The sequence below is a fragment of the Haliotis rufescens genome, unplaced genomic scaffold (genome assembly GCF_023055435.1).
Source record: "Haliotis rufescens isolate VD_foot unplaced genomic scaffold, xgHalRufe1.0.p SCAF_3, whole genome shotgun sequence".
NCBI classification, from domain to species: domain Eukaryota; kingdom Metazoa; phylum Mollusca; class Gastropoda; order Lepetellida; family Haliotidae; genus Haliotis; species Haliotis rufescens.
The window spans coordinates 10,422,473-10,483,420 of NW_025964001.1; the positions used below are offsets into that span (position 1 = coordinate 10,422,473).

General features: G+C 41.8%; 3 protein-coding genes across 4 annotated transcripts; 2 read left to right on the forward strand and 1 right to left on the reverse strand.

Annotated features, from left to right (window-relative positions):
- Positions 1–7,237: 7,237 nt before the first annotated feature.
- On the reverse strand, positions 7,238–32,100 carry LOC124146670 (E3 ubiquitin-protein ligase MIB2-like). Of its 2 annotated transcripts, none has more exons than XM_046517080.2 (19): positions 32,015–32,100; positions 30,103–30,320; positions 29,074–29,245; positions 28,669–28,775; positions 27,675–27,911; positions 26,239–26,363; positions 24,793–24,921; positions 23,687–23,791; positions 22,729–22,894; positions 22,120–22,274; positions 20,738–20,886; positions 20,382–20,538; positions 17,939–18,093; positions 16,423–16,555; positions 15,153–15,255; positions 11,935–12,026; positions 11,025–11,185; positions 8,382–8,626; positions 7,238–7,452 (listed from the first exon to the last, which is right to left on the reverse strand). In XM_046517080.2, the coding sequence occupies exons 2-19, from the start codon at positions 30,302–30,304 to the stop codon at positions 7,415–7,417; spliced, it is 2,631 nt and encodes an 876-aa protein (XP_046373036.2). In that variant the 5' UTR covers positions 30,305–30,320; positions 32,015–32,100; the 3' UTR covers positions 7,238–7,414. The 2 variants fall into 2 exon arrangements, with proteins under 2 accessions (XP_046373036.2, XP_048259676.1); XM_048403719.1 differs by lacking the exon at positions 32,015–32,100 and adding an exon at positions 30,702–31,248.
- Positions 32,101–35,750: 3,650 nt separating this feature from the next.
- On the forward strand, positions 35,751–38,322 carry LOC124146673. The gene is made up of 3 exons (XM_046517083.2): positions 35,751–35,974; positions 37,560–37,715; positions 37,991–38,322. Exons 1-3 carry the CDS (start codon positions 35,779–35,781, stop codon positions 38,221–38,223), a joined length of 585 nt encoding a protein of 194 aa, XP_046373039.1. The 5' UTR covers positions 35,751–35,778; the 3' UTR covers positions 38,224–38,322.
- Positions 38,323–48,455: 10,133 nt separating this feature from the next.
- LOC124146671 (peripheral myelin protein 22-like) lies at positions 48,456–52,914 on the forward strand. Its single transcript, XM_046517082.2, has 4 exons — positions 48,456–48,811; positions 49,233–49,388; positions 49,919–50,115; positions 52,070–52,914. Exons 1-4 carry the CDS (start codon positions 48,619–48,621, stop codon positions 52,355–52,357), a joined length of 834 nt encoding a protein of 277 aa, XP_046373038.1. The 5' UTR covers positions 48,456–48,618; the 3' UTR covers positions 52,358–52,914.
- Positions 52,915–60,948: the final 8,034 nt, after the last annotated feature.

Genomic DNA, 60,948 nt, shown 5'->3' on the forward strand with positions numbered 1-60,948 from the left:
CAGCTGACATGCAGTATCTGGAGTGGAAACGAGGTACCATTTTCATTTCCTATTTGATAGTATTTCAATGCACTGAGCGAATCCAAAAATCATTATTAAAACAAAGTACAGCTTCTAAAATACTGAAATAGTTTACCTACTTAACATTTATTTTACAAGCCACATATTTGTGAAAGTTAATTGCTTTGGGTGTTCATGTAGTAGAATTGACAGGGGTAATGGAATCGTAACTTTACGCCATAGTCATTGAAGGCATCAGTATGACAAGATGAACCAGTGAATGCGGTATGAATGCTTTTGTACATCTTCAAAATGATGGTTTTCTTGTTGTTCCATACATTATTGCTTAGAAACACGTCTCCAATACTGCTTTACATTAGACCATCTGTTCTTTGGTGTTTTCTGTGCTAAATGTGGACAATAAAGCAACTAAAATACTTGGGTTTTTTTTTTTTAAAGTCAGTAGCAATTAAGACAAGGTTACATAACAGAGTTTATTGAGGTCGAATGTGTAAAGTGAATACCAATACAGGCACCTTAAGATAAGATTATAATCTACCCAGGAACCGAAAGCTTTGGATCATGAGGACGTCCAGAGTAAACAACATCATAGACGTTAGGATAAGCAAATAGCTGTCACAGAATCACAGGTCCCGAGGGAAAGACGTTTCAATATGAAGATTGTAAGCGGCTAGCGGCTGGCATGCTGCAAACAACTCGTCTTCGGAAATTGGTTTGTTTGTTTGTTGTTTAACGCCGCACGCAGCAATATTACAGCTATATGACGACGGTCTGTAAATAATCGAGTCTGGAGCAGACAATCCAGTGATTAATATCATGATCATCGATCCACGTAATTGGGATCGATGACGTGCATCAACCAAGTCAGCGAGCCTGAACTCCCGATCCCGTTTCGTCTTCAGAGCAGTGCTGACAATAATAGTGTCGGGAGAGGATTAGCACTTCCATGTGTCTGTTAATTACTCAACAGGGTAGTAACGGCTTAGTCATTATTTGGTTTGCAACCACACGGTCTGCTATTCTACTTATTGTTGTCACACTACAACGTATAGCAGTAACGTATGTCGACGTATGAGAGTTTTTGCCAACGCTGAAAAACGCTAGCGATAAGTTAGGTGTAAGTTGTATACGTTACAAGCACGCTGGTATACGTTGTAGTACGCCGAGGCTTAAAAATATTTTTGTGAATGCACAAAATTTTCGGCGTATGGGAACGTATGAATTATACGTTAGGCATACGTTAGAGGTACGTTCTACATACGTTCACGTACGCCAGATATACGTTACCTATACGCTAATATACGTCGACATAAGTTGGCAGATGGTGTACTGTACAGCTAACGTATTGATAACGTATGCGTAACTTCTAACGTATGTCTAACGTATGCGTCCAAAGTATATGGCGTATTAGACGTATGTCTGACGACAAAATAACTTATTAAACGTGTTTCTAACGTTTAACTAGCGTATTTACACCGTAGTACCAGCGTTTGGGGGGTTTCTGTATATTTTGGGTCACGGTCAGTACCTCCTCATCACTGATTGAGACGTTGATGAAGACATGATCGAAGATGGAGGTGAAGGATCCTGAGAGGCTGCACCAAGAAGAAACCATTCTCCAACATCAGCATGACATTCTACAATTGACACTTTACCAGATCTTGCTCGGCCCCTGGCAGGTATCTTCTTCTTGTGAGGAAACCTTGATGATGTTGACAGAGCGAAGACTACTGCTTGAATAAAGTAGTTTGATGAATGGCTGTACACTACAAGTTATACTACCGCGGGGCCCGTTTTAGGCACCTTTCCCTACGCTGAGCGCGCTAGTCATACGTTACTCATACGCTGGGCATACGCTGACCATACGTTGAACACGCCAGACACACGCTGGCAATACGCTTTTATACGCTGTCATAAGTTATGTTTAAGTCAGTGATAAGCTACTAATACGTTAGACATGCGTTACATATACGGTGAACTCGTGGATGCGCCCAAATCATGTTTTTTATGAAGGCTCGACGTATGACAGAGTACTTACTGTTTTTTATACGCTAGGTGCAAGTTACTCTATAACGTTGTAGTGTGACAGGGCCATTATCAAGTCAAATTAACAGTGTACCATGTCTCTGTGGAACAAGTAAATGTATATAGATAACAATTGTTTTTCCACTAACAGATTTCTACTTTTTAGGAGATGGAGTATAATGATAATTATGTAATGAGCGTGCCAGGTTCAAAGAAAGGTATCTGCATCTACAAGAAGTGTTTTCCACTTAAAATCTTTCTACTTGCGAGAATCCACTGTACATCTAAAACTGTACTGATAGTTTGCTGAGAAGAGGATGTCAAAATCCAACAAGTTTCACACTGTTGGTCATTGACATTCTATTGCTGGTAGGGGCGCCGCTTTGCTTTTCTGAGACGTTGTCGTATGTCTATTTTCCGACAAAGATACGAATACGAAAAGAAAGCAAAAAATGTTTAGATCATTCAGGGCGGGTCAATTTCATTCTACAGACAAGTCAAACGTCTGCAATGTTGCATATTATATGATATCCAATAGTGACCGAGCGAATCCTACTGAATATGCAAAAATAGAACTTTGGAAATGTTGAACAATGGCAGGGAGGACAATACTATAGATATACTCGTTCCAAGAGACAGTGAACGGACACACAGAGTAGGTCAACGAAGCTCGGATAGACAACGCCCTGTGGTCACAAAACGTCTTCGTTGTTATAATTCTAGAACTTGGACAGAGCCAGATTGTGGAGGACGACATTCCGGACTTATGTGATTTCCAGAATACCATTGATAAATGTTTGATAAACTAGGCTCCGCCTCAAATATTCATATCATGAATGGTTGCCCGAGCCTCCACACTTTCCATTAGCGATACCTTTACGTACGCTTCTTTCAATCTTTGATAGTCATAATGATGTCAATTATTCAAGTTCATTTAGATTTAAATGACGACTGATGAAGAAGAAATATTTATCCACTTTATATCTCTTGTTGAAAAAGTATATGATGCCGTATTTACAAATAATGATGAAAGAATCGCATCTTTTGGTGAGGCACTCTCCTTTGTTGTAGAGGAATGAAGAAAGTAGTTCCAATTCATATGAACCCAGCAATGGTTTTATTGGGTTGGTTGGTCGGTTGGTTGGTTGTTTAACACCGCACACAGCAATATTCCAGCTTTATGACGGCGGTCTGTAAATAATCGAGTCTGGACCAGACAATCCAGTGATTAATATCATGAGCATTGATCCACGCAATTGGGACCGATGACATGCATCAACCAAGTCAGCGACCCTGACCACCCGATCCCGTTAGTCACCTCTTACGACAAGCATTGTCGCCTTTTAAGGCAAGCATGGGCTGCTTAAGACCTATTCTACCCCGGATCTTCACGGGTCGACCCCATAGGTAGAAAAATGCTGAATAGCGATTAAAATATAACTTGAATATGTCAGCCTCTGCCGGTTTCCAGTTCGTAACTTGTCCTTCAAAATACGTTTCGACTACACGTACACTGTGGACGGAAAATGACTGCATGATACCACCGGAACTACCCAAGGGATTCTCCTGTGTCTTAAAGGTATTTTTCGCAAGAGTTTGTCAATGAGCTTAAAATATATTATGTTTTTTCCCCAGGTAAATAGATTAGGGATGGTTTTGAAATTGGTTTACATAAAGGCTTATGCCTAAAGGTTGCTATGGTTATTTCATAATAAGATTAACTTTTTTGTAAATAAACACTTCACCATTCACATTCTGAACTGCCTTAAGACCTAACATGCAAGTCGAGGTCTTCTTTGTTTTCCGTTGACTGTCAGTGCGCTTTGTCGTCCGGGCGACGAGGTTTCTGCTTAACACGTATTCCTGGGGAAATGTAGTTTCCTTCCTGGGGAATAGGATCAGTTATGCACCCAACACAAGCGTCAGGCGTGTCGCGGCCCCTCGCCAGACTTGTTCACACAATGCCAGAACATACTGGCACACTTCTTTTACAATCTTGATTTAAGACACGTGAAAAGGCCGAGCTGACCTTTCGTCTGATAAAAAACCCAAATAATCAATCAATATCAATTACATCGATAGGACCAGCTTTCATAAAGCGGTTGTAGGGCACGGATTATTGTAAATCTACGTTAACGTGTGTTAGATAGGATAGTCGTAACGCTAAGATCGCTTTACGCACGTGAACACCCAGTAATCATTTGTGTAACACCATCCGTCAGCATTCATTCCATCGCGTCTTCCACGTGACATAACCTGCATGACGGGCTGTTCCTTATTTGGTAACGAGACTGGTAACTACCCGTGTTTTCTAAAAATAGATCCTGGGCGTGCCCGTTTTACGAAGGAAAACAGGTTATTGCAATCACATTCATGATGCTATCACGAGTTAAATAAGTGAGGTGAGATGAAATGGGGTTTACCGTCCTGTTCACAATTGTTGCACTTGAATGTGGGTATGTGCGTGTGGTTGGTTGTTTGGTTTGCTGCTTAACGCCGCACTCAGCAATATTCCAGTTATATGACGGCGGTCTGTAAATAATCGAGTCTGGACCAGACAACCCAGTAATTGATATCATGAGCATCGATCCACGCAATTGGGATACGATGACATGCATCAACCAAGTCAGCGAGCCTGACCACCCGATCCCGTTGGTAGCCTTATTACGACAAACATTGTCGCCTTTTACGGCTAGCATGGGTTGCTGAAGACCTATTCTATCCCGGAACTTCACGGGTCTGGGATTGCTCGTACTAGTCCGGACTATTGCCGGTTTTGTACTACTGAGATACCGTGCCGCAGTTTTAATACGAATGTGCCACACAGACACAGTCGAGTTAATACAGGAGTTAAAGCTTGCAAGTGGCTTAAAGGACGTATCATTTGTAGTATGACTATCTGTTCTTCCGTTTGAGGCAATGACTTTATTCCCCGTGGACGATTCTGATGGACATATGTTGAATAAGGTCAAGTAGGAATACTAGTATGTAGCAGTAAGTACAAATTATATTTATAGATGTTGGCCTTTACTTCAATTTTATATCGGCATCACAACATCCTGCTCTAACAGGGGACAGTACTCCACGATCAGGGCCCACTTGCACAAAACGATCTAAGACTATCGTAAGCCTATGTTAAAGTATGGGAGTTAAGATCATCTCAGCGCTAATATCGCTTTGTGCAAGTGGGCCCTGAAGCCCAATTCTAGTATAGGCTGAGACGTAGTTAATGTCATGTTTAAAAACAAAGCCATTGCCTCTGTGTAATTATGGCAATCATTAACATAGGCATCATACACAAAGGTTGATTAAGCAGGTAACCAGTTGAACCGTTCACGAGGTAGACCAAGATTGCAAGGACTGACAATTCCTCCTAGCACATGTGGTTCCCTTAAAAAAAATTATCTGTTGCAGTTCGAATGAATTGTCACTGTATTCAGTTAATACCATGTGATATTGACGACACGGGCAGTATCTGGTCATTTCCAGTTGTACCATTGGCAGGTAAATTAAGTTTATTGTTGGATTAACAAAGTGTTGGTGACATATTTAACTAATACTGCCTACCGGATATTTTTATCCCCACCAAACACTTTTCATAGCCTGGGTACATGTGTATGTTTTGATGGGCATTTACTTCTAAATGAGGTAAAAACAATCTTCCCATAATTCGTAAGATACTCAAGTTGAAGTATGTTCATATTTGATACATTTTATTAACAAACAAAGATGAGAATAACATTGATGACGATGATATTGGCTCTAACTAATGTACAAAATACAATGTCATAAATAGTCGAAGTAGTTGTGACCAAAGTATTACATAGAGTGATCAGCAGGTAGAGACAAGCAGACTGTCGATGTTGGACCATGGTGCCGACAGAAATTCTGCTTGGAGAGGCATCGTCTTAAACGACTTCTCGAGATAACGGAGTACGAGACAAGCAGACTGTCGATGTTGAACCATGGTGCCGACAGAAATTCTGCTTGGAGAGGCATCGTCTTAAACGACTTCTCGAGATAACGGAGTATGAGACAAGCAGACTGTCGATGTTGGACCATGATGCTGACAGGAATTCTGCTTGGATAGGCATCGTCTTAAACGACTTCTCGAGATAACGGAGTACGAGACAAGCAGACTGTCGATGTTGGACCATGGTGCCGACAGAAATTCTGCTTGGAGAGGCATCGTCTTAAACGACTTCTCGAGATAACGGAGTACGAGACAAGCAGACTGTCGATGTTGGACCTAGGTGCCGACAGGAATTCTGCTTGGGTCATATACAATTGCCTCGTCTTAACCGATATATTGAGATAACCTATATGTAAGCAATCTATATGTAAGCATAGACTTTAACCTTGTTTCACACAGTTATTGTGTACACTCATATCATTGGTTATACCGTGTAGTTACACTTACATGCATTTTCAAAGAAATTAGTTTATTACTTGCCCGTGAAGAAATCACTCGTTTAATAAACATACAGCTGTATCACACATTGTGTAATATCAAAGCGCGTGCATATGTACTGTGGGAACAAATTTCACGAACAAATATTGAAAAGTTTCAACATCACTGAGCTTAGCGCTGAGATATCCTTTGTGAATCAGACCCCTGAAGGTGGGCCGTGGTATGGCATGAAATTAATAAGTATAAACTTTTGACATATTTGAAGTATAATTCTGTTACACTCGTGAATAGATAGTTCTGGTATCTGACAGATACCAGAACTACACACTCGTTTCATACAATTGGTATTCACGGGAGCTCGTTCAGTATTCTGCATGTGTATGGACACTGTTCAGAATACGACACTGCCAAAATGAAACAAAAGCTAATCGTTATAATTACAGTACTGATGGGATGCTACAACAACCACCAACGATGGACGTCTCGTTTCATAGGTACCCGAGTGAATACAGCCACAAGTGTTAGTCTGGATATAATTTATGCTGTTTCAGACTTAGTCTGATCGTAATGACCAATTGTCTCCCATGACATCGAAATACGTTAATATTACAACGGTGGTGAAATACGGTACATACGTACAAAGACACTAACAAACATTGAAGAGCTGACTTCGGCTTTGAGGGTCAAATCTGTATGAACGTGGGACAAACGATAACTGCAGAATGCTCATGGCTGTCGTTGATCTGGGCACGTAGCCGATGGTTTGTGCGGCCTTTATTATTATGTGTTTAATATTTGGTGAAAAAGCCGATGTGTGCGGCAGGAAAACATTCAACGTTAAAAGTAACTCACTATTAATCATGAACAACTTAACAGGACACAAAAATATTGTTTTGTACATTTCTGTTCTTCCATGGATGAATCTGTCTGGTTCGGTAGTGTGGCACCGTCTACAGTTCACTGTACTTTACACGACTGATCTTTAAGCCCTGAACCTGGATAACAAAATAGACATGAGGTGGTGAGGTGAAATGAGGTTTAACGTCGCGTCCGAGATTATTGCACTTATATAGCGACGTGCATGCACGTGTGTGTGTGTGTGTGTGTGTGTGTGTGTGTGTGTGTGTGTGTGGCTGCTTGTTGTAGTCTGGACTGATAGTGCTAGCCCACTGTGATACCATGCCGCAGTTTAACATGAATACCCCACTCAGAGACAGTATACTGACTCCAAGCCGACCACTCCTTGTTTTAGCCCCTTAATGCCGAACGCCAGACAGGGCAACAGCAAGTACCATCTTTTCACGTTTGTAGGTATGACGCGGGCGGGGATCGAACCCCGGACCTTCCGCTCTCCGGGCGGACGATCTGCCACTAGTCCACGGAGGCGGTCAAAATAGACATGAAGTTCACAAGATAACCAGTTATTAAAAAACGAAAGATATGTATTCCAACAAGTTGCTTGTTTGTTTGGGGGTATGTTTACTCGTAGACTGTTAAAACTCACCCTGAGACTGTTACGACTCACCCAGGGACTGTTAAGACTTACCCTGAGACTGTTAACACTCACCCTGAGACTGCTGAGACTCATCCTGAGACTGTTGAGACTCACCCTGAGACTGTTAAGACTCACCCTGAGACTGTTAACACTTACCCTGAGACTGTTAACACTCACCCTGAGACTGTTGAGACTCATCCTGAGACTGTTGAGACTCACCCTGAGACTGATAACACTCACCCTGATACTGTTAACACTCACCCTGAGACTGTTAACACTCACCCTGAGACTGTTAACACTCACCCTGAGACTGTTAACACTCACCCTGAGACTGTTGAGACTCACCCTGAGACTGTTGAGACTCACCCTGAGACTGTTAACACTCACCCAGAGACTGTTAAGACTCACCCTGAGACTGTTAACACTCACCCTGAAGCTCCTCCACATCCTTGATGTCCTGTTTACAGGAGGGGCACTGCTTAACGGTCTCCACACACGCTCTGCACAAGAACCTGTGGCCACATGGCCTGAGTTGGATGTCCACTATTCTGGTCAAACAGTTGGAGCAAGGAAGGGATACAGTTGGTCCACCTGACGATGATGCTTCGTGTTGAATGGACGTGCTCGATGACGGGGACGCTGAAGCACCTGCTGCTGACGAAGATGACTGTCCCCTAAAAACAAAACCTTATTGCAGATACAACTTTTAAGAGAAATCTAAATCTTTGCAAGAGGCTGTGGGGTTGCCTTGTGGTGAAAACATCGTCCCACTGGCGACGCGGGCTTGATTCCCCCCATAGATACAATGCGAGTAAACACAAGCGACCAAACCCACTCGATAGTAATAAAAAATACAATGTACCATATTTACTCATTTTTGGTGGGCCTGCCTTGATATTGCTGGAATATTGCTAAAATTGCGTGTAAAGTCCAACTCACGCAATCTCTCTGGTTGTGTAGACATTGTGTGTGCTTATTTTGATTATTCTCCAACACAACTGCAACCCACCGAAACTCGGTCGACCTCACCACCTACATCATCTAAACTCCCACTTCAGCACAGATGCACTGTTGTATGAAACCGATATGCACAGTCAGCTACACTTCACATTACCGACACATCAATCACCATACACATGTCTGTGTAGTTATCATTCGTACATGGCGGGAATACGTCTACCCCATATATTTATACATATCTGAAAATGAATATTGGGGTTTAGAAAGAACGGAAAATAGACTACATATGAAATATATCGCCGCCATGTAAACATATACTACATATGAAATTTATCCCCGCCATGTAAAACAATTAATGGTTATTTGTGTACAGTAGACCACCGTCAATCCGGACAGACGCATTCCCAGTGAACTCACCGGCTTCACAACTATGTAATATCTATTTGTCACCACTTGCCCCTTTCCGCAACCGAAGACTCGTCCCCCTATCGATGATTGTTATGTGCGAAAATACGACAAACCAACCAGAATGCAATGCGCGTATGACTTCAAGTACTTCGGACAAAATGTTGATTTTACATATGTATTGCAATATACCCAAGATACAGTTAAATGTGTTCAATGATACTGTATGATACTGTATGCCCCGATGTGTTTTAAATAACATCTGCAATTTATCATCCAAAACTGGCACCCACAGGAGATATCGCTTGGATGAGATCAAGCGATATCTACACTGTAGATATCGCTGCAATGAAATTACATCACAATGCTTTGCAGACCATTGTGACATCACTGGTTACCATGACGTCACAATCAAATGACATCACTAATGGCTCTGCTACTGAAGCTGTTAGCAGTACTTTTTACACTGAAGACACTGCTAATTACTGTCAGGAAAAATTGAAAAAGTTGAAAGAATGATGTTGGATGATAAATAAAATCTCACCCTCGTATCTTTTGACATCAAATATATCAACACTCGTTGATAAAAGTGGCAAAAATCCTCGGAAAGCCTCGGAATTTTTCCACTTTTATCAACTCATGTTGATATATTTGATATCAAAAGACATTCGGGTGAGATTCTCTCTATATATGATATATTGGGGAAATAATACGCAAAGAGTTCGACGGAACCCAGTCGCAAAAATGGCCACGAGAGGAGCACGAGTTGCTATCCGGAATAACACGCGTTGGTCACGAATGTGTAATATCCTGAATGTTATATAAAGACCTCCAAAACAGCAAACGTCTGGAAAACTGTGTTCCCAGACTAACAGAGTTACGCTGTACGGTTTCTGTAACAACACATGGTGATATGACGACATTCGATCCACACATCCACATCGCTCATATCCAGACTAACAGAGTTTCTGCAACAACACATGGTGATATGACGACATTCGATCCACACATCCACATCGCTCATATCCAGACTAACAGAGTTTCTGCAACAACACATGGTGATATGACGACATTCGACCCACACATCCACATCGCTCATATCCAGACTAACAGAGACTCGCTGTACGGTTTCTGCAACAACACATGGTGATATGACAACATTCGACCCACACATCCACATCGCTCATATCCAGAGATGTAACATAACACACTGAACATGGAGGACATTGCTTAAGTTTGTTTGACTTGTCTGTAGTTTGCACCGACCCTGCCCGCACCTCATGGCTCTAACGTTATGATTTACAAACACCAGGCTAGCAACAACAGCCTTTTCCCTAAATTATTGGACCCGCGAAGATCCGGGCCAGAATAGGTCTTCAGCAACCCATGCTTGCCGTAAAAGGCGACTATGCTTGTCGTAATAGGCGACTAATGGGATCGGGAGGTCGGGCTCGCTGTGGTTGATACATGTCATCGTATCCCAATTGCGTGGATCGATGCTCACGATGTCAATTACTGGATTGTCTGGTCCAGACTCGATTATTTACAGACCGCCGTCATATAGCTGGAATTTTGCCTAGTGCGACTTAAAGCATCAAACGAACAAACGTAATCAGATCACGAATATTTCGCACATCACAAGTCACAAGTCACAAATTAAAGTGTATGATACGGTACAATAATGTTAAATGAGCTAAACTGATTTACATCTGTTCCGTGAATGTTAGCACGGCTGTCCTGATAGTTGAGTCGTCGTTACAGTCAAGGGCTGTTCTCCCCTGGGCGTTTCTTCTGTATATGTTCGCTCCCTTCTGTAAGAGGAGGCACGCTATTTTGATGCGCACCTTGTTTTCGTCAGGTCTCGGTACCTAAAACAACATGTGTGAACCTCAATTCCCTGGCTGTGTACCACAGTTCGTGTACCTGGCCAGTTCCACATCACTGTCCCAATTAATCTACCAGACTATTTCACCGGTTCAAAAGAATATTGTAACGGTTAAGAGACTCCACGAACGTGTTAAAAGACTGCATTCACGATAAATACACAGCCTAAACCAGTTATCTGTTTATATGGAGTACCGGGAACGAGAGTAAAAAACATGGCGTATCCATGGGTAAAGTTTTACATCAATAGGGATTTCCGTAAAAAGTAATGTTTTTTTTTAAATTACACGCGCCATGTAGTTTCGTTGCAATATCGTGAACTCCAGTATTATGAACAACGCTAATCGGAAAAGCCTGCCTACCCGACAATTTAATTTGGTAAGCTTTACACAGACACAACTCCATACCCATAATTCTTTAATCCAAACTTATTATTAATTATTTATTCTAAACGCCCGAAACAGAACACATGGCCTTTAATTTATGTTCTTGTAGTGAGTGAGTATGGTTTACGCCGCTTTTAGCAATATTCCAGCAATGTCACGGCGGGGGACACCAGAAATGGGCTTCACACATTGTAGCCATGTCGGGAATCGAACCCGGGTCTTCGGCGTGACGAGCGAACGCTTAAACCACTAGGCTACCCGACCGCCCCTTATGTTCTTGTAGGTACATGAGGTGTAACTGAAAAAAGAATACGCCAAAGGCGCTGTATCTTGGTAACATGCCGTACCATCAGGAGTCGAATAGCCGGGTCCATCTGTGGACGGATGGTGAAGTGCAGAGGCGTGTCCCCTGCGTTGTCGGCGACATTGACGTCAGCACCTAAGAGAAAGTAACGATGAGAGGACAATGTTGACAGAAATATTCACTGAGGTGTATAGTCCTAGTTTAAATGACGTCAATCTTTACCAACGACCGATCTGATCTTTGGTCTTTAAATGAATGAATGTACATTATGCCACACCTGGTCTGGATATGCCGAGATGACCCTGGGTCCGACTGTGATATCTATTTTATATCTACTTTGATCTATACTGTAGGTCTGGCTGTGCAACACGTCTGTCTGGGTCTGACTGTGCAACACTTCTACCTATGTCTGACCGTGCAACACTTCTATATGGGTCTGACTGTGCAACACGTCTGTCTGGGTCTGAGTGTGCAACACTTCTATCCGGGTCTGAGTGTGCAACACTTCTATCTGGGTCTGACTGTGCAACACGTCTGTCTGGGTCTGAGTGTGCAACACTTCTATCTGGGTCTGACTGTGCAACACGTCTGTCTGGGTCTGAGTGTGCAACACTTCTATCTGGGTCTGACTGTGCAACACGTCTGTCTGGGTCTGAGTGTGCAACACTTCTACCTATGTCTGACCGTGCAACACTTCTATCTGGGTCTGACTGTGCAACACTTCTATATGGGTCTGACTGTGCAACACGTCTGTCTGGGTCTGACTGTGCAACACTTCTATCTGGGTCTGAGTGTGCAACACTTCTATCTGGGTCTGACTGTGCAACACGTCTGTCTGGGTCTGAGTGTGCAACACTTCTACCTATGTCTGACCGTGCAACACTTCTACCTAGGTCTGGCTGTGCAACACTTCTATCCGGGTCTGAGTGTGCAACACTTCTATCTAGGTCTGACTGTGCAACACGTCTGTCTGGGTCTGAGTGTGCAACACTTCTATCCGGGTCTGGCTGTGCAACACTTCTATCCAGGTCTGACTGTGCAACACTTCTATATGGGTCTGACTGTGCAACACATCTGTCTGGGTCTGACCGTGCAACACTTCTATCCGGGTCTGAGTGTGCAACACTTCTATCTAGGTCTGACTGTGCAACACGTCTGTCTGGGTCTGAGTGTGCAACACTTCTATCCGGGTCTGGCTGTGCAACACTTCTATCCAGGTCTGACTGTGCAACACTTCTATCTTGGTCTGACTGTGCAACAATTCTATCTGGGTCTGACTGTGCAACACTTCTATATGGGTCTGACTGTGCAACACGTCTGTCTGGGTCTGAAAGTGCAACACTTCTATCTGGGTCTGACTGTGCAACACTTCTATCCGGGTCTGGCTGTGCAACACTTCAATCCAGGTCTGACTGTGCAACACTTCTACCTATGTCTGACCGTGAAACACTTCTACTTAGGTCTGGCTGTGCAACACGTCTGTCTGGGTCTGAGAGTGCAACACTTCTATCTGGGTCTGACTGTGCAACACTTCTATATGGGTCTGACTGTACAACACGTCTGTCTGGGTCTGAAAGTGCAACACTTCTATCTGGGTCTGACTGTGCAACACTTCTATCCGGATCTGGCTGTGCAACACTTCTATCCAGGTCTGACTGTGCAACACTTCTACCTATGTCTGACCGTGAAACACTTCTACTTAGGTCTGGCTGTGCAACACGTCTGTCTGGGTCTGACTGTGCAACACTTCTACCTAGGTCTGGCTGTGCAACACTTCTATCTGGGTCTGACTGTACAACACTTCTATCAGAGCCTGACTGTGCAAACTTCTACCTATGTCTGACTGGTAACACTTCTACCCATGTCTGACTGTGCAACAACTTCAGCTAGGTATGACTGTGCAACCATTTTACCTAGGTCTGACTGTGCAACACTTCTACACTTCTACCTAGGTCTGACTGTACAACACTTATCGAGGTCTGACTGTGCAACACTTCTACCTAGGTCTGACTGTGCAACACTTCTACCTAGGTCTGACTGTACAACACTTATCGAGGTCTGACTGTGCAACACTTCTACCTAGGTCTGACTGTGCGACACTTCTACCTAGGTCTGACTGTGCAACACTTATACCTCGGTCTTACCGTGCATGACTCTGGGCTGGGATTTCTATGAGAGACAGATTATTCTATGCTTTAAAAGACGCATATTCATCTCTGAAAGAAGGAGCCTGTTTTTGAGGGGGAAAAACCGTAGGACAAATTTGTTTTCAAAACAAATCCAATGCCCCCATCCCCTTTCCTCATACTATAAAACGGTCGTCCCTTATCAAAACATTATTTGTCTAGAACTAGTATAAGCCCCGTCTGTACATGGCAGTCATGTCACGTATATCCATACTGTAAATGTCACATATTTGTCACGTTAAACATCACACATGATAATGTCATTTTATCATTTCAACAATCACGCACGTGTGACGGTGGCACGGTGATGTACCATACATATATCACTCCCCATGTGATCGAGATGCGAGATAAAAAAATACCCACCACACATCCTCTAATACAGGCGGAGTGCTCATGGAGGGAGCACTATGTATTCCAACTCATATTTCCTGTGTATTTAGACATGTACATGATTAATCCTTCATTAATAGGTGTTTTAGGAGTCCAAGAAACAAAGTTAAGTCATCTTATTTGAATGCGTATCTACAAACTAGAACATAAAATCAAAATGGAGCCAGAACAATGCTTAATGTCAGGATCTAGACTTGCCAAATCATTCTAGACTTGAGTTAAGTCTTAATTTCTTCTCTTGGGTCTGGGAGACAGACTAGGAGTAGCACTACAGATGCATACTGAGTGTGAGACCCCTGTAGCTGGTGGTTCAAACAACTAAGTATAAGTGAGTGAGTGAGTGATTTTGGGTTAACGCCGCTTTTAACAATATTCCAGTTATATCGCGGCGTGTCAGCTTAATGTGGGAGGAAAGCCCGAAGTGATGCAGGTGTCAGACGTTTACCACTTCGGTGAAACCCACGAGCACGGGCATGGTGCTGACAAACCTAGAAACTTAATCGGGGCGAACCGGGATTCGAACCCACTATCATAGGTTTCTGGCGTGCCCAAGGGACGCAACTCTGCACAGCGAACCGCGGCGCCTTAGACGACTGGGCCACCCGTGCCCCCACTAAGTATTAGTTTATACGATGTAAGTATTATTAATTACAGAACCAGCAGCATGAAGTGTTTCAAATACCTTTCCTTAATAGCAGAGCCACAGTAGTGTCATACAGCCCCGAGCAGGCCAGAATTAGAGGTGTCACTCCCTGCATGTTTTGTGCATTAACATTCGCCTTGCCCTGAAAAAAACCCATACTTGTTGTGAGTATAACCCATTTTCTGTTGTTTTTTTGTGATACACGGAAGAGGATATTGGCTTAGGGAGAAGGAATCTTGTGCCACTTACAACACTATTTCATTTTTCGCTGCGGGTCAGGTTAATGCGGAAGGAAAGTAAAAAAGAACGCATTCGGCCGACAGACCAAGGGTGATTCCTGACATGCTTCGAGAGTCAGGAATGATAGGAACATGATGTTTGTTTGTTTGTTGCAATATTCTAGTTATATGACGGCGGTGTGTAAATAACGACCAGACAATCCAGTGATTGACATCATGAGCATCGATCCACGAAATTGGGATACGATGACATGCATCAAACAAGTCAGCGAACCTGACCACCTGATCCCGTTAGTCGCCTTTTTACGACAAGCATAGTCGCCTTTTACGGCAAGCATGGGTTGCTGAAGACCTTCTGCTCGATAATCAAGATCTATATTGTGATAAAACGGGTCTTACATCGCGAAATGCATCAAATTACGTGAGCACCTTGATTAAAAACATGAAAAGATTTTGAAAATATCCGTTGACAACGAGTTGGCGGTGCACATGCTTTGCAAATCCTGCAATCGACCGAAATGTGCATGACAGTTTACGAACCGAGATTTCGATTTCGTTGCGCGATTTGGATTGGACTGTGCATAGACTCGTTAGTCCAGTCAAAATGAAACTCCATAATACCAGCCTAGTTCGCCAAGGGTGGAAACTGGACTTTTATAGTCAGTTAACTCCCTTGCCTCGGGAAGATGCTTCTACCCCGGATATTCACGGGTCGTTAGGAACGTGAGTCGCGGTACCTTAAACATGATATTGGTAGTGATGTAGGATACCAAGATAGGGTTTTACGTGTCTGATTGTGTCAGACATCCTCTATTGTCCAGGGATATCTCGCAAGTGACGTCATCATATATCTCCAGCTTATCACTGAATCAATCTCGCTGAACAGAAAAACTATTTTTATCGGACTCCACACGAAGCTATTGTGACGTGGGTCCGGGGTATTAATCAAAACAGAATGGACAATCGAGGATGTGCCAAATTGAAATCTAGGACACGTATTAACACGCTTGTAAGCAAGCCAAACTATATCTAATAGAGTCCGTCATTTCTGTATTTAATCATCGTCTTACCTTTTCGATGAGAATAGTGGCGCAGTCGGTGTGGCCATTGTTAGCAGCAATATGAAGCGCCGTGAACCTTGTATCCACCATCCCTAAGTCGACAACATCGAGTGGCGTCACGGCCATCACCCTTTGGAGAATTCTGTAATAACACACCAGAAGATGAAGCATGTGTTCGACAAAAAACATTTTTGTTTGAAGCTGTCCCTATGGCACAATAATCTCTTTTATTGTGAAGATCGCTGTAATCGTAATAGGGAATCAAAAGGATAACTAATATCAATTGAACGATATTCCGTAGAAAATAATAATGTGGGACATAATCTCAATATCAATGTTGATTTTGTTGATGGTTCTGTACTGCTGGACGATATAGAAATGAGTGTCAACCAAACGAAGTGCCATATCAAATCGGCCTAGTTTTTTAAGGAGTGGCTATCTGAACGACCACTGCATCGAGTGCATTGGGTTGCGAAGGTCAGCAACCCTGCAGAGTCCTTCGCTGAATTCGGCTGGCCTGAAAAGTGAAACAGAAGGCTTTCTGTTTGCTGCTCAGGAATAGTCACTTCCCACTCGAAACCGTCTATGTGTGATTTTGCATGAAAATGTAAATATAAAAAGGGGATTATGCAATGAATTTACTGAGACAACACATTGTCATTGGATTCCCAACTTTGGCACAAACACAGTATCTTAAGCGACATGATGGAGTGGCTTGATCCTTTTATTACCGTCTTCGTCATGCTTGTGGTTTTGACACAGAGGTCCATCCATGGTACAACCCAGAATATGTAGAGGGCGTCATTGAAAATGATAAATACGTTGGAATAGGCCCGTTTATAGCCTCAGACGTATCCAGGCCAACAAACCTGATCTTGTCCTTTTTGATAAATCCAATGAAATCATGTTAATCATTGAATTTTTTGTCCCTTTTGACACTAATGTGATCGACAAAATTCAGGAAAAACATGGCAAATATGCGGAGCTCGCTTTCGAAATGTCACGCTTGCATCCCAAGTATCACGTTGTACGACTCCCCATTGTTCTCGGTGCCCTAGGTTTGGTACCTGCCAATCTGTTGACCGACATTGGGAGAGTACCCGGGTTTCCTACCAGGAACATAGTCCTTCTGCCAATCTGGGCAATGCAGAAGGCTGCAGTGTTGGGGAGTCTTCACATTCTCCGTTCTGGGTGGGTTCGACTAAGCAGCGCTTCTTCGGAGGAGACCCATTCGTTGTCTGGGCTGCGTTTAGAGAGGGCAAGGGCCCTGAGCTAACCAGCCTGGCTGTAATACTACTACTACTACTACTACTACTACTACTACTACTACTACTACACAATATTTCAACACCACACAAGCGTTACATCATTATGACCTCGGCCAAAGTATCTGTGAGCACTCGATTTCATTCTCAGCTCCCTAGGAAGTAAACAACCCAAGCTGCCTGTAAGGCAAAGAAGGTGAAGCATTTGCATATAGCTATATGCCCATTCAAAGCAGTAATTATCAAATGGATCAACCTACTCATAGTTCCCTTTCAGGGATGCCAACTGCAGGTTGTTGAAGTTGCTTTTGTTACATAGTCTGTGATCAATATTTTCAGCTTTGAGCAGCATAGACAGCAGGTCCTTATTACCCATTCCTATCGCGACTTGAATGGGTGTGTTTCCATTCTGGTCCTAGGAGAGAAAGAAAAGAGAAAGTGTTATAATGGTATAGCAGGACATGCTTACCCTTTTCGCGAACACCTGGTGTCATCACTGAGTTTCAGTGATCCGTTCAAATAATTTCCACCACTATTTTGCCTTTTACCTCCAATGGCATTTACTTCGGCAGGTGCTGGAGACATATTATTCTCTGCTGTTGATGGTTTATTATCTACATCTTCCACAAACAAACACCCTCCCATGTTTGTACATACTAGTTTTTGTTTGTTTGTTGTTTAACGCCGCACTCAGCAGTATTCCAGCTATATGACGGCGGTCTGTAAATTATCGAGTCTGGACCAGACAATCCAGAGATTGATATAATGAGCATCGATCTACGAAGTTGGGATACGATGGCATGCATCAACCAAGTCAGCGAGCATTTGCAAGTTATAAAATAGAGTTAAAGAGTATGGTATTTGCTTCGTCAGAGACTTATTATTCTCTGGAGTTGATGGTTTATATCTTACACAAACAAACACGTTCCCATGTTTGTATATACCAGTATGGAGGACGAGTATAATTTTTTGTTAGTTTGCTCCGGTTATAAGTAGCTACGGGTGGATCACTTACCACAGATATTGTGAATATCCGACAAAACAAAAATTTAATATCATTATGTCTACAAATGATTGTGAATTAATTAAACGTCTTGCTATCTATATCGATCGTAGTACGTTATTGTCAGACCAATAGTAGCTGTGTGCATCACGTCCATTGTAATACAAATGTAACTATAGGCCGATGGGCTACACTGACGTAATAAACCAAATTGAATATACTAGTATATACAGTTGGCATACATTCTCGACGGTGGATCAATCTCATTATAGACCGATCGTTTACTCCAGTATGATACCTCTCTGTGCTTGACACGGGTATCGTATCGGAGTAAACAATCTGATTATACTAAGATTGATCCACCTTTTGGGAATGTATGCCAACGGAATATAGACAAACACGTGAGATTTTTCTGTCAAACGTTTATGATAGGTCTTACCGCATCCATTTTAATGATACCGAACATATAAATCATGCTTCAAGGAACTAGATATTCCCGGGGTCGCCCATGTAATACGCATCTTCAGGATTGAGACAGTCAAGCCTTTTTCTGTCTATTTTTTACACTAGGTAGGGAGTAATTTTTGTAAAGGAGTTAGTATTTCACCTTATGGTGCATCGACGACACGCATTATATGTTGTGTTAGCCAAAAGAAAAGGCAATGGTTAATGTTGGTTTGTTGTAAGCAATATTCAAACTGTATGACGGCGGTCTAATAATAAATATGCCTTTATGAAAACCAATTTCAAAACCATCCGTAATCTATTTACCTTGGGAAATAGGCACAATATTTTTTAAACCGCGTTAAGCTCATTGACAAGCTCTCGCGAAAACGTATTTTGAAGGACAAGCTACGAACTGGAAACGTCAGTGCCAGAGAATAATTAGTCTCAGATATTCCCAAAACTGACTCCATAGTTTGGTTGGTTGGTTGGTTGTTTAACGCTGCACTCAATCCCGTTAGTCGCCTCTTACCACTAGCAATGAAGGTCAATGAACATAACATGACTTTGGTACTGATATTAATCCTTGCTAACCTCAAACAAGGACGACTCGAATGCCAGTGTTAAGGATTACTACATAATCGATCGCAATCAGGTCATGGTTTTGGTTTGGTTTGTTGTTTAACGCCGCACTCAGCAATATTCCAGCTATGTGACGGCGGTCTGTAAATAATCGAGTCTGGACCAGACAATCCAGTGATTGACATCGTGAGCATCGATCCACTCAATTGGGATCGATGACATGCATCAACCAAGTCAGCGAGCCTGACCACCCGATCCCGCTGGTCGCCTTTTACGACAAGCATAGTCACCTTTTACGGCAAGCATGGGTTGCTGAAGACCTATTCTACCCCGGAATCTTCACGGGTCCAATAAGGTCATGGAAGTCGATCGCGTTCCGATCGCGATGAGGTTGGAACACAATATATATGTCAAGGAGATTGGTTACGGAAACGAACGCTATTCTGACGCGACGGGACCGTGATGAGGTTGGAACACAATATATATGTCGAGGAGATTGGTTACGGAAACGAACGCTATTCTGACGCGACGGGATCGCGATCGAGGTGAAGTCAAATTTGAAGTGTAATGCATCATCAATGAGACTGAAATAATTAGTAGTCCATCAGCATTGGATGGATAATGTGCTTTCACAGCGTCCTTACTAACAAACTGAGATGCGTGTTTCAGTTTACCCGAATGTTGACATCTGCTTTCCTCTCCATCAGGAGACTGACGTGTTTCGTCACGTTATTTATGACAGTCATGTGTAACGGAGTGATGCCTTGCTGACCCGCCAGGTTCACGTCACTGCCTCGCGCCAACAAGATCTCGAGGACAGCATCTGCGTCTCTGCAGGAGTAAATGTTTAATGTAATATGCTTGACCTGATCTGACCTGAGACACATGTTGCCGTAGGTTCAAATAAAATACCCAGGTTTCAAATACTCCAAATACGCAAATCGGAAAAGACAATATGTTTATCACTAAAATTCACCACGGGTATTCGCCACAGACTAAATATATAAGGTGTAGCGCAGGGGGCTTTTACCTGAAGATGGCGTGTAACAACGGCGTCTGTTGTCCAACATCCTTCTGGTTGATGTCCACACCTTCATCCAACAATTGCTTCACGACATCGACAACGCCGGCGGAGCAGGCAAGAATCAGGGGCGTTATTCCATGATGAATGATATTTTTCTAATTGGAATGGAAAAAAACAACAATGATCAAAATAAAAATTCTGTTTTTGTTCCTGAAAGGAAAGACACCTGCTTGGCCGAGACAAATAAACAGTATGTTTACATTGAAAAAACTTGATACATATTGATTTCATTTGTCATTACAATGTAGATGCGGTCTGTATTAGATCGATGCCCACCACGTTCCATGATGACACAAGGAACCGTTTTGTGACACGATAAGAGCATCGTTATTGTAAAAATATACTAACTGACAGAAAATGCACAACGTCGTTCAACCTATCAATTATTTCCATGCGGAAGAAGCCGCGCAGCCTTATGAAAATTGACAGTCTTCGTAAAGAAGCTATAGTATTTCCTCTAATAGATGCCAGGGGCGGTCGGGTAGCCTAGTGGTTAAAGCGTTCGCTCGTCACGCCGAAGACCCGGGTTCGATTCCCGACATGGGTACAATGTGTGAAGCCCATTTCTGGTGTCCCCCGCCGTGATATTGCTGGAATATTGCTAAAAGCGGCGTAAAACCATACTCACTCACTCTAATAGATGCCCGGGCGTCTATTAATAACGTACAAGCCGTTGACCCGACGTCTATGAGAGGCGTCTATTCTGTTTCATGCTGGCACAATGGCAATTCACTACCTCACTGAATCCCACATTCTACAGGCATTCAAAGTTTACCCTTGCAGGAAACAGTTATTATTGTGTGAAGGGATTTATCATTACATGACGTAATTAAATGTGATAGGGATGATTAATTTCATCAAATGATGGCCCTGATGTCTGATGGAGGCCCGGCTTCTATTTTAGTGATTTAAGTTTTTTTCCAAATAAAGTTAAAAATAAAACTTTAATAAAATAAAATAACTGGTACTAAACATCTGACACACAATATTGGGGATTGTTCTTAACCTGACATTTTAGAATAGAAAATGAGGAAGAGGGGTTGGACACCTTTATAATGCAAGATATGTTTGATCTTTTCTGTAATCATTTTAATTCCAAACAAGGGGAGTCATTTGGGCCCAGTAGGGGAGTTAGCTGAACTAGAGGGAATGTTTTGAGCCTGTCTAGGGGAGTCATGTGGGGGCCAAGGTCCATATGAGTCAAGATTCAAATTTAGGGGGAGTCGTTTGAGCCTAGTGCACCGGCGTCAATTAGAGGCTGGCGTGTATTACATCCTCGACGTCAATCAAAGGAAATACGGTATTAAATTTTTGGAGCCTGCACTTACCAGTCTCTCATCCAACTTAAAAATCATCATGAAGAGGCTGAAGTTCTGTTTGGAAAAAGCATCAAACATGCCGTTTGCCTTTGCAATCAGGCCTTCGTCTGTCGTGGGGCTACCGTCCACAATGGTGGGGAGGAACACATCAGGGCTGGAGTCACCTGAAATCATATCGCACCTGTTCACCATAATGTGTTAAAATTTCAGTAAAGCTTCATTAACTCGCACTCCTTCAATCGATGGAGACAGAGTAACTTCAAGGTAGAATCACTTGAGGGACTAAGGTTTAGTTGTCTCAAAGTGCGGATAACTCGATATACTGTCAATGCTTCCCAAGACTTCAAGTTTCTTTGTAATAAATATTACATAAACCGGACTATCAAAGATGACTACATGTTTTGAACCTTTAACTCTGTTTTATAACTTGCAAATGCTCGCTGACTTGGCTGATGCATGCCATCGTATCCCAATTTCGTAGATCGATGCCAATGATATCAATCACTGGATTGTCTGGTAACAGACCGCCGTATTATAGCTGGAATATAGCTGAGTGCGGCGTTAAACATCAAAAACAAACAAAATCTATCTTAAGTCTTGAGATTATCCTATAGTAACCTATCAATGTGTTGTGTCCATCACCCAGCTCTTCCAGGTTGTCTTCTCGCTGTGGTTGGACTCGACTGCAGCAGGCAGGACTGAAGTGCCACACAACTCTGCCGAAACTGACCACTACATCACCGAGTAGGTTGACCGCGCGGACCTTTCCCACCTTGCCCAGTGACTGAATGACCATAAGATTCAAATTAGCAAATTGTGAAGTGAGTGAGTTTTAGGTTGAATGAATTCAATCATAGAAGTCACGAAACGGTCATACAAATATTTCTCTTCATTGTGCAGGTTATGAAACATCTCACATGTGAACAATTTCAGGCCCGTAAGTGGGGGTGGGGTGATGATTTTGCTCAATGTCTGAATGACCGTAAGATTCATTTTAGCAAATTGTAAAGTGAATGAGTTTAGGTTCAACGAATTCAATCATAGAAGTCACGAAACGGTCATACAAATATTTCATATCATTGTGCAGGTAATGACACAAGTCACGTTTGGGTGAGTGAGTATGGTTTTACACCGCTTTTAGCAATATTCCAGCAATATCACGCGGGGGATACCAGAAATGGGCTTCACACTTTGTACCCATGTCGGGAATCGAACCAGGGTCTTCGACGTGACGAGCGAACGTTTTAACCACTAGGCTACCCGACCGCTGCTGTTACCTTTTCTAACGATTTCAGGCCCGTAAGTGGGGGAGAGGAGTTTTTTTGCCCAATGTCTGATTTTTTATATGTTTTAATCCGGTATTATCCGGATATGATTCTTATTGGAACGTTGCCAACATGGCAAACAAAAGCTATCATAGCCTTACGGCGTCAGCTTAATGTTAAAAGGAAGTACAATGCGACACCTCTGGTTGAAGGTATATGTCAACATCAGTACTTACCACATGCAGAGATAGATTTAACATATTTGAACGGTATCGGTGTGCTTTTGAGGAAAGTAGGTTTTGTAGACGCACCATTGACATAATGGGGCTATATCCACCATGGCCCAATTGAAGTCGTCTCATTTCATTGACATCTTCAATGATCCGCACACTATCGCCTTCCTTGAAAGTGTCAATCTGTAGACAAAGTGTCGAAAGATTAAAGGATGAGCCTGGTAAAAAGCTAATTTAAACAGTATCATGTCATCTTGTCGGCGTAATGTGGGGACAACTCGGTTCAGTTCTCATATTATCAACTACTGGTTTGTCTGACGCGTATCCGACCCGTGATCATCCGGGGTAGAATAGGTCTTCAGCAACCTATGCTTGCCATAAAAGGCGACTACGCTTGTCGTAAGAGGCGACTAACGGGATCGGTGGTCAGGCTCGCTGACTAGGTTGATGCATGTCATTGATCCCAATTGCATAGATCGATGTTCATGATGTCAATGACTGGATTGTCAGGTCCAGACTCGATTATTAAGAGACCGCCGTCATACAGCTGGGATATTGCCGAGTGCGACGTTAAACAAACAAACAAACAGTTCTGACGCGTATCCAGTTAATTACGACAGTCGTCCACGCCAACTCTAAAGGTGTGTTGTCACCAGGACACCTAAAGTTGTACTACAGGCGAGACTGTTGTTTCCCCAGAGGAGTGTGCCTCAGTAGCGAATAGGTGAGGTGAGGTGAAATTGGGTTTAACTTCGCGTCCAAGATTATTGCACTTATATAGCGACGTGCATGTACGTGTATGTGTTTGTGTGGCCGCTTGTACTAGTCCGGACTGATGCCGATTTATAGTGCTAGCTCACTGAGATACCATGCCGCAGTTTAACATGAATAACCCACTCAGACACAGTATACTGACTCCGAGCCGACCAGTCCTTGTTTTAGCTCCTTAATGCCGAGCGCCAGACAGGGTAACAACAAGTACCATCTTTTAACGTCTTTTGGTATGACGCGGCCAGGGATCGAACCCCGGACCTTCCGCTCTCCGGGCGGACGCTCTACTACTAGGCCACGAAGGCGGTTCAGTAGCGAATAGACAATGACTAGAGTGAGTGAATGAGTTTTCATTTTACATGATGATTATCAGAACAGTTTTTCATATTTCCTGGAGCGAGTTTATACGCTACCTTTTTCAACGCCTTTTCATTAATGATATGCGTTCCACTTTCCAACAGTCCTCTGATTGGCCACTGGAAGGACACCTCCACTTGGCCTGGCTTCGTGCAGCCTTTCACAGTTCCCAACATCGGCAAACACTGTGTACACCGGGAACATGGCCATTAGCGTCAGTATACTGCCATTTGAAACTATTTGAATTTGATGTGTATTTAGGCGTAATGGAAATTGCTAGATAGATAGATAGAAAGGAGAGGGCAAGGTACAGTAAGGTCCTTCTTCGGCCCACAGTATCTGCCTCATCTGAGGAATGAGCAACGTTATGAGAAATCATTATATAACTTGTGCAATTTGTGTATTCAACAGGTGTGTGTCTTGGACTTATAACAACACTAAATGCACAGATGCGGCTAAAATGTTTTAAAACAACTTATATTAGAGGTTTTCTAAGATAGTACTTGAACACGAACAAGTCTTTCCTTTAGGCGTTGTAGATGGAGATAACACAAACACGTGGTAAAAGTTTCCCTCATTCCTTTGAAAAATCTGATATTTTCGCTCATATCCATTCATATGTACTTGGCGAAGCCAAAAAGTCCAAAACGAGCAAGTCCAAGAAAATTAAAAGCTAGATGTCATGTATTTAGATATAACAATAAAAGTGTTCGGAACTTACAAATTTGATATTTACAGTGGGTCAAGAATGCCTTATCCTAATTTGTGGTGTGATGAAGTAACTGAAAATGTATTTCTGTAGTTTTTATCTTCGTGACGATTAACTGGATAGCTTGCGGCTTGACCTTCTTTATGATATTACTTAGTTTGCGGATCCACGCGGCCCTGTAAAGTAATGTTAGTGCCACGACCAGTATAAGAGCCTATAGAAACATACGTCGAAAACAATTCTAAATCTGTTAAAGTATGGGACCAACATTATGTCTATTCATGTGATCATATTAATTATACAGATTAGATTAATGCCAATATATGAGGTGAGGTGAGGTGAAATTGGGTTTAACGTCGCGTCCAAGATTATTGCACTTATATAGCGACGTGCATGCACGTGTGTGCGTGTGTGTGTGTGTGTGTGTGTGTGTGTGGCTGCTTGTACTAGTCCGGACTGATGCCGATTCATAGTGCTAGCACACCACAGTTTAACATGAATACCCCACTCAGACACAGTATATTGACTCCGAGCCGACCAGTCCTTGTTTTAGCCCCTTAATGTCGAGCGCCAGATAGGGCAACAACAAGTACCATCTTTTAACGTCTTTTGGTATGAGGCGGCCGGGGATCGAACCCCGGACCTTCCGTTCTCCGGGCGGGCGCTATACCACTAGACCACGGAAGCGGTCGCCAATATATGAATAGACATGGTGAAATGTTTATCAATGGGATGTCTACTACAGTTACCCCAGTCTAACAGAAATATGGTTATAAGGATGATGTTGAAACACCTGGAGAACATGGGGATCCCACTGGCTGATGTTCTGTTGAAGCCGTTGTAGTTCCTCCAAGGTCACACGGATACACACCCGGTCCCCCGGGGACAGCTGGGACCGTTGGGCAGACTGTGGCTGTTCTTAATGAAGAAAGGTGTTGGTGCTAGTACAGTAAACTGCGGTTATAACGAACTACGGTTATAACGAACTCAAAGGGGCCACTACTTTTAGTTCTTAATAACCGTAGTTTGTTATAAGCGTATGTATAGCATCTATACAACAAATGGTCGGGACAAAAAAATAAGTTCGTTATATCGGTCAGTTCGTTATAAGCGTGTTCGTTATAAACGTAGTTTACTGTAATATTAATGGATGGGTAGAAATATTAAACCATACAGCATGGCTATGCACGCATATCTGATTCCTGTGATGAAACTGAGTAAGTTTTACACCGTCTTTAGAATTATACCAGCAACATCAAATAGGTCTCATTTTTGGAATCGAACACTTCGGCAAGACGCGCCAACGCTCTAACAACTTGGCTACCCCACCGTCCCTTCTGCTATAAGAACTACGGAGGCGACTTTTCTACGTACAGAAAACATATTATATTAATTTCCCTTCCTCTTAGTTGGATATATTATCACTGACTACGGGAACGAGTGGCCCAGTGGTCTCAATCATCGTATCATTTTACAAATGTACCAGGATCCGCTGGTTGTGGGTTTAAATCCCATTGATTTTGTCCGTGCGTGCATTGATGCATCTTCCCGAGGCAAGAGAGTTAAAAGTCAAGTTTCCACCCTTGCCGAACTAGGCTGGAATTCCTGGGCTCGTTCGTAGCGCCACCAGTGGCTATTGCGAGTTATGTCCTTTCTATGCCTCTCCTACTGACCAATCAGATTCAACCTCTCGTATCACTTGCATTTGCTTTCAAACAAAACGGTGGCGCCCAGTCAAGACGATCTGATCGATAATCAAGATCTATATTGTGATAAAACGAGTCTTACATCGCGAAGTGCATCAAATTACGTAAGCACCTTGATTAAAAACATGAAAAGATTTAGAAAATATCTGTTGACAACGAGTTAGCGGTGCACATGCTTTGCAAATGCTGCAGTCGAGCGAAATCTGCATGACACTTTAGGAACCGGATTTCGATTTCGGTGCGCGATTTTGATTGGACTATGCATAGACTCGTTAGTCCAGCCAGAATGTAACTCCCTAACTCCCTTGCCGAACAAGGCTGGAAACTGGACTTTTATAGTCAGTTAACTCACTTGCCTCGGGAAGATGGCATTGATGTGGACGTTTCTACAAAATAAGCTGATACCACCTGACATAACAACTCTACATTTGAAAGCCGCGTTAAATATGTTTCATGTGTTAGAGTTCAGGTATGAATATCTCGTTGTTGTTTTTATATTAAATTAAACAATATATATATATACCATTCTTTGCGCCATGTGTTGCTTCACTTTCGGACCCGGTGAAAAATCGTAAATGATCCCTGTAGTAAAACGTTCCCGGAAACTCTGTGACAACCTTGACCTCCACCTTGCCCTCATGTCCAGCTCGGTACGACCCAGTGTTGCCGCAGTTCCACTCCACTTTCACCATGCTCCTAAAAGAGGTTCCACTCGGGTGGTCCTCAACACACTTCACTTCACCTTCAGAGTCTTCTCCGCCTGCGACATCAAAATTGTATCATGTCGGTCATATGTTCCGGTCATACATTGAAGCACGGCTCGTGGAACACAACTCTTGAAATTCCAATGAGCAAAATAACGTCAAGTTTTGAGTCGTTTATTTTCGGAATATTTAGATAGAGGGCGGTTAAAACTACTTACTCTGCAAATGAAGAATTGTTTCCAAGAGACCAGAAGAATGCCTCACAGTAGAAATAACTCCCGCAATGTATACAGGGGAATGTTTTTTTAAATAACCCACGCACGATTGTAAGACTCTACAGTGTGCAAAACTAAGGACACACGTAATTTCAGCAATTATCATTTTGATATATACTACTCAAAATAAGTTGAAGGACACCCGATTTTTGCATATGACTATAGTTGATCTGTCATGTCTGGTGCAACACACAACCTTGCGAGTGTTCTGTAACTCCATTTCTGAAGGGGGCACGGGTGGCCCATTCGTCCAAGGCGACGCGATTCGCCGTGCAGAGTTGCGTCCCTTGGACACGCCATAAGCCCATGATTGTGGGTTTGAATCCCGATTCGCCCCGATTATGTTTCTAGGTTTGTCAGCACCATACCCGTGCTCGTGGGTTTCACCGAAGTGGTTAACGTCTGAGACCTGCAGAATTTTGGGCTTTCCTCCAACATTAAGCTGACACGCCGTGATGTAACTGGAATAATGTTAAAAGCGGCGTTAACCCCAACTAACTCACTCACTTTTTCAGTAGTATTTATAAATGCAGTTTACCATCTTCATCTTTCGATGTCCAGTTAATTCCTCGCGCAACCCTTGCTCTCGGGAATAAGCCCATGGCTTGTATTCGAACACCTTTTCTCCGTGGGGGGACAGTGACACTAGAACATAAAACCAAATCATATTGATGTGGCCTAACGATGCGTATCACAACACTTTTTGTGAAGAACTTCCTAATTTGTCCTGGTCCACGTTTCACAAAGGCCTCCTAAACCTCGTCATAAATCGTCTCTTAAATCATCGTGCCGTTTCAAACAGACCTAACTTTAAACCACATCGTAAACAACCTCGATAGGTTCGGGGTACTTGTAACTAGATTATCTTCATAATATGTATCGCGGTCATTAGGAAGTTGGATATGTAGAAACAAAAAATGTGTGACTTATTAAAGAATATTACCCTTCGCATCCCGGCGTGTCATATCTGACGAAGTCATGAGCGATATCATGTTCAGCGTTCCCATAGCACACACTGCACAGGTTGCACGTTTTGCACGTGCTGCACGTCCAGCGTGTCCCTGCTATTCCGAATACGTCACATCCGTTACAAAGAATGCCGGTGTGTTGAAGTCCTGGAAAGTACGTGAAAAGCCCAATCGACAATATAGCCATGGGACATATATTTCTTCTTTACACCACATAAAATGAAAAGAGGATGTCGTCACATTCTTTTAATTTGGGGTCTTATGAGTATTTCATTTTTTTCGCTTTTTAAAAAGAGAATTTATGGACGTCAACTTCTTTGTTATGAGGAACACAACATTTCGGAGTATATGCTTACTCCTTCATCGGGTGAATGAATGCCATGAGGCAGAGAACATATATATGTACATGTAAGGACAACAAAAGTAATAAGATAGACAATAGAAGTCAACACTTTACAGTAAGTAGCGCTGAAAGTTATGGACAACTGGAAGCCTGATACTATTAGGTATTGCTAATTGCCTATCAGCGCCAATTATCTGTTTCCACCTTTTGTTTTCTTATTACTTTTGTTGTTCTTACATGTACATATAGATGCTCTCTGCCTCATATCATCAAATCAACTGATGAAGGAGTAAGCAAATACTCCGAAACGTTGTGTTCCTCATAATAAGGAAGTTGACATCCATAACTTCTCTTCCTTATGTGCATCACTTCTAAATACCTTTCAAAGACTTGATTCAAAACATGTACTTAAAATCTTACACGCGTTCGCATACACATACATATATACTCACAGTATCCCTATTTGACTAGATTCAATTCACAGGGAAAATAAGCTAGTATTAAAACATACTTTGGAATGCTATATTAGATGAGATATGTAGTGTAACCGTTATCTCGATGTATTTTTAAGAAGCCCGTCAGTATTGTTTCATCACCACTCCACTTATCTCGAACTACGGATTACTCGAGATAGCAGAACTTTTCTTTAAAAAGCACGCACCTGTGGGCCCAGTGTCGAACACAAGCAAATCGTGTTTCCCATGTGCTCCAGACCGACATATTCCACGGTTTCCATTGTCCCATAGCACTTCGCAGGTTGGCTCCCCTCCTACACTCACAACAGTCCCGAGGTGACCTTCACCTCCGTCACTGTCACCTCCTGACCAATCAGGGCCACGTAGTACCCGTGTTCCGATATCCATGTTGACCGCAGTTGCCCTTATGAAAGAATCATCGTCATCATCAGCAGCAGCAGCAGCAGCAGCAGCAACAACATTACTTTAACACTACAATTACCTTTATTATCATTATTTACAGATTAAAAATTAAAAAATGCAGCAAAAGGGGGTTTGGATGATCCTGGCACAGTCAGGCTGGTTAGGCTCATCATCAGCTCAGGGACCTTGCCCCCTCTACACGCAGCCCAGACAGCGAATGGGAATTCTCCCATGAAGCGCTCTCTTGTCACACCCACCCAGAACTTTTCGGTGAATGTGACAACACTGCCTTCTGCATTACCCAGATTGTCAGAAGGGCTGTATTCCTGGCAGTAAACCCGGGTACTCTCCAAATCAGTCAACAGATTGGGAGGTACCAAACCTAAGGGACCGAGAACAATGGGGAGTCGGACAACTTGGCACTTGGTCCATCATCATCATCATCATCATCATCATCATCATCATCATCATCATCATCTTCTTCGTCTTCTTCTTCTTCTTCTTCTTCTTCTCCATTATCTTTAACGTTGTCAAAATCCATACCACAACACGATTGCAAGTTTAACCAAGGAGGTATAACATATATATTTTACTACCTGATACTACCTTTCGATGTGCTAACATAATGAATATTATTAACTAAGCACATTCAAAATAACGACATTCAGTTTCGACACTCCCCCGCAAACAAAACGTTAATAATTAATATCAGAATACAAAGGAGAACTTTCAGAAAGATCTCGACCCGCAACCGTAACCGTAACACAAAGTACGTCGTCCACAAGGTTCCGTTGCTATAGATTTTCCATGGATAACGTGGAGTTGAACCACTCGGACACACAGTACAGTACATCTCTTGCATTCAGAATATCGACAGTCAGTTTCCACACTCTCGCATTCAGAATCCTTCAAACAGGCCGATTACACTGACTGTCGTAAGATTGTGTAACGCGTACATTTATCGATAACCTTTTATTTCTAAATTTAAACGTGACACGATAGATAGTAACAGATAAACAACTTTCGATTTGTCAGCCCCCCCCCCCCCCCCCCTTTTTCTCTCTCTCATTTTGTACAATTTCAACCTAATGTGTCTTGAAGTGTATGAAAGAGATTCATGAAGACATGAATTTGTGAAATATTAATCACAGACGTTCATGTCCGGAAGAGATTTTCATACCGCGCAACAGATGCAGTCATTAAGGCAATATACATAGTCGTGACCAGTAGTAGCGGGTCATAGTTAGTCTCGTGATATAAGAATGTGTAACATAGATAACCTAACCGTGTTATCATGGATAGAAATGTCACAACACTACACGCATATATGCACACACTGCACCAGCAATCAAATGACGTCCCCTTAACATGTATCTTTGTGTATATCCGACAAGCATATGTCCACAATACAGGGATCGATGCAGATATCCGTAACTAGCTACCACATAAATAGTTCACATTGGACATAGCATAAACATCGACCTGTTACATATGCTATAACATAATTCTCACCAAGTACAGTGTAATCATTGAATATGTGTGTCTTATTATGTGACAAACTTCCTGCTTTGTCCGAGTACTTCTATTTAAATATATATGCAGGTAACCCTGCAAGATCAGCGCCATACTGTAAGACGACATTACACATTATAAAGATTAAGTTTCTTTCAAGATCATGGCTAGACAACCACCTACCTCCTTCAAACAGGCCAATTGATCTGACTGTCGTGAGAATGAGTAACGCTTATATTAATGGTCTAAATTTAGCCATGACACGACAGTCTAAGGGAAGCAACTTTCGGTTTGTGTTCTCGGGAACGGGACATGATAGGGCGCAGTCGAATAGAATCAATGAAGGGGAATAGTAAGCATTATCGTGAAGATCTAATAATTACACCGCCAAATGATACCTGACATTAGACGGGTAGATGTTTCATGTCAGTGGTCTAAAACATTAGCACGGCCCCATTCGTTGTGTATTAGCATGGCCCCATTCGTTCATTCCAATAGAACCGTTCATGATAAGATGACATGCTTACAGTTCTTGTTTTTATGACGTATACGTTTTAATGTTTAAATTTAAAGCAACAAATTGATTTTGATAATTAAATTGTTTATTCATCCATAAACTTTACGTCGAAGCTAATGGCTGTTCATTGTTGTCAACAATATTCTTCCCAGTAATATATACATTTAGATTACTGTACAGTAAACTACGGTTATAACGAACGCGCTTATAACGAACTGACGGATATAACGAACTTCCTTTTTTGGTCCCGACTATTTGCTGTAGTTATGCTGTATATATGCTTATAACGAACTAAAATTAGTAGTCCCCCTGAGTTCGTTATAACCGTAGTTTACTGTATCTCGATGTAGCATTATTGCTTTAAGTTTATATATCCGGAACACATCTATCAATATCTCTGTGTATGATTTAAAACTAATAGGTGTTTGTCGAGGATTTAATCCAATAAAATTATTTGACTTAAATTAATAGCTCCCTAATATGAGCTTTTATTACACTTAACACACTTTATACGCATATATATCCCTAAGAGGTGAATAGTTACCCTATATTCTCTTCTGGGGCATTTTGGTTGACGAGTGAGTGAGGTCTGTGTAACGCCGCTTTGAACAGCATTCCAGTTATAGCACGGTGTCACCTGAATGTGGAAGGAAAAACCGAAGTGATTCAGGTCAGAGAAACCAACGAACACGGGTATGTGCTTGTTAGAAACATAATAGTGGCCCACCGGGGTTCGAACCCACAATCATATGTTTCCGGCATGCTCAAGGGAAGCAATTCTGCACAGAGATGGGTGATGGAGATGGTTTTACCTTTTGCTATTGCAGTGCTTATCCTATTGGTGATTAAGGAATGTGTTTGTTATCCTTTTTGTGATTGAGGAATATGTTTGTTATCCTCTTGGTGATTGAGAAATTTGTTTGTTATCCTCTGGGTGATTGGGGAATATGTTTGTTATCCTCTTGGTGATTGGGGAATGTGTTTGTTATCCTCTGGGTGATTGAAGAATGTGTTTGTTATTCTCAGGTTGATTGAAGAATGTGTTTGTTATCCTCTAGGTGATTGAAGAATGTGTTTGTTATTCTCAGGGTGATTGAAGAATGTGTTTGTTATCCTCTAGGTGATTGAAGAATGTGTTTGTTATTCTCAGGGTGATTTAAGAATTTGTTTATTATCCTCTGGGTGATATAAGAATTTGTTTATTATCCTCTGGGTGTTTGATGAGGAGCATGTTTGTTAGCCTTTTGGTAATTTAAGAAATTGTTATCCTCTTAGTGATTAAGGAATGTGTTTGTTTTCCTGTTTGTGACTGAATCATTTGTTTGTTATTCTCTTGGTGATTGAGCAAAGTGTTCTGCTGGGTGAATATGGAATTTGTAAACCTCTCGTTTGTTGACGACGTTGCTTGTTATTATAAACAAAAATTGTTATGTGGATAATATAGGAATCTGTTATCCTTGTTATTTTTAACATAAGCTTTAGTGGTGACTGACGATAGTTTAATCCTCTGGGTGATTATGTAATTTGTTATCTTGTGTGTAATTTAGGAATTGGTCATCCTCAGGGTAATTTAAGATTTTTTTTAAATTCGTGCAATGACCATCACATAGACAATTCCCTTCCCTTGATTTACCCATCTGAACAGGAAATATAAGACACCAGTGAGGTCTCATCTAATATATATTTAGATCGGAGCACAGATTAACAATAATAGTCAACTGTCCCTTTATGTCGAACAATACCCCAGCAGCACCAGTCTATGTGTTTACATTTCACAACTTTTGAGGCACAATCTAGCAGGCACTTTCCACATAGATTTCAAAGAGCGCACCACTGATGCACGATACATGGGAGAAAGCCGGGACAGGGATGCACGCCACAGATGCACGATGCATGGGAGAGAGTCGGGACAGGGATATGCACGCCACAGATGCACGATGCATGGGAGAGAGCCGGGACAGTAATATGCACGCCACAGATGCACGATGCATGGGAGAGAGCCGGGACAGGGATGCACGCCACAGATGCACGATGCATGGGAGAGAGCCGGGACAGGGATGCACGCCACAGATGCACGATGCATGGGAGAGAGCCGGGACAGGGATGCACGCCACAGATGCACGATGCATGGGAGAGAGTCGGGACAGGGATGCACGCCACAGATGCACGATGCATGGGAGAGAGTCGGGACAGGGATATGCACGCCACAGATGCACGATGCATGGATTGGCTGGTCCAGACTCGATTATTTACAGACCGCCGTCAAATAGCTGGGATATTGCTGAGTGCGACGTTAAACAGCAAACAAGAGAAATGATATGGTCTTCTCATAGTCACACATGCAACCAAATCACGCATGTTCTGTTTTTGAAGTCAGTTTAGTACACGCACGATAACGGCTGGTTGTAACTCGTTATAAGCGGTTAGAACAACGTAGATTCACTGAATCTACGTTTTGCAAACAAAGCAACATGAAACTGCCCATTTTCTGTACATACATGCTCGAAAACTAATAAAGCGCCCCCTGGTTTTTAAACAGAACGTATGTCTAACAACATAGTATCATTCGCGTCCAGTCGGAAATATGAAGGAAAGCCGTCTGGAAGATGCGCTCTTGACTTCTGAAAACACGGATAACGATATCGATGTTCAATATGGATAACAGTTTGACAGTCATGTAATCAACTTCGTCACCAAACCTGACCAGCAGATCCAGTTTACTCGCCTGTCACTCTTATATAGCTTACATCAGACCTGCTCTAACTGGAGCCTAAAATTTGGAGTGAGTGGTTAGAATCACTGACTGTACAACGTGGTCGAGTATGTCACCACGCTCCCTAACAGCTCACTGTATTGCCGGGTCGAGCATGGACTGATGCAAAATTACTGGCTGCGGCATCAAACAACATTTACTCTCACTCATTGTCAAAGTATAGATGTTGCTGTTGATTATAATAACTATGTACATCTGTTTAGAGCTACCTCTACACAATGAATACTGTTAATACACCTGTGAACGGTTAAAGGAAAACCATATATATATTATCCTACACGAGTCTTCATGTCACATACGTTTTGATTTAAATTGAATTTATGATAAATAAATAAGCTCCTAATTAACAATATTTCGTTTCCAATGTGACTACATTGAACGTGACAATATCAGTATTCAGACGCTACAGCCACCTAAATCTGTCGAACTATGGGCGTGCCACAATTATGTGTACATGCTGCACTAAAACACAGTATTCTTACCCTAAGCACGTGTAAAACACAAGCATCAGAATGTATTGTATCACGTGACCAGTTTATTTGCATATTAATTATCTTGCGACCAATGAAACCGCAGTATTCTACTATGAAATGGTATATAACTATGCCGAATTCGTTGAAGAATCGGATATAGAATTACTCCCCGGAGACGTCCGAGATGACACACGCAGGGTGTTGTGGTAAGACTTCGGTCTTCGTCAAGGTATCAGCTTTCTTGTTTCTCTTTGCCTTTGTCCTCCTCCTGCTGGGGTTCGGGACGCCACTATGGAGTACAAGAGGAGGTCAGAACGAAGGACTCTGGGAGAGGTGCACCGGGAGCCTCTGTGTCTCAACCCTCGATGATCCGCTTGGAGGTATGTCTAAAACCTGGAATGTTCCAAAATTACGATTTAAAAAAACGAAAATAAAAGTGAACAATGATCCTATTCACGTGTATGAATATAACATTAACCTCCTTGTAACATAATGAAAACTAGGGTTCATGGATGACAACTTACTTGGACGTAGAAAGGATTCGGTAACTCAGCGTTGACAGAAATAAACGTATTTTTAATGCTAATACTAAAACCTCGTTAACTCGAACTCCATAAACTTACAAAGTTCATAAGACTTGTTTGATCAGGATTACAACAAGGCATGTGTAAAGCTTTCAAAACGGTTAATGGGAAGACGGGGCTGTGGGGTAGGCTGGTGGTCAAAGCTTTCGCTCGTAGACCCGGGTTCGAAACCATACTCACTCACTCTCTAATGGAAGACGTGTAGATGATATTTCTAAATTTGATGCATCAGTGACCAAAATGATGTCCGATACAATTCCCTTGTTTGATCAGGGTTACAGTATTCTAGGCCTCAATGAAGAATTCCAAACGTTTCATGGTTTACTTGTACAAGGTGTTCCCTTGGTTCCCTAATGTGAATAATTGAGCTGCCTTTGCATGTGTTTGTGACGGATGCCATCCGTGGGATAGGATAGGTTCATCTTTTCGCGGATCCCTGGTATCATCACTATTTGATAGTGCTTATAAACATATGCTTACATCGTCGGAATCGTACACTGGACAACTTTTAGCAGCTACTTCTTATGATTATGGAAATTATTTTCGTCGTAATTATTAACGACCGAGTTTTAAGCTACCAGCAGTGTTATCGTCATTTAAGTCTAATATCGGCACTCTGCTTGTCTCGAATATACACTCGATATATTTTCGATGGTACTTCGAGTAGACGAGGTTTTAGATTATTCAATATGCTAAAATCCACTTGTCTTAGTTGGGGAAGGCACCATGTGATTGTATAATTAGTCCCTACATGTTACAGAATATGATTGGTTTACATCGTTCTTTTGGGAAAGGCACACACCATGCGATTGTATAATTATTCCCTGTATGTTTCGTAGAAAGGCTTGTTTACATACATTAACATTCTATTGGGGAAGGAACACTCCATGTGTTTTTTATAATTATTCCTAGTATGTTACAGATTAAACCTGTTTATATAGTTCTATTGGACAAGGCACATACCATGTGTTTTTATAATTATTCCCAGTATGTTACAGATTAAACCTGTTTATATAGTTCTATTGGGGAAGGCACACACCATGTGCTTGCATAACTATTCTCTGTATATCACAGATCAAGTCTGGTCCATTTAGTTCTATTGGGGAAGGCACACACCATGTGATTATATAATTATTCCAAGTATCTTACAGATTAAACCTGATTATATGGTTCTATTGGACAAGGCACACACAATGTGCTTATATAATTATTCCCTATATGTTACAGATCAAGTTTGGTTTATTTAGTTCTATTGGGGAAGGCACACACAATGTGATTATATAATTATTCCCTATATGTTACAGATCAAGTCTGGTCCATTTAGTTCTATTGGGGAAGGCACACACCATGTGATTATATAATTATTCCCTATATGTTACAGATCAAGATTGGTTTGTGGCCGTGCAAGCACTTGTAACGATTGGCTTGATCCTTGGTCTGGCCGGAGTCATACTATCGTTCATCATCATGTTTGACGTCGCATGTGCACACAAAAAGGCAATCCGGATTGCAGCCATCGTTCACGCCTTTGCACCAGGTAGTAGCAATTATTGTTTAAAAACCGTCGTCGAAATAGAAATAACGAGAACAATAAAAAACCCTGATAAAATGTTGTTTCAATGAACGGTCTCAGTTATAAACACCTCACTATCTGACGAACTTTGAATATTTTTTCATAACCGAAAAATGTAGATAGATACGACCCTTCGAGCAAAGGTAACACTTTTGTGAGCTTATGCAGGAATACAATAAGACTACAAATGTGAATGGCATTCTCAAGAAAACGTGCTGAATAATTTATTAATATTTTAGCTGCCTTGCTGTTGTGCGGTGTGTTTGTCTACTGGATCAGAGGCGAGATCTATTTCGCCGTCTTCTATCTGGGGTTCTCCTGGGGGATCACTCTTAGTGCCGCAATCGTCTTCGTCGTCGCTGGCATCCTCCTCTCCGTCGACCTCGACCGCATCCACAACGATCACGATGAAGAAGCTGCCGACATGCCAGAAGCGCACCCTGAAGCAGCAACTACACCTGAACATGCCTAGACCACAACAGGGTCAAGGTCACGCTGTAGCCAGCACGTCAATGAAACGAAGGCGTATCATACGCTGATGTATATCTGTCTATTAAACTAATTTTATATCTGCCTTGTCTTGTATCATCTGCTACTAAAATGCCACTACAATAATCAGTCTGTACTGGTCGTTCATTGACGTTAGGTTTAACCTTAATTGGGTGTAGGTCTGGTGAAGCCTACACATGGTGAAGGGAGACAACCATTGCACTACCCCACACACACCATATAGTAACACACACGCACACACACACAGACACACAGAGACACACACAGACACACAGACACACACACACACACACACACACACACACACACACACACACACACACACACACACACACACACTAACACTAACACTAACACTAACACACACACACACACGGTAACATTTAAGAGCAGTTTCACTTCGGGCTTTCCTCCAACATTAAGCTGTCACTCCGTGTTACAACTGAAATACTTTTCAAAGCGGCGTTAAGCCCAACTCACTCACTCACATGCCAACTGCTGTCATAACACACCATCGGGTATCATTAACCCACGTGTACCAATGTTGCCAAATCCTCCCCGTTACAAAGTAAATCCTCCGCATTACAAAGTATATCTTTCTAGTTACAGAGTAAATCTTCTCCTTTACAGAGTAAATCCTTCCCATTACAGAGTAAATCCTCTCTGTTACAGAGTAAATCCTCCGCATTACAGAGTAAATCCTTCCCATTACAGAGTAAATCCTCACTGTTACAGAGTAAATCCTTCCCATTACAGAGTAAATCCTCACTGTTACAGAGTACATCCTTCCCATTACAGAGTAAATCCTTATTGTTACAGAGTACATCCTTCCCATTACAGAGTAAATCCTCACTGTTACAGAGTACATCCTTCCCATTACAGAGTAAATCCTTATTGTTACAGAGTAAATCCTTCCAATTACAGAGTAAATCCTCACTGTTACAGAGTACATCCTTCCCATTACAGAGTAAATCCTCTCCGTTACAGAGTAAATCCTTCTCGTTAAACAGTAAAAAAACAAATTTCACACAAATTCCTCCCCGTATACAGGAAGTTGTCCTTGTAAGAGTAAGTTTTGTTCTATATAAAGGATAAACCAAGGATATACCAAAGTGAGTGAGTGAGTGAGTGAGTGAGTGAGTGAGTGAGTGAGTGAGTTGGGTTTACACGCCGCTTTTAACAATATTCCAGTTGTATCACGGCGTTTCAGCTTTATGTGGGAGGAAAGCCCGAAGTGATGCAGGTCTCAGACGCTTACCACTTCTGTGAAACCCACGAGCACGGGTATGCTTCTGACAAACCTAGAAACATAATCGGGGCGAACCGGGATTCGAACCCACAGTCATAGGTTTCTGGCGTGCCCAAGGGACGCAACTCTGCACAGCGAATCGCGGCGCCTTAGACGACTGGGCCACCCGTGTCCCCGCGTCATACCAAAAGACGTTAAAAGATGGTACTTGTTGTTACCCTGTCTGGCGCTCGGCATTAAGGGGCTAAAACTAGGACTGGAAGGCTCGGAGTGGGATATTGATGTTAAACTGCGGCATTGTATCCCAGTGGGCTTGCACTATAAATCGGCATCAGTCCGGACTAGTACAAGCAACCTTACACACACGTGCATGCACGTCGCTATATAAGTGGACTATATAATCCTGGACGCGACGTCAAACCTAATTTCACCTCACCTCACCTCTACCCACCTCACCTTGTTCATTATACAATATGATGTTCTCATTACACAGTAGATCATCCCCGTTTGATAAATACTTTTCGTTACACAAAAATAAGTTTCCGTTACACAATAAAAACTTTTCGTTACACAATTAATCCTTACCGCCACACTGGATATATTTCTGTCATTGACGTATCTTGTTCCGATTTGTCCTTTAAAGGGTTAAATTTATTTTATGCCAGTCAGCAATTTTTCAGCTACATATTGGCGTTCTGAAAATACCAGCGGCTGACTGCGCACCCAACACGATTCACCATGACAGAGAACTGCCAGGCCACACAACCCCAAAGTCATCAGTCGGCTCTCAGGGCAAGCATAATACACTGGGGACATATTCTACCCCGGAGTCCCTAGGGGTGGCGTCCTTCAACGTGGGTTGTTTTCAGTTATTTTTTAATGCCAGTTGGTTAACGTTGAGGTGAAATTGGGTTTAACGTCGCGTCCAAGATTATTGCACTCATATAGCGACGTGCATGTACCTGTGTGTGTTTGTGTGGCCGCTTGTACTAGTCCGGACTGATGCCGATTTATAGTGCTAGCTCACTGAGATACCATGCCGCAGTTTAACATGAATACCCCACTCAGACACAGTATACTGACTCCGAGCCGACCAGTCCTTGTTTTAGCCACTTAATGCCGAGCGCCAGACAGGGTAACAACAAGCACCATCTTTTAACGAGTTGGTTAACGGAGTAGTACATCTACATGTTGATGTACTCGTGAATATGTCCTGGATTTATCCCATGCTTTGATAGTGATAACAGAAGGCGTTGAAAATAATTGCTGATTATTTATCTGAAAAATATCTAAATAAGTTTGTTGTCATATTTTAATTTGAAGCGGACCTTAAAACAGTTATACAAGCGCACTGTGAACTATTTCATCATTTGTTTTCACGAAATACGTGTTTTCTTTCTTTTTTTGTTGAAAAAGACGCACGCGGAACTATCTGATGACATTTGCGTCACTTGTTCTGTAAAGAGTGAGCCTGATTGAGTGAGATCTAGGCTTTAAGGGTGATGTCCATGTCTGGATAGACAGACATGATAGACAGTTGATAGATCGACTTATAAACCTCTGATGACGTCACTCTACAGTAACAGAAGATGCTTTAAAAAATTGGTTAACTTCCAAGGCAGGCAATATCAACCATGCCCGGGACCTGTTGAATACATTTCAATTGTAACACCTAGATTTTACAATTAACGTTTTATAAAGTTGCCCCTTGATGTGAACACAATTGTGTTTGATGATTGGTAAAATGTCACAATTGTTTAACATGTAAATTTCATGACGTGAATCGAACCTGCATCCTCACACATCCTGTTATGTTAATATTAATACAACTTCCGTTTACAGTAAACTACGGTTATAACGAACTCAAAGGGACCAACCATTTTAGTTCGTAATAACCGTAGTTCGTTATAAACAGATATACAGCATATATGCAACACATGGCAGGGGCTAACAAGTAAGTTCGTTATATCGGTCAGTTCGTTATAAGCGTGTTCGTTATAACCGTAGTTTACTGTATATAATGATGTTTCCCTCGTTTGAAGTATTGAATTAGAGGGAAACTACTTTCTCCTAGTGGTACGTTCTATAATAAAGGGAGGTAATTATGCCAGTAGATGGCGCTGATATTTGGGGTATATAAGGGTGGGGCTTTATGTTGTCGCCTCTCTCGCTTGCTCTCACGGCAGTTCAATTAACAACATGTACATTTATGATGTTTGCTTCTTTCTTTTTCATGTGTTTCAGGCTTTTCGTTTAGACGTGGGCGTATGGCTGTGAGGCCACATTCTGTTATGGCCATCTGTCTCTGTCGACAGGCCATGTATGTTGATGATATTTGAGAGCTGTTATAATACAGTAAAGTACGGTTATAACGAACTCAAAGGGACCACCCGTTTTAGTTCGCAATAACCGTAGTTCGTTATAAGCATATATACAGCATATATGCAACACATGGCCGGGGCTAACAAGTAAGTTCGTTATATCGGTCAGTTCGTTATAAGCGTGTTCGTTATAACCGTAGTTAACTGTACTCACTGGTATAATTGTGTTTACTATCACATGTGTGTTGTGGCTGCAGAGCCTTCAGAATACTTTGTATATATGGTTGCATTTCATTGGCTACACAATGTACGGCAGGCTGCAAAGCCATTAGAATACTTGGTCTTGGAAATGTTCGGTTGGCAGAACCATTATAATACTGCTGTATTGGGTGTGTGTGCTCCATGTTAGATGAGTAAAACTAGGATTTTGTGTATAATCTGTATTTGTAAAAGCATGTATGACGTGTGTAAACGGTGATTCAAATACTGTATACTCCCCAGTTACTGGTGCTGTTGCATTCGTAGGGAGAACACGGCTCCAGAGCTTTTTGTATTCACAAAAGTTTTTATCTCTGGTTTTACGTGTCGGGCTTCAGCCACCGTTACCATCTGTATGTTTCGATATGTTGTATCATATGTAATAATGGTCTATGGAGTGACGTAATGTCACTGTGTGTTGTGTGTTGCGTTTCGTAAATAAACCGCCGTGTACCGCACACCCGTCTAGTGTACATTTGTGTTGTGTTGTTTTAGATGATTATTAGAGTTTGGTGTGTTTCAAGGAGAATATGAATGTCTCTCGGTAGAAATGTATTTTGCATATGAACACAATGTAACGAAATGTACAATCAAACGATAAATGTGTTTTATATTCACGCGGATCGAACAAGCCACCTTCATATCACTTGCCCAGTGAGTGTGCCACTTGACTACAGACGCGCTGATAAACCAATGCTTTTAAAAATGCTTTATCAAGCACCCGTACGACAGCAACATATATTTTACGTCCGTTTCCTAAGGTTCCTGGAAAGTATGTTAGAAACATAAAATTGTTGATAAATGTTGTTTTAAGTTTCATCTTTCGCTTTATAAGTCAGATGAAACACTTACAATCGGGTGTTTGTGAGATTTAAAACCTTCATCCTCGCAATAAAACCTCTCCTTTGGATTCGGGTTTTAAACCTCATAATCGACACCATCAGCATCAATCCACACAATTAAGATCCGAGCCATATCAGTATACTGAATCGGTTTAGATCACACAAGAAATATTGCCCCGCCCTGAGGACGATTGCATTAATATAGTTTTATCTTACCTGTTTACTTTATTTTTGTTAATGTATTTAAGAAAACTATGACGACCGTTCTACCACGTGATAGCCAACAATCTGAAAGTTGTGGCAACAGTTCGTCTCCATATCATCGACTTCATCGTTTAGGGGGGCGGTCGGGTAGACTAGTGGTTAAAGCGTTCGCTCGTCACGCCGAAGACCCGGGTTCGGTTCCCGACATGGGTACATTGTGTGAAGCCCATTTCTGGTGTCCCCCGCCGAGATATTGCTGGAATATTTCTAAAAGCGGCGTAAAACCATACTCACTCACTCACTCACTCACTCATCGTTTAGGTCTTGAGATTCGATGTTGCGACGACGTCACGTGGGCGTTAGGCTTTGTGTCAGGTTTCAATGACGTGTTTGTTGATATATCCAACTCATTCCGACCTCTTCCTGTTTGACTGGCGGATAGTTTGCCTGTTGTACCACGTTCTTCTCGAAAATCAAGTCCTTCGTGACTTCCTTACTTCCAACGACTGCACCGATGACTTTCCTTTTCTTTGTCGGCTGTGTGTGAGTGGTCTTATACGCTTTAAGCAATATTCCAGCAACATCAGCGCTGGGGACTCCAGACATGGCCTTGTACCCATGTGGAACTATTACGACTCCCCGCTGGTGCGATGATCAAGCAAGGCGACAAACGGAACTGAGAAGAATAGTACAGCCTTCCTCACCGACATTCCACCAAGTACAGCTTGATATGCAATAGCTTAGGTCTCAGAAAGATATTGGCGGTATTTTCCCTGGTTGGAGGTTTGTCAAAACCTGTAAAACAAAACTAGCAACATTTGAATTTCTAATAAATTGCACATTTTTACAAAATAATTATCAAAGATGACTTTCCACACATAACAAAATGCGAGCGCCATTAGGTGATAAAGCATGTGAGTCCCTAAAGATCCCACATTATTTGAAATTTCCTGAACTACCAACGGTTTCATTTTCCTATACGACACCATTTTAACCTTGTTGGTCAATTATAGGAACAGTTTGCAGAACGCACGGACTTGTATATAGGTCCGTGCAGAACGTGAATAGCTATTTATGTAAGCTTCACTAGTTTCGACTGTCAAGTTTGATGAGACTGCTCTACCACCCTACGAGATAGCTGTTGGAAGAGAAAGTATTCACGCTGGTCAAGTAACAAATATGGCGCTTTGCGAAACGAACAGTCTCGATTGATGAGTTAAATGAGAAATTTACAGTTTATAACGAAACATTTACTGGAGAAAATAACAAACGGCAAGAAGTGATATTAACTCCATAAATGACCATCTGTCATTATTTTGCCTTGTCATTGTGGACCTTACGTAAAAAGGACGTCAACAGTTTGTGTACGGCCAAACACTTACGATAAAGGGAGACAATTTAAGGGGAGGTAACTTTTGTATGACAATGGTTCCGTAAAAGTGTCATGTTCACTGCAGTGAAATATCAAGTGTTATGTTCACAGCGGGGAAAATATCACTTTTCTCAACTTCATAAAACTCAGCCTTTCACACTGAAGTATATAATAAATAAGAACCTTCGTCCGTTATTTAGATATGGGCCATACTATCGTGAACACCCTCCTACCAATTCGGATCACAACTTTAAAATCATTACGGATGCAGTCGAAGCATATATGCCCCAAAATGGGTCGAAAGGGAAGATGAATCTTTGAATGTCTTTCAGAGTTGGTTACGTCAGCGCGTGATGTTGTCATTGGTAGAATGCACAAACTGAAAAAGAACCTATTCTGTCGCAACCATAATTCATCCAAAATCTTTCTGTCCTACATGACAAGTTTGTAATTGTTCCCCCTGAGAAGGCCTCAAATAGAATAAACATTATATGTAAGCACACTGCATTAATTGTTTAGTAAAAGAATTTGATATAAGTGACATATCAAATAATGCTACTTATACAGCCAGTATGTTACAGAGGAAAAAATCCGCCCAAACCACGCATAAGTTCTATCAACTTTGAACTTGACCAAAGAGCCATGAAAATCCATACAAAGAGATATATATTGCTGGTTCCAGCTAATGTACCACCAAATCCCTGTCTCAAAGATTAACCATAATCCTTCATACAATCAAGGAAGGACTTTCTTTATATTAACAAAAAGTATTTATTTGAGGCAAGTGGAATTAATACTATGTGGATTATCAAAACATCAAAGGATTTGCTTGGAATCTCATAAATGAACTAAGTTCAATTCTGTCAAAACATTGACTTTTCAACTTTGTTCACCACACGACGCACTTAAAGATAAACTTCATTCCTTGGTCCATAGGGCATGTGTTGCTAAAGTGGTGACCATAGATATCTATCTTCAGAGGTTTAGGACAATTTGTCAAAAATGAAAGCAAATGTCATTTGACGTTCACTGAGAAAGCAATATGTGAGATGCTGGACTTCGTCCTCAGTAATATTAACGTGAAATTTGGGGATAATACATTTAGGTAGGATATAGGCATCGCCATGGGCACCAATACAAACTGTTGATTGATCTGGTTCGAGGCCTCAGTGAAGCTTTCAAGAAATTTATGGTTGGCACGTTGAGGACATTTCCAAATTTTACGCATCAAAGACCAATTGTATATCCGGAGCAATTACCTATGTTGACTTGTACAACCCATGCTTGCTGTACAAAGCGACTATGCTTGTGGTAAGAGGCGACTAACGGGATCGGGTGGTCAGGATCGCCGATTTGGTTGATGCATGTCATTGTATCCCAAATGCGTAGATCGATGCTCATGTTATCAATCACTGGATTGTCTGGTCCAGACTCGATTATTTACAGACCGCTGTCATGTAGCTGTAATATTGCTGAGTGCGGCGTTAAACAACAAACAAACTTTGTTCCCGAGTTTGTTCGGGCGAATGCTTGACTTGCCTTTGTATGTGTTTGTGACGGGTGCCACCGGTTACACTGCAGGCTACACTTGCTATCATCACTGTTTGATAGTGATCCATTAAAACATAATTCTAATGTAGTCGGAATGGTACAATGGACTCTGCCTTTAACAGAGATTTCATATGATTATGGAAAGGGTTTAGTCGCTTTTATTATCATTATAGCTAGGCTTATACATGCTGATAACGGAGCTTCCAACCAGAAATTGGGTCAAAAATACATTATGATTGTTTCAAACTGTGTTTTGACATTAGTTTACACTCGCATTAAAGGTGTCAACCATTTCTTCTGTCTGCTAACATTGTTGAACTTAAATAGCAGCATATTGTCAACCAGAATATGACTAGAATTTCAGGAATATATTATCATACTTAGAAAAATAATTACTTTTATCCGTTCGTTTCTTTACACACCTTAACGTTTATATATTTCTGTGTAATACACGGAGTTCTATTGATACTATAGGTTCAAGTAAATTTTCAATGATATTCACATCCGACCCACTTTTTAATATTCAGTTTTAATAGAAGCAAACCAAACAGGTTCCCTACTTAACAGTGTGGTGGCAGCTAGCCTGGAGACGTGCAGTTGTAGATACGATGTCGATATGATGTATATACGATGTCGATACGATGTAGATACGATGTATCTACATGGTACGACTCTCTCGGCTTCGAAGGGCGTTGCAACATTCTACATTTCAAACTACTACACTTCCAACGTGGTCCGTGTACGTGCTTGTTGACAATTCAGCTTAATTTACAGGTTAATAACGAATTGATTGAAACCTCAAAAACTGAACGTTTCAAAACTTTAAATTTTCATTTTCTGCTGTATTCATACTTCATTGGTGACATACTCATACATGTATTGAAAAACAGAAACCGAAATCGATTATATATCATGTTTCGTAACTGTACCATGGCAATAATAATTTGACTACTATCCGGTTGCCTCCCATCTCTCTTGCCATGTTATGTCTGGAGAAAAACACCGCCTAGCCTGCAGATATAGGTATTTTAGATATTTACATTAGAGAATCATGTAGATAATTCCTAAAGACAAATTAAGATCGATATATATGAAAGTGAAGAAGCGGCGGCGTTGAACTATTTAATTTTTCAATGTACCAAAGAAATTTCTACTAAAATCAGTGTCCATTGTAAGATTTCGACTATGTCATGTGTGTATGAATAAATATCAAATAGTGTTTGTTTGTTTGCTGTTTAACGCCGCTCTCAGCAATATTCCATCTATATGACGGCGGTCTGTAAATAATCGAGTCTGGACCAGACAATCCAGTGATTGACATCATGAGCATCGTTCCACGCCATTGGGATCAATGACATGTATCAACCAAGTCAGCGAGCCTGGTCACCGATCCCTTTAGTCGCCTCTTACGACAAGCATAGTCGCCTTTCATGGCAAGCATGGGTTGCTGAAGACCCGGATCTTCACGGGTCTATCAAATAGTGACACTAACGGTGGGGCAAGATACACTGACCTTTTCGCGAACACCTAGTGCTATCAAATAGTGATGACACTAGGTTTCGCGAAAAGGTCAGTGTATCTTGCCCCACCGTTAGCATCCGTGACAAACTGTTTCAGAGGTAAGTCACTGGGTTGAACATATGAACGAATGGTACAAGTCTCAAAATAGGGAATTACATCGGATGTAAGTTTTGTCACTGATGCGTAAAATTTGGAAATGTACTCCACATGTCTGCCATAAAACCTTTTGAAAGCTATACTGAGGCCTTTAGCCAGATCAAACAATAATTATAACATAGCACACGATGCCACACAATCAACTTTGAACACTCACGCCATTTTACTTACACAAACGACACAAACGTGGATGCCAGGGACCTAATTTACCTCGGAATCCCCGGGTAGGGTAGAAAAAACTCGAAAAGGTCAGAGTGGAAGTTTCTTGGAAATTAACTCTTTATTTGGAACTAAAATATTCATAACTCTTGTTTCCAGGGGAATGTTATGCATTCGGAACACACCATTGAACAGTAAACACATATAAACTTTTTACTTCATTATTAATGGGACTGCCTCCAGTGAACTATTTCATATAAAAGAAACAAAGATGATTAAATGCGCTGTACGCAGTGTCATCACAGCCTGGCAGGATTTGACATTTCTAAGTTTGCCCTTAACGTTAAACCAAAACCTAACCACACCCTATGCATAAATTGGAATGGAACATATAAATTGCTGGCGAAGCAAACATTAAACCGGATCATTGCAGCTATAGTGATTAGTATGTAAACTTATACGTCAAGTTCCAGGCAGTATGATGTGACCTGAGTGACAGTATGCAATGAGTAGTCTCCACACGATGTATGTATGTGAACTGTATCGATATAAAGCTATGGGTATACTGCTTTACGTTTAGAGGCCATAGACGTCACTCCCTGCGCCAGTGTTATGATTGATCAGATCAGCGCCTACCACCATCACTGAGCAGAAGAAGCAACTCACAGGAGCCTGGAAGAAAAGGAAAGTTCAGCTTTAGCATCGGCGAAACAACTCAGCAATCATGCACAAATGTTGTGGAAAGACTTCCAAGCTTCTGAAGGTGTCAGCTCTTGTCCTCTTCATTGCGCTTATCCTTCATCTGATTGGATTTGCCTCACCATTCTGGAGTCAGAGATTCAACTCAAATGAAGGTCTTTGGGAAGCTTGTCAAGCAGGAATATGTCTGTCCACTGACTCCTCGCCTCTTCTGCAGAGTAAGTTTTTATAGGATTTTGTCCTGGGGGTTTTTCATGGCAGATATATTAGCATGCGTCGATTAAAGTCAAAAATTCCTTTTTCGATGAATGTATTTGATACCAAATATAGGCGAAAAACTCTTTTAAGCATCATAGGAAATGTAAAAAGGTAGAGTTGTACGATTGCCTTTTTCTTGTTCGTTTCATTTTAGCCACCCTCAAACAAACACGGTGTATACTTTCTGATGCCCTGTAGTCTATGATAATATGTTTTGAAACAGTAACCGGAAAAATAACCTGCCTCAAACAGTCCCCGGTCGCTTCACAGAATGCTGAATGTCGAACCCTTACAATAATACAATTCTGGAAGAAAAGGACAGTCGGGATGGAATCCAATGCAGGAAGTATTTATTAACAGGCACATATTGATGTATTCCAGCTCAAGAATGGTTCAAGGCAGTGCAAGGGGTGATGATCGTCTCCTTCATCACTGCTGTCGTCACAGTCATCCTGACGCTGGTGTTATTGTTTGCTGCATCCCTGGCACGATCGGTACCTCTCATCATTGCCACACTGGCGTTCGCCGTAGGCACAGGTAATACACTCACTATGGAGTGAGTTTATTAGATTAGTTTAACGCCACTTTGTTATTTCGAGGCGGTTAGTTATGTCACGTTATGTCCTCACGTGGGCGGAAAACCCGAAGTAGTGCAAGTCACCAATTTGGTGAAACCATCGGGCATGGTGCCGATTTTGATGATGAAGCATGCTTCATAAAAAACATGAACCTTCATCAACACATTCGCTACAGTGTATATATACAGCTTAGGTCTTCAAACCTTGCGCATCTGTTCATGTTGGGCGGCAGGTTCGACGCAGTGCAAGCTTGTAAACTTTACATCTCTGAACTCAAAATACCGTTTAAACAGTGTATGGTTTAAATGAACTCATTGACAAGATGGCGTTTCAGCAGTATGTGGTCTAGACAGGATCCTGATTGCAACAAAGGTCTCTTTTGCAGCCCTCGAACAACGTGCACCTACTAACAGTGAAACATACCTTTGTAGTTTTAAGCTTAATATCTTTCATCGATCTTGAGAAACTATCAATGTCTGTACTTCATAGGTGTCTTCATCCTGATCGGCGTGGCGGTGTATGGAGTTCAGGCCAGTGTGCTGTTTGAAGATCTGTTTGGTCAAGAGTTCGAAGTCGGCTTCGCCTACATCCTCTCAGTCATCTCCATCTTCGGCTACTTCATCGTGGCTCTCATGCTGGCTGTTGATATTGACCACAAAGTGACCAAGGACAGAGAGATTGGCGAGGTAAACTCTTCGTATATTCTGAACGATTGTTATGTGTTGTGCTAGAACAGAGAGTGTGGTTTAACGCCTCTTTGATATATCGGCATATATCGGCATGTCATTTACATGGGAAGTTAGTGAGTGAGTGAGTGGAATTTTACGCCGCTTTTAGCAATATCCCATCAATATCACGGCGGGGGACGCCAGAAATGGGCTTTACACATTGTACATTGGGAAAAGAAGGTCTGATGTGACGTTTTCAATTACGGATGGTATTTGCAAACTAAGAATCAGAATCAGGGCGAATCTGCTATTCGAATGCACGATCATGGGATTCTTTCGCGGAATTCTATCATGGAATTCTATCATGGAATTCTATCATGGAATTCTATCATGGAATTCTATCATGGAATCCTATCATGGGATTCTATCATGGAATTCTATCATGGAATTATATCATGGAATTCTATCATGGGATTCTATCATGGAATTCTATCATGGAATTCTATCATGAAATTCTATCATGAAATTCTATCACGAAATTCTATTATGGGATTCTATTATGGGGTTCTATCATGGAATTCTAATATGGGATATTATCATGGGATTCTATCACAGAATTCTAACATGGGATTCTATGATGACAACAGGACCACTTGTATCCCCGCAAGACGAGCGTGTTATATGACGTCGTTTCAGTTACAACGCTGCCACTCAGTTAATATGGGAGCAAAGTAAGCCGAGCCTGCTACTTCTGTCTATATCAAGATAACTGTGTAAGAACCTACACTGACACGTCGCTACATGCAGTAGACCAGAAGTTGTTATCCATTTTTATTATTTACTCACCAACTACTAGAATACCCCTAAAACAGTTCTATCTAGCTACATACGTATTGTAAAACCACGAACCTGGATGTGAAGAATCACACTAAGGATTACAGTCCAGGCAAATCTTGGATTCTAACCAAATTATCTTGAATACAAGACACTTTTAAAATGACACAACTTCTTTAGTCTTTGTAAGACGGTTCAGGGCTAATTCTTGTCCCTTCAGCAGGTGAATCGATATTAAGTGTCATGTATTCACATTGTTCCCATTTCTAAACTTAAAAACTCAAATGATCTTGTCAGAAGATAACAGTGAGTGAGTGAGTCGGGGTTTAGCGTCGCTTTTAACAGTATTACAGTTATATCACGGCGTGTCAGCTTAATGTGGGAGGAAAGCCCGAAGTGATGCAGGTCTTAGACGTTTACCACTTCGGTGAAACCCACGAGCACGGGTATGGTACTGACAAACCGGGAAACATAATCTGGGTGAACCGGGATTCGAACCCAAAATCATAGGTTTCCCAAGGGACGCAACTCTGCACAGCAAATTGCGGCGTCCTAGACGACTAGGGTATCCGGTGCCCCCCAGAAGATGACAGCCTTGAAGGGAATCACTGTGGGAGTTACAAGGAATCCGCAGTATCCCATGATTGTCTAAAAAAAACGATTAATGAAAATCATCAGGTTTCAGTGGTTGACCGTTCTGGCGACATGTCACCGTGCCATGACCGCTGCTCATGTTGCCAGTCATTTTATTACCTGGTCCAAACCCAATAATATACAGACCGTCGTCACATACTGCGTCGTTAAACAACATTCTCCCCTTGGTTGTAAAAATGAAGGATGTAAAATATACCAGGGTGATTAATCAGGTTAGTACATAGAAAGTGAATATGATAATGTGGTTATGGATTGACATTATATCAATCCAAACCAAGATTTTCGTTATTTCCATAAAAAATGTTTTATCCGAATTGTGGTTATGTAAAAATTGACACATGGTACCTCATATCATACATGGGATACATATGCGATTTCTGATTTCCACCACAACCCACCGCACCCCCTGCCGGGATATGACTGGAACATTGCTATTCGTTATCTAAAACTATACTTACTCACTCAAACGGTTTTTCTTTCCCAGGGCGAAGGAGACGCCGAGAGCGGAGAAGCTGCTGACGCTGAAGCCGATGAGCCTGTGGCCGACAATGCTGGGGAAGAAGCAACCGCTTCCAAACCAGATAAGGTGAACATGGCCGAGGACTCCGTGATGAGCAGCTCAGACGCTGGGAACAACGCGAACAACGCGAGCAGCGTGAACAATGCGAACAACGCGAACAACGCGAGCAGCGTGAACTACGCGAACAACGCGAGCAGCGTGAACTACGCGAACAACGCGAGCAGCGTGAGCAACGTGAACAACGATGTTTAATCGGCAGTCAAACCAACTCACCCCCACAACAATGACATCTGACCAACCTTCTTGCCCTAGTATCACAGCCCCAGTGAAAGCCAGGCACACTCCACAATTGTATGAAGGGTGCAGCAGACTATCCTTACTGTACAATCCGAACCAACATATCATCTTTGAATTTATTATGATTATATCTAAGTTAGTCTACATACGCTGTATGAAATGTAATTCCTGTCTCCCTCAGGGCACTTTTAAATTAATCATTTGTAGTTCATCATTCTGTTGAACTGTATGATAATAATACTACGATCTTGAACGTTAGCTTATTACCATTATTTAAATTTGCCTGTGACCACTAAGGGCCTGTGGGCATGGACTTGGATGTATCGCTGCGTGAAATAGGACACTCCATGGAGAATCTTCATAAGAGAAAGTAACCTAGTTGTGTGTTTATGTCTGTTTACAGCTTTCGAAAACGTATGAACAAAGTTTTAGTTTGTTCGAGAAAGCAACACATTCCATATTTGTCTGTAAACCATAACTTGTTAGATGATCAATAAATTGCAAGAACGATATTGAGCTCTCTCTTCATTTCTGTAATCTAAAACAGCAATAAAGCAACTGTCACACTGTCGCACTTGACGACTGTAGCACTTGACGACTGTTTTACCGTCAAACTTGACATCTGTTTTGATGTCACACTTGACGACTGTTTTACTGTCACACTTGACGACTGTCACACTTGACATCTGTTTTCCTGTCACACTTGACGACTGTTTTACTGTCAAACTTGACGACTGTCACACGCGACGACTGTTTTACTATCACACTTGACGACTGCTTTACTGTCAAACTTGACTGTTTTATTCATACTTGACGACTGTTTTACTCACACTTGACGACTGTTTTACTGTCACACTTGACGATTGCTTTACTATAACATTTGACTAATGTCACGCTTGACTGACATACTGTCACACTTGGCGACTGACATACTGTCACACTTATGCCACCTATATGGCGGCCATCTGTGCATAATCGAGTCTGGGCCAAATAATCCAGTGATCTGCTCATTTGGGATACAATATTATAACAATGAGCCTGACCACCCGACCAACATGGGTTTCTGAAGACCAATTTATAACCCGGATCGTCACGGGTAGCTGTAACACATAAGCCAACTTCCGCACATACGTCAACTGTAACTCTTACATCAACTGCCACACACATGTCAACTGTAACTCTTACATCAACTGCCACACACAGGTCAACTGTAACTCTTACATCAACTATCACACACACGTCAACTGTAACTCTTACATCAACTGCCACACACACGTCAACTGTAACTCCCACATCAACTGCCACACACACACGTCAACTGTAACTCTTACATCAACTGTCACACACATGTCAACTGTAACTCTTACATCAACTATCACACATACGTCAACTGTAACTCTTACATCAACTGCCACACACACGTCAACTGTAACTCTTACATCAACTGCCGCACACACGTCAACTGTAACTCTTACATCAACTGCCGCACACACGTCAACTGTAAATCTTACATCAACTGCAACACACATGTCAACTGTAACTCCTACATCAACTATCAGACACACGTCAACTGTAACTCTTACATCAACTGCCACACACACGTCAACTGTAACTCTTACATCAACTGCCGCAAACACGTCAACTGTAAATCTTACATTAACTGTCAGACACACGTCAACTGTAACTCTTACATCAACTGCCACAAACACGTCACCTGTAACTCTTACATCAACTGCCACACACATGTCAACTGTAACTCTTACATCAACTATCACACACACGTCAACTGTAACTCTTACATCAACTGCCACACACACGTCAACTGTAACTCTTACATCAACTGCCACACACACGTCAACTGTAACTCTTACATCAACTGCCACACACACGTCAACTGTAACTCTTACATCAACTGCCACACACACGTCAACTGTAACTCTTACATCAACTGCCGCAAACACGTCAACTGTAAATCTTACATTAACTGTCAGACACACGTCAACTGTAACTCTTACATCAACTGCCACAAACACGTCACCTGTAACTCTTACATCAACTGCCACACACATGTCAACTGTAACTCTTACATCAACTATCACACACACGTCAACTGTAACTCTTACATCAACTGCCACACACACGTCAACTGTAACTCTTACATCAACTGCCACACACACGTCAACTGTAACTCTTACATCAACTGCCACACACACGTCAACTGTAACTCTTACATCAACTGCCACACACACGTCACCTGTAACTCTTACATCAACTATCACACATACGTCAACTGTTACTCCCACACAACTGCCACAGACATGTCAACTGTAACTCTTACATCAACTGCCACACACACGTCAACTGTAACTCCTACATCAACTATCACACACACGTCAACTGTAACTCTTACATCAACTGCCACACACACGTCAACTCTAACTCCTACATCAACTATCAGACACACGTCAACTGTAACTCTTACATCAACTGCCGCACACATGTCAACTGTAACTCTTACATCAACTGCCACACACACGTCAACTGTAACTCCTACATCAACTATCACACACACGTCAACTGTAACTCTTACATCAACTGCCACACACACGTCAACTGTAACTCTTACATCAACTGCCACACACACGTCACCTGTAACTCTTACATCAACTATCACACATACGTCAACTGTTACTCCCACACCAACTGCCACAGACATGTCAACTGTAACTCTTACATCAACTGCCACACACACGTCAACTGTAACTCTTACATCAACTATCAGACACACGTCAACTGTAACTCTTACATCAACTGCCGCACACATGTCAACTGTAACTCTTACATCAACTGCCACACACACGTCAACTGTAACTCCTACATCAACTATCACACACACGTCAACTGTAACTCTTACATCAACTGCCACACACACGTCAACTGTAACTCCCACATCAACTGCCACACACATGTCAATTGTAACTCTTACATCAACTGCCACACACATGTCAACTGTAACTCTTACATCAACTATCACACACACGTCAACTGTAACTCTTACATCAACTGCCACACACACGTCACCTATAACTCTTACATCAACTATCACACATACGTCAACTGTAACTCTTACATCAACTGCCACACACACGTCACCTATAACTCTTACATCAACTATCACACATACAGCAACTGTAACTCTTACATCAACTGCCGCACACACGTCAACTGTAAATCTTACATTAACTGTCAGACACACGTCAACTGTAACTCCTACATCAACTATCAGACACACGTCAACTGTAACTCTTACATCAACTGCCACACACATGTCAACTGTAACTCTTACATCAACTATCAGACACACGTCAACTGTAACTCTTACATCAACTATCACACATACGTCAACTGTTACTCCCACACCAACTGCCACAGACATGTCAACTGTAACTCTTACATCAACTGCCACACACACGTCAACTGTAACTCTTACATCAACTATCAGACACACGTCAACTGTAACTCTTACATCAACTGCCGCACACATGTCAACTGTAACTCCTACATCAACTATCACACACACGTCAACTGTAACTCTTACATCAACTGCCACACACACGTCAACTGTAACTCTTACATCAACTGCCACACACACGTCACCTGTAACTCTTACATCAACTATCACACATACGTCAACTGTTACTCCCACACCAACTGCCACAGACATGTCAACTGTAACTCTTACATCAACTGCCACACACACGTCAACTGTAAATCTTACATTAACTGTCAGACACACGTCAACTGTAACTCCTACATCAACTATCAGACACACGTCAACTGTAACTCTTACATCAACTGCCACTCACACGTCAACTGTAACTCTTACATCAACTATCACACATACAGCAACTGTAACTCTTACATCAACTGCCGCACACACGTCAACTGTAAATCTTACATTAACCGTCAGACACACGTCAACTGTAACTCCTACATCAACTATCAGACACACGTCAACTGTAACTCTTACATCAACTGCCACACACACGTCAACTGTAACTCTTACATCAACTATCAGACACACGTCAACTGTAACTCTTACATCAACTATCACACATACGTCAACTGTTACTCCCACACCAACTGCCACAGACATGTCAACTGTAACTCTTACATCAACTGCCACACACACGTCAACTGTAACTCTTACATCAACTATCAGACACACGTCAACTGTAACTCTTACATCAACTGCCGCACACATGTCAACTGTAACTCTTACATCAACTGCCACACACACGTCAACTGTAACTCCTACATCAACTATCACACACACGTCAACTGTAACTCTTACATCAACTGCCACACACACGTCAACTGTAACTCCCACATCAACTGCCACACACATGTCAATTGTAACTCTTACATCAACTGCCACACACATGTCAACTGTAACTCTTACATCAACTATCACACACACGTCAACTGTAACTCTTACATCAACTGCCACACACACGTCAACTGTAACTCTTACATCAACTATCACACATACGTCAACTGTAACTCTTACATCAACTGCCACACACACGTCACCAATAACTCTTACATTAACTATCACACATACAGCAACTGTAACTCTTACATCAACTGCCGCACACACATCAACTGTAAATCTTACATTAACTGTCAGACACACGTCAACTGTAACTCCTACATCAACTATCAGACAAACGTCAACTGTAACTCTTACATCAACTGCCACACACATGTCAACTCTAACTCCTACATCAACTATCAGACAAACGTCAACTGTAACTCTTACATCAACTGCCACACACATGTCAACTGTAACTCCTACATCAACTATCAGACAAACGTCAACTGTAACTCTTACATCAACTGCCACACACATGTCAACTGTAACTCCTACATCAACTATCAGACACACGTCAACTGTAACTCTTACATCACTTCGGGCTTTCCTCCCACATTAAGCTGACACGCCGTGATATAACTGGAATACTGTTAAAAGCGGCGAAAAACTCACTCACTCACTCACTCTTACATCAACTGCCGCACACACGTCAACTGTAACTCTTAGATCAACTATCACACATACCTTAACTGTCATACTCAAGTCAATTATCACACACACGTCAAGTGTAACTCTTACATCAACTATCACACATACCTAAACTGTCATACTCAAGTCAATTATCACACACACGTCAAGTGTAACTCTTACATCAACTGCAACACATACCTTAACTGTCATACTCAAGTCAATTATCACACACACGTCAAGTGTAACTCTTACATCAACTGCAACACATACCTTAACTGTCATACTCAAGTCAATTATCACACACACGTCAATTGTAACTCTTACATCAACTACCACACACACGTCAACTGTAACTCCTACATCAACTACCACACACACGTCAACTGTAACTCTTAGATCAACTGCCACACACATGTCAATTGTAACTCTTACATCAACTGTCACACATACCTAAACTGTCATACTCAAGTCAATTATCACACACACGTCAAGTGTAACTCTTACATCAACTGCCACATATACCTTAACTGTCATACTCAAGTCAATTATCACACACACGTCAAGTGTAACTCTTACATCAACTGCCACATATACCTTAACTGTCATACTCAAGTCAATTATCACACACACGTCAAGTTTAACTCTTACATCAACTGCCACACATACCTAAACTGTCATACTCAAGTCAATTATCACACACACGTCAATTGTAACTCTTACATCAACTACCACACACACGTCAACTGTAACTCCTACATCAACTACCACACACACGTCAACTGTAACTCTTAGATCAACTGCCACACACATGTCAATTGTAACTCTTACATCAACTGTCACACATACCTAAACTGTCATACTCAAGTCAATTATCACACACACGTCAAGTGTAACTCTTACATCAACTATCACACATACCTAAACTGTCATACTCAAGTCAATTATCACACACACGTCAAGTGTAACTCTTACATCAACTGCAACACATACCTTAACTGTCATACTCAAGTCAATTATCACACACACGTCAAGTGTAACTCTTACATCAACTGCCACATATACCTTAACTGTCATACTCAAGTCAATTATCACACACACGTCAATTGTAACTCTTACATCAACTGCCACACATACCTTAACTGTCATACTCAAGTCAATTATCACACACACGTCAAGTGTAACTCTTACATCAACTGCCACATATACCTTAACTGTCATACTCAAGTCAATTATCACACACACGTCAATTGTAACTCTTACATCAACTGCCACATATACCTTAACTGTCATACTCAAGTCAATTATCACACACACGTCAAGTGTAACTCTTACATCAACTATCACACATACCTAAACTGTCATACTCAAGTCAATTATCACACACACGTCAAGTGTAACTCTTACATCAACTGCAACACATACCTTAACTGTCATACTCAAGTCAATTATCACACACACGTCAAGTGTAACTCTTACATCAACTGCAACACATACCTTAACTGTCATACTCAAGTCAATTATCACACACACGTCAATTGTAACTCTTACATCAACTACCACACACACGTCAAGTGTAACTCTTACATCAACTGCCACATATACCTTAACTGTCATACTCAAGTCAATTATCACACACACGTCAACTGTAACTCTTACATCAACTGCCACACATACCTAAACTGTCATACTCAAGTCAATTATCACACACACGTCAACTGTAACTCTTACGTCAACTATCACACATACGTCAACTGCCACACAAATGTGACGCACCGGTGACGCACTAACATGATATCCGGTGCGATTCCCTAGTTTGAGTTGCACAATATGACCCCGTGTCTATTTAGGTGAACATGAATTTTGCATGTGTTTGCGACGGGAGCCACAGTTGGGACAGGACACGCTCAGCTTTTCGCAAAAACCCTGTATCATCACTGTTTGATAGGGATTCATAAACATATGCTCATGCAATGCACTCTGCTTAAACAGATGTGTATTATGATTGTAGAAACGACGTCGGCTTCAAATGAAGTATCCTGGCATGGAGCAAGCATTACAAGTCGCAAGTCTTAAATGACTTAATGTTATCAGTTATTAGTACTTTTCTGAAGAACTCTCACCCTTGACGACTGTCATACTGTCACACTCGACGACTGCATTACTGTCACCCTTGACGACTGTCATACTGTCACCCTTGACTACTGTCATACTGTCACACTTGACGACAGGCATACTGTCACACTTGACGACAGGCATACTGTCACCCTTGACGACTGTCATACTGTCACCCTTGGCGACTGTTTTACCATCACATTTGACAACTGTTTTACTGTCACACTTGACGACTGTCATAGTCACAGTGGAGAGATTGCGAACATGTCATGTTATAATGGATAATGGAATATGTTTACGTGATAGGTGAACCCATCTGGTTAGGAATGAGGAAAATACAACTTATTCGTAACTGATCAAACTTAATTAACGTGATATCCCGTTCGCTATGTCGAAACAGGATCATAGTACTGAAACTGCATTAGTGTTAGTTCCAATTACCAGTCTGCAATGTGCCGAGGAAGCTCTCATTCGCGTGTTAGGTCTGTCCTGTCATTGCTCGAAAAGAGAATTGGTATCAGCAGAACAAAACTACGGTATAGTCTACATCTTACATCTCAGGTCGAGAGCAATCTGTTTACATTGATGGAATTGGTTCGAAGAAATAAGACATTACTGTTCGGTGTTCCGCAGGGATCCTTCCTAGGACCGAGTCTGTTCACTATCTACATATCACCTCTGGAACACATTATCAGACGATCTGGTTCGCAGTTCCATATGGATGCAGACGCCACTCAACTGTACATGACATGCACACCGTGCAGCAGAACATCGGTGGCGCATATCTTTGCTGATATCAGAGAATACATCATTTCTTTCAACTCTTTGACGAGAAGCCCTTAATCCAGATTGCCAGTCTGTCACTATTGTCATTCAAATTAGGCGACAGTGTTATGGAGCCAAGCACAATGGTGTGCAATATTGGCTATAGGGGGGCTCTACTTTCAGCCTTGGCGATCACACCGGTAACGTCTGCATCCTGACATATTTCAATATCTGAGATATTGACCTATCAGGAAATGCATCAATATCACGTGTGGCTGCAGCCCCCATTCAGGCATTCGTGATATCTCGTCAGGACTATTGTAATGTCCTTCTTTATGGGTTGCCAAAAAGCCAGATAGCAAAGATTCAGTTCGTCAAAAACACAGCATCCAGTGTGGTCATTCTTTCTTAAAAGGATATAACACCTTTACATGTGTACGCATGCGACCGCAGTGGCTCCCGGTCGTAAAGCGTAGATCATCGTAGGGCTATATCATTTTTATAGTATTATTCGAGCTTCGAATCTCATTTAAAAACAAGTTTGCAGTATATAGTTACACTCCCATTCTATATAAGACTCCCTACTTTGAACAAAACAATGTTT

Bases quoted from the DNA above. Each gene is read 5' to 3' on its own strand.
- LOC124146670 (XM_048403719.1), bottom strand. From the start codon at position 30,835: ATGGAGAAGAAGAAGAAGAAGAAGAAGAAGACGAAGAAGATGATGATG. The intron at 12,027-15,152 runs GTATTTGAAACA...ACTTTCTCTTAG, and splicing joins GGCTCTGCTATTAAGGAAAG to GTGCTGACGTCAATGTCGCC. The intron at 8,627-11,024 runs GTAAATCAGTTT...TTTTGTTTTTAG, and splicing joins CTAACATTCACGGAACAGAT to GGGACAGTCATCTTCGTCAG.
- LOC124146671 (XM_046517082.2), top strand. From the start codon at position 48,619: ATGCACAAATGTTGTGGAAAGACTTCCAAGCTTCTGAAGGTGTCAGCT. The intron at 48,812-49,232 runs GTAAGTTTTTAT...GATGTATTCCAG, and splicing joins CTCCTCGCCTCTTCTGCAGA to CTCAAGAATGGTTCAAGGCA. The intron at 50,116-52,069 runs GTAAACTCTTCG...TTTCTTTCCCAG, and splicing joins AGGACAGAGAGATTGGCGAG to GGCGAAGGAGACGCCGAGAG.
- LOC124146673 (XM_046517083.2), top strand. From the start codon at position 35,779: ATGACACACGCAGGGTGTTGTGGTAAGACTTCGGTCTTCGTCAAGGTA. The intron at 35,975-37,559 runs GTATGTCTAAAA...TATATGTTACAG, and splicing joins CCTCGATGATCCGCTTGGAG to ATCAAGATTGGTTTGTGGCC. The intron at 37,716-37,990 runs GTAGTAGCAATT...TTAATATTTTAG, and splicing joins CGTTCACGCCTTTGCACCAG to CTGCCTTGCTGTTGTGCGGT.